This window comes from Tiliqua scincoides, chromosome 6 (assembly GCF_035046505.1).
Source record: "Tiliqua scincoides isolate rTilSci1 chromosome 6, rTilSci1.hap2, whole genome shotgun sequence".
NCBI lineage: Eukaryota > Metazoa > Chordata > Lepidosauria > Squamata > Scincidae > Tiliqua > Tiliqua scincoides.
Window position 1 is genome coordinate 86,041,227 of NC_089826.1, and position 64,779 is coordinate 86,106,005.

A 64,779-nucleotide genomic window follows, 5' to 3' on the forward strand; every position below is an offset into this window, starting at 1 on the left:
AAGATATGGTTAAAAGAATGTCTTATCAATGTGGCAGGTGAGATCTTTGTGTAAGGGAAAGGATTTAGATATTAGACGGGGTAGGATGGTACCATGACTTCTCTATGCTCTGTGGTAAACACTTCGAGTGAGGGACTTTTTGCTCCCAGGGTTAAAGTGTAATGGTTTCCTTTTCCCATAGGAATGAACAGAAACCACTCATACAGAAGTGCAAGGGTACACTTGTAGACACCTTTTGGGTGGGGGGGCTAAACTTGGTCCCTGAACTTGTTCGCTATTATGAATCAAACCTCCCGACTTCTCCTACTTGTTAATACTCAAGTGTGAAGGAATGTTTTATATACTAGCATAAAATATTATAAATCTGGGCAGTTACATTACTTTACTTGTGAGTAACTAATCTCAGGTGTTCTCAGGTTTGATCAGTTTGCAGATACAACACTATTTCAAAGCATTTTTCCCTCTCATGCTCAAGTTATTACAGCCTTAATTGGAAAGAGGTGCTTGGGCTTGTATATTGCAAGAAACTGCAGATACTCTATAAGTTACACATGAAGCAAAGGTGCTAGGATTGGAAGCAAGGGGAGGGAAGGGAAGGCAACAGGGAACAATTTCCATTAAGTCACCATCCTGGCTGAAGGTTTGCTTTATTTTCACTTCTGCAAAAGTCCAACTTTACCTCTAAATGGTTTGGCTTCAGACAGAGCCAACAGTAACAGCCTGGAAGACAGATGTGTGAATAACTAGGCTGAAGCAGTAGGTAGCTGAATTCAGTGTTCCCCTCCCCTCCTCCCCCCATTCCACTCCATCCTTGCCTACTAAAGAAGTGCCCCAATATTTCTGAGAATTAGCATTTGATCTGAAGTTTCAGAGGTTTCACCTCTTTCTTGGGATTTGTAGAACAAGGAGCTAAATTTCAGGATCAGTAGCTCAAAGCGGGCAGGCTATTTTCACAAAATTCACCCTCAGTTATCCCATTCATTCTAAACTTGCCCCTCCTCTGCCTCCAAGCATGCTCTTCCAGTCCTGGAGGAGGCAGCAGTGACTGCCAGGATGGAAGTGGTCGGACATTGGGGCACGAGCCCTGATCTCTGATCTCAGGCGGGCGCTGAATGTGCTGCAAGTGGACCATCTGCTACAACTGAGCCTTCTGACTGCTGACTGCCTTTTTGACAGTGGTGTTCTGCCTTGTGGGCAACTATGCCACAAATCCAACATACATGTTTCACTGCAATATGGATTATACTATGTTTGGAACTTGCCTTCCTTATGCTTTGGTGTTGCTGTCCTTCTTGTCTTCCTTGGAGCGGACAGAAGTGCAGACTCCAAGAAAATGCCTCATTTATCCTTGCAATCTGAAAATCTCTGATCCTCATCTGAAGAAACCTATGCATGTTAACTCAGAAATAAGTCCCATGAAGTTGAATGGTCCTTTTTTGCTAGGTAACCACGCACAGCATTACAATTTAAATTGGGGGGGGAGGGGAAGCGGCTCACAAGTTTCAGATTAGATGTGGATGGAGAAAAGACCAGTTTTGTAAATCATTGGCTCCTGGTCACTCATGATACTTAGTAAAATTCTATGCAAACTGATATGGGGTGAAGGAAGTGAGTGTAAGTCGCGATTGTAGACAAGCAACTCACATCCTCAAAATGCCCATGCACCATCGGCTATTGGGGAAAAAAATTTGCCTCCCTCCCCTTATCTAATCTTCACACAGTCAGCAAAACAGATGGTGGATTGATGGGCGCCATACCAGATCCTACTTTGGACCAAAGATCAGGTGGACACCTTGTTTAAATAAGATAAGAACAGAGTGAGAGATCATTAAAGTTAAAACAAAGTTAGCATTGCTTCCTTGCTGTTTTGGTCAGGTTAGTTTCTGTTTATATAAGAACATAAGAAGAGCCCTGCTGGATCAGGCCTAAGGCCCATCTAGTCCAGCTTCCTGTATTTCACAGTGGCCCACCAAATGCCCCAGGGAGCACACACGACAACAGAAACAACCTTCGTCCTGGTGCCCTCCCCTACATCTGGCAATCAGAGGCAGCCTACCTCTAAAACCAAGAGCTTGCACATACCTACTATGACTTGTAACCCATAATGAACTTCTCCTCCAGAAATTTGTCCAATCCCCTCTTAAAGGCATCCAGGCAAGATTCCATCACTACTTCTTGTGGCAAAGAGTTCCACAAACCAACCACATGCTGGGTAAAGAAATATTTTCTTCTGCCTGTCGTAATTCTTTTGTGTGTCCTATTTCAGAAATTGCTTAATCACTAGAAATAAGCATATATTGATTGCTACATTGTTTTCATTGCAACATTTTGGAGAAATGCCCTTTTGAAAACAATCCTCCGTCTTTTTAGACTCAGAGCTTCAGGACAATCGATAGGAAGAGAGGAGATTTTTAAACTTTCCACAGGTAGTGGGAATCTTGGCGATTCGTACATCCTCCTCCTTGTTTGTGTGTGGGATTTTGCTTGCTCTGGAGGTATTTGGAGAATTCCCTGTTTGGAAAAGGGAAATCTGAACCAAACAGCTTTGGCCACTGGGTTGTCTGCAAATGTGAAAGACATAGAGCGGCTGACTTGCTGTTTTGTTTTTTTTAAAGGACCACCCCTGGATCGAACAGATGACTTTTCAAAGCCCTGCCCTCCAGGCTGTGTTGGGCTTGAAAGGCTCTGCAAGCGGGATAATTGAAAGGCAGGCGGGCAGGGAATTAACTCTTTGCAAAATCACTCTGTGGTCTGCGCAGGGGGTGGACTCATTCCCAGCTCCTGCCTTTGCAACCGGTCTGGGGCGGCTGCTGGGAGAACTTTGGTGGTGGCAGCAGGGGAAAAAAAAAAAGAGAATTAAGAAAGACTGCCAGGGAGGGAGAGAGAGGGAGAGGAAGGGAAGGCGAGTGAGTTGCTGTTGCTGCTTGGAGAGCCTGTGTTCCCTGCGTGCTTTCCTGCCTGGGATTCTTTCGTGCCCCAAATTGATGGACACTCTGCGTGGGATCGGGCCCCTGCAGCTTCTCCTGCTTCTGGCACTGGTGCCTTTGCACCGTGGGCAAGGTAAGGAAACCGCTGCAATGCTGCAAGATTTGGGAGGAGGAGGTGAGCTGGGGATGGGCACCAGCCGGTCCTCCGCGTCAATTGCAGTCTGATTTCATGTCAGTTTCAGGCGCCTTCTGTCTCTTGCACTGATCAGCCTGGTAGGAAGATTGAAACCAGCACAATTCTCCCCCTCCCCACACACACACAGGATGCAAAGCCCTAAGTTTTGCAGGAAGCCTCAACCTGGCATGCAAGTTTTGCACCCTGCAAAACTTAGTGCTTTGCACCCCCTCTAGTTACGCCACAAGAACCAAGCATGACTTAGTAAGGCATGGATAAGGGTTGAGGGTGACTTACAGCCCAATCCCATCCACGCTTTCCTGGGAGTAAGCCCTATTGACTCTAATAGGACTTCTGAGTATACATGCATAGGATTGGGCTGTAAGTAAGCATGGATAAGGGTTTGTGCTGGCCTCTTGCTGCCAACTTATCCATCACCGTGGCAATAGGTGTGCTCCTCTTCTGTGGTTAGATCTCTCTCATGTTGTGGCAGTAACTCTAAACTAGGTGGCCATACAGGATGGGCAGATCATGTGGGGGATGACTGTGCCTGTGCTACTGACACAACAACGTTTCATGCAATCAAATCAAGTTCATGTAATTACTGAATTACATGCTAATTACATGGTACATGTAATTACTGAATTACTGAAAACCAATGGTTTTTAACCTGTGTGCCACTGCCCACTGGTGTGCTTCAAAAGGTTCGCAGGTGTGCCTAGAAGCATATCTAGGGTGTGGCAAGATGGGGCATTTGCCCTCAGCGCTACTTAAAGAGGGCGCCAGACACAGTTTTACCATGACTGCAAGCAGCAGTGGCAGTACCCCTATCCATGGTGCTCCAGGTGTTTCCTGTCCTCTGCATGGCAAGCATTTGTTGCCTGACGTTGGGCCCACCCGAGCGTCCTTATGGCTCCAAAATGGAGCCATTCCAGCAGGGGAGTGTGGTGCGCTGGCATGGGGTGATGCGATAACGCATGTTGCTGTGTCACTGCATTGCCCTGCCACGGGTGCCATCAGGTATAGGGGCGCAGCTGGCTGTGCCATGGGTATTTGGACCACAGCGGTTGAAAATTGCTCAAAAGCTCTTCTGGATTTTGTGGCTCTGTTTCTAGGACTACTATCTGTAGTAATGAATTGTCTGTCTCTCTTCCTCTGCCAGTGGAGGAAGAGGGACTGACAATCTGTTACTACAAGAAAGAAAGTTGCATAATCTGGAAGAGTCTCCTGGAAGCTGGAAGTGACATCACAAGGGGCAAATACTATAGAAAAGACCATAGAGGTAATTATACTGCAAGAAACAAACCACTGACAATAGCTGGTTTAGACACTGGTATGATGTATGGATTTAAGGGAGGGCCCACTATGCTGCAGAAGTAATAGGGAAATTAACCTTGACTGTATTGTTAGGTATAAAGTTACTGTGTTCCTTGTTTGGTGTGGCCCCTACCATATAGGAACAAGAGGAGTCCTGCTGGATCAGGCCATCCGTGTCCAGCAGTGGCCAACTAGCTGCCCCTGGGAGATCCACAAGGAGGGCATGAGAGTAACTGCCTTCTAAATACCAGTCACTGGTTCATGCTATCCCATTGACCTTTACTTAGAAGAGGCATTTGACCTCTGAACATGGAGGTTCCACATGGCCATTGTAATTCATAGCCAGTGGCTGACCTCTCTTTCTCAGTAAAGTTGTTCCTCTTACAAAGAGATCCAAAATAGTGACCATTGCCACATCCTGAGTTGTGTACAGAAGTATTTTCCCCATTTGTCCTGCATCTCCTCCCATTCAGTTGTAGTGGATAACCACAAGTTCTCATGAGAAAGAGAGAAATACAGGGAGCCCCATTTTATCTGTTCCAGAACTCCCTGCACATAAGGAAACCCATGGATTATGAAATCTGTGGGTTTTGGGGCCCTGTAGTCCTCCAGAAGCAACTGGAACAGAGCTCCAGTTGTCTCTGAAGGGTCCATGGGTTCCATTTGTGGGTTTGGGGACCTGCGGATAATGAAATCTGTGGTTCTGAATCCATGAATACAGTGGGCCCACTCTACGTTCTACCCACTTAGGCTGCAATCCTAACCACACTTTCCTGTTTCCCATTGAACAAAATAGGACTTACTTCTGAGTAGACCTGGTTAGGATTGTGCCTTTAGTCACATATGCATGATTTATGAATCTCTGCCATGTCTCCTTTTAGTCACCTTTTTTCTAATTGCAAGAGCAAATGCTTTAGTTTAGCATAAGCATTTAGTAAGACTAGATGGTTTGATTTAGGGGAGTTCCTTCATTTGTGTGGTTCCTGTACATCAAACCAGAAGTCCTGCACTTCCACGTTTGAAGAAACTATGTAAGGCGTGTGATAAGGAGGTGGATAATCCACTTTCTCTTTACTTTTTCAGGCAGAAAGTGTGTCAGTGTGGCTCACATCCATGGCAGGCTGGAGAAAAGCGGTGGCAGACTTGTAAAGGGCATCTTAAATCCGTCGTCCTTTCACCTCCCACTGCCAACTGCCACTGATATAACCTGTATTGTCTCTCCTAATGGATGGACCACCCTTATACAAATTAAATATTTCTCATAATTCAGATTTTTATGTGTTTATCTGCAAAACCTTTTACACGTGTGCCTTTACATTGACCACAGCAACCAGATATTAATATAGAAGAAAGTACCATGGGTTTCTTCTGAATTTTCTTCTCTGTAAGTATGCTAAGGCTAGGTTTGCGAGCTTTGAGCTCCAATCCTGAATATAGTTAAGTGAGCATCAACTGGGGCTTAACAGAATCAAGGGTTTAGTCCTATAACTTACTTTTGATATCCTGATAAACATGAAGAAATACAGTACTAACATTTTTTTAGCATGTTCTCAGCGCTTTGATCACCGCATAGTAACCACAGGCTATCCCAACCCTAGAGCCATGCTTTCAGGTCAGAGCTCCAGAACTTGTTTTAGAAACTGTGTAGAGATTTCACTGATAGCATTATAAGTGTCTGTATAGCACTTTCTGAGTACTATACAAACATCCACTAAAGTTGAGTGTTGGGAGAGTTAGGATAGACAAAAGAAAATCTTTCTTTACCCAGCATGTAATTAGTCTGTGGAACTCCTTGCCACAGGAAGTAGTGATGGCATCTTGCCTAGATGCCTTTAAGAGGGGATTAGACAAATTTCTGGAGGAAAACTTCGTCATGGGTTACAAGCCATGGTAGGTATGTGCAAGCTCCTGGTTTTAGAGGTAGGCTGCATCTGATTGCCAGATGCAGGGGAGAACACCAGGGTGCAGGTTGTTTCTGTTGTGTTGTGTGCTCCCTGAAACATTTGGTGGGCCACTGTGAGATACAGGAAGCTGGACTAGATGGGCCTTTGGCCTGATCCAGCAGGGCCCTTCTTATGTTCTTATGAATGTGCAAATTGCATGTATTATCTTGATGTAGTCTTTACAACAACCCTGCAAGATAAAACATTGTTATCTCTGTATTGCAGCTGAAGAGAGACTTGTCTCAGACCATCTGGTGCATTCATGGTTGGCAAGATTTCAACCAGGGAAGTCTTGATTTGCGACTCAGTCTCTTAGAGTGCAATCCTAACCAAATTTCCAGTGCCGAGGTAAGGGCAATGCAGCTCCGAGGTAAGGGAACAAAAATTCCCTTACCTTGAGGAGTCCTCCGTGACTGCCACCCAACTGCAGAATGCAGCACATGGCCCATTGGCCAGCTGTGTCAGAGCTGGAAAGTTAGGGCACAAGCCTAACCAGGTCTACTCAGAAGTAAGTCCTATTTTGTTCAATGGGGCTTACTCTCAGGAAAGTGTGGTTAGGATTGCAGCCTAAGTTAGGATTTGGGCCTCAGTCATTATGCTACACCAGAATGATAAAAAGGACATAACCTTTAGAACAGCAATTTTCAACCAGTGTGCAATGAAAGGTCTGTATGTGTGTTATGGGAGTTTGGAGCACAGCAGTTGAAAATTGCTTGAAAACTCCTACAGACAGTTTCCCTAAAAACAGAGCTGCAGAACTTGGAAGAGTCTCCTGGAAGTGACATCACAAGAGGCAAAGGCCATAGAAGTCAGTGTGCCATGAAAATGCTGAACATCGTTGATCAAAGATGATGCATTAATGCATCTCGCTCCTCAGGCTCTCTGCCTACTCCAGCCTTTTTGAAAAGGGAGCAAGGGGGCAGATGTGTGCTGCAAACTGGCATAGCCTTGCCCCCTAACCGTTCTCTGCTTCCTTCTCTGTTTGTGAGGACAGCCCTACCCTGAACTGACTGCAAAGTCATGTTTGTGTGTCAGATGAGAACTGCTACTGGGCTGCACAGTTCCTGAGCTGAATGCATCCCTTGATAGAGGAGACTTCCTGCTGCATCTCTGCATGATTCTGTGCTCCAGCCTTGCTTCCTTCCAGTCACTCTCCGCTGGGGTGGATGATTTGACCACACTGGGCGTGATCAGACTATTCAGAGGCACTTACAGTGCAGATGTGTGGTTCCTTAGGCAAGAGCTCGTGTTCCATTTCTGCTTGAATTCCTTATACAGAACTCAGGGTGGCTCCTCTGAAGATGGATAATTTTCCTCTCACATACTCCTCTTAAAGTAAGCATTTTGGGGTGTTTAGAGCAAGCCCGTGCCTCTAGCGTTAATTCAGAAAAAAGCGCGCCTTGCACTTGGTCTGGTGTCTGCATAATTCATTTGCTGGCTGATTCCTTGGCACATCTGAGACTCCAAAAAGCCAGCTAAGTAGTACTACTAAGCATCTGGAAATGCAGGCATCAAGTAATGAGTGAGTTCGTAACAAGTAAAAGATTCCAATGACCTTGTGCACATTTTTTTTGAAGTTGTGCTTTGTCCATGTGACGCATCTATTATAGTAGTATATTTTATGTGGGTTTCTTGTGTTTCAGTTGGAGCTTGTCGAGGCCTGACCATTTAAGGAGTCTGTGGCATGTTGTTTTTCACAAGCTGAGTGAAGTGTAGTTCAGAAAAAGAAAATAGACCAAACAGGAAAACCTTCAAAAACTTTGGCCTTCTGCCTTTAATGTTTTCATGGAATAAAAGGTTTGGAAGGAGAATACTTTCCTCAAGCTTCCCAATATTTGTTTTGGAGTGTGGCTCTGCCTTGTAAAATGCTGTCATCCTAAAATGATTATGATCAAGTTTTTGTGTTTTGGTTTTTGTGCCCTGATGCTTATAGAACAGGGACGTGTAGTGGGTGGCGAGGCAGGTGAGGCAGAGCCTCCCCACCGGAGTCCTTCGAAAAGCGCCACCACTGTATGAGGCCCACAAGCACTTACTACCCACACACAGAGCCTGGAGAGCACAGAGCGCATGGGTCGTGAGTGCCTGTGGGCTTTGCACAGCGGTGGTACTTTTTGAAGGACTCCCATGGGAAGGCTTTGCCTCCCCTGCCTCCCCACCCACTCTATGTACCTGTAATAGACGTCAGGCATAAGGGCCCGAACAGTACTCTAATTTCCAACACAGTGATTTTTCAACTGGTGTGCCATGGCACATTGGTGTGCTGCAGGTGTTCTTGTAGGAGTTTGGGGGAGGGTCATTTATGAGTAGGGCCATTGGGGATGTGAGCCCCTCGCCAGTAGTGTGGTGTGCCTTGTCAGTTGTCAAAAAACTAATGGTGTGCCTTCACAATTTGAGCACCATGTCATTTTATCATGCGATGAAAAAGGTTGAACATAGCTGTAAGAACACAGAGGTGTGAGGACAAATATGAGCAAGTGGAATTGTGTATACTTATGACCCAATCCTATTTGGCTGATGATGTCTGTCATATCCTGAGCCTGTCCAGCACAAAGGGAGAGCGGAAAACAAGGGCCTCGGCAATTCCATGCTGGTACGTCACTCCAGTTAATGCCATCCAAAGCCATGGAGATTCTGACACAGCCCATTAATCAAGAAAGGGCAGCCGGATAGGTGGTGACTTTGAAACAAAGCCCTGGTGAAATAAACTTGCCTGGCCTTTTTTGATTTTTCATTTTTTTAAATCTTTTTTTCTCTTCTGTGCTCCAGACTTGCACTCCATACTTTTAATTTCACCTTCAATCAGTTCCAAAACGTGTAGACTTGATCCAAGTCCGTATATGCTCTAGGCACACACTAAACTCTGAGAAGGTGGAGCTGACCATTGGAACCTGGGAATTCTATGAACTGAACTGGGTCACCTACTGCTGGAGCCTCGTAGTTCTGGTATGAAGGTGCAAGTTTCACTTTCCCATGTTTGAACTGTGCTAGTACATGTTGGGGCTTATGGAGAAGACCTGGGCTGCTTTTCCACTGCAGCTTTAATCCACTTTCAGTGTACCTCTATTCCCCCAATTTCATTTGCCGGGGGGGGGGGGGGGAGGAAGACAGTAGTTTGTTAAGGAACCTGAGAGCTGTTACAGCTACCCTTAACAAAGTACGGTCTCCAGAATGCATTGGGGGAATAGAAGTGCTTTGAAAGTGGATTAAAGCTGTAGTGGAAACGCAGCACTTGATGGTCTAAGATTAAGGTCCACACAGGACATTTTGTAATTTGTTTTGTACTGTATAGTTTGTTTTGTCCTGGCCCAGGCCCCCTGGAAGCCTGAACCCCAGGGATTCCCCCCCCCGCCCCCTTCTTTTCAGGCCTGCTGTCTTCTTCTCTGAGATGTAGTCTCCCTGGCAGTTTGTAGTTCTGGGGTTGGTGTGCTGTGCTTGGCTGCCAAATGTAGTATGTATCCCATACTCCATCATGGGAAAGTGGGTAGGTGGGTGGGTGGGAAGTGCCATTTTCTGCTGTTTTTCCTGTTTCTTATGGGCTTATTCCTTCCTTTGCCAGCTCTGTCATTGATGAACATAAGAACAGCCCCACTGGATCAGGCCATAGGCCCATCTAGTCCAGCTTCCTGTATCTCACAGCGGCCCACCAAATGCCCCAGGGAGCACACCAGATAACAAGAGACCTCATCCTGGTGCCCTCCCCTACATCTGGCATTCTGACTTAACCCATTTCTAAAATCAGGAGGTTGCGCATACACATCATGGCTTGTACCCCATAATGGATTTTTCCTCCAGAAACTCGTCCAATCCCCTTTTAAAGGCGTCTAGGCTAGACGCCAGTACCACATCCTGTGGCAAGGAGTTCCACAGACCGACCACACGCTGAGTAAAGAAATATTTTCTTTTGTCTGTCCTAACCCGCCCAACACTCAATTTTAGTGGATGTCCCCTGGTTCTGGTATTATGTGAGAGTGTAAAGAGCATCTCCCTATCCACTCTGTCCATTCCCTGCATAATTTTGTATGTCTCAATCATGTCCCCCCTCAAGCGTCTCTTTTCTAGGCTGAAGAGGCCCAAACGCCGTAGCCTTTCCTCATAAGGAAGGTGCCCCAGCCCCGTAATCATCTTAGTTGCTCTCTTTTGCACCTTTTCCATTTCCATTATGTCTTTTTTGAGATGCGGTGACCAGAACTGGACACAATACTCCAGGTGTGGCCTTACCATAGATTTGTACAACGGCATTATAATACTAGCCGTTTTGTTCTCAATACCCTTCCTAATGATCCCAAGCATAGAATTGGCCTTCTTCACTGCCGCCGCACATTGGGTCGACACTTTCATCGACCTGTCCACCACCACCCCAAGATCTCTCTCCTGATCTGTCACAGACAGCTCAGAACCCATCAGCCTATATCTAAAGTTTTGATTTTTTGCCCCAATGTGCATGACTTTACACTTACTGACATTGAAGCGCATCTGCCATTTTGCTGCCCATTCTGCCAGTCTGGAGAGATCCTTCTGGAGCTCCTCACAATCACTTCTGGTCTTCACCACTCGGAAAAGTTTGGTGTCGTCTGCAAACTTAGCCACTTCACTGCTCAGCCCTGTCTCCAGGTCATTTATGAAGAGGTTGAAAAGCACCGGTCCCAGGACAGATCCTTGGGGCACACCGCTTTTCACCTCTCTCCATTGTGAAAATTGCCCATTGACACCCGCTCTCTGCTTCCTGGCCTCCAACCAGTTCTCAATCCACGAGAGGACCTGTCCTCTAATTCCCTGACTGTGGAGTTTTTTCAGTAGCCTTTGGTGAGGGACCGTGTCAAACGCCTTCTGAAAGTCCAGATATATAATGTCCACGGGTTCTCCCGCATCCACGTGCCTGTTGACCTTTTCAAAGAATTCTATAAGGTTCGTGAGGCAAGACTTACCCTTACAGAAGCCATGCTGACTCTCCCTCAGCAAGGCCTGTTCGTCTATGTGTTTTGAGATCCTATCTTTGATGAGGCATTCCACCATCTTACCCGGTATGGATGTTAGGCTGACCAGCCTATAGTTTCCCGGGTCCCCCCTCTTTCCCTTTTTAAAAATAGGATGTAGATGCAGTGTCTACAATGATTTCCAGCGCCAGGGGCATGTCCGTTGTCTGAGGAAGGGATAGGATGTGGTGCGTGTCAACTCCTTCTCATCCCTTCCATGTTGCACCCTAGTCTCCCTGTCCTGGCCTCTCAGCTGGCAGGCAGAGTTGCGCCAGCATCCAAGTGACATTCAGGCTATGCTGATGTGGTGTTTTTCTTGCATGGCTGCAGCATCTGTGGTGCGTCCATTGGAGGAAACGGGACAAAGCAGATGTGATAGGACAGCCACATTAATTCACGTGCCAGCCCATTTATGTATGAAATAGGGGGTGGTGATTTATTGACTGTTTCTACCTGGGTGAGGGGAGTGGAATGTTTCCCTTTACCTGCTCTTGCTCTGCTTCCAGCTTATGTGCTGTGATGGCAGGTAAGAGTCTGATGCAATGAGGAGCAGGAGGAGAGATGATGGAGGAGTCAAGCCCACCCCACCCCACCCCCCCACGTCCCTGCACATGCCTGTTTTGGAGCAAAAATACCACAACACATTGCCCCTCCCAAGTGAATGGGGCAGACATGAGTGCCTCTGCCATATTTAATTTGGCCTCGGGATACAGGTGTGGCCCATCCATTAGGAGAGGTGATAAGGTTTGCATTAGTGGCAGGTTGTGGGAAGGGCCAATAGGGTGGTGGACTTGGGGCACCCTTCACCCTGAGCCTGCCATTGCCACTGTCTCCCTCTGACCTCCTGCAGATGCACCTGCACTGGTCTGCTTTCTGCCTGAAAGTGGAAAGAGGATCACTGGCCTCCTGACTTCTTTCACTGTTTCTTAAAACAAAGAAGTGCAGGGCTTCCAGTTTGATTTACAGAGACCAGATGGGCAAAGGAGACCCTGAACTTGTACGGTCCCTTTAAATCAGATCAGAAGTTCTGCACCACATGCAAGGAGTGTGGCGTGCAGCTGCCTCGTTTTGTTTTGTAATTGTGCAGGGGCGGCAAATCTGAGTGTTTTGGGTCGTGCCACTTGCTGTCCAGAAACTGCTTTGAACAATGATTATTGGCTGATGCCAGAGAACTATTTGCACACCATAAAGGCAGACTTCCAAGTCCATTCAGAAAAGTTATTTGTGCTCCGATATTGTTCCTAGACTACCTATTCACAAAAGTCAGTGATTTGGACCTAAAGCAATATACTTTTGCAAAGCTTCCTTCCTGTCACCTGGCAGAGATTCATAGCTGCCAGGTACGAACCACAGAGCTGAACCAAAAGGGCTGTCGTGTTGCATGCATGCTGGTGAACATTGGACAGCACTTTCCTTTTTTTTATGATTGCTTCTGAATTGGACAAAATGTGTTGCTGCTTAGGAAACATTGGCATCCCTGTGAATGGTATTATTTGCCCTTAGTCTCATTGGCTACATGATACTGTGTCATGCCATTATGTTCTCTACAGGATTCCTGATTAGCTAGGATCACTCTAGGAAGGAGAGAGAAGCCCAGTCGGAAAGAATATAGCGCCAAGCAGTTCAGAAGGAACAGTAGCTGCAAGCAGCATTTTTAGAAATGGTGAAAATTCTCTCGGAGTATTTTGGAGCAACTATTTTTGCTCCCCGAAAGCAGTGCTTTCCATCTAAAACCAAATGGTAGAACATTTTGGCACAGTCCTGGCTCTTTCCTTGCTAAGGGTGATCCTGTGAGTGGCAACCTGGGCACCTCACATCAAGTTTGCTCAAAGATTGAGTAAAAGGAGAACACTCAGCAGAAGAATTGAATGGTTGCAACTTCTTCACTTGGTTGTCTACGGTCTAACAGAGTACAGCTCAATGAACTGGGTTGGGGGCTGAAAACAGGAGCAAATTGGAAACTTGTGACTTTGGATAAAATCAGATTTTTGCACATCAAAAACTCTTTTTGGCAGAGAGAATTTCAGTAGCAGTAACTGAGAGGTTTAGAGCCACTTTGAATTCATGCTAACGTTGGCTCCAGTGCAAGAATGAATAAATGGTAGCTTGGCTTGGTTGTTGAAATGACTGGCTAAAGCAGCGATTTTCAGTCGGTGTGCCGCGGCTCATTGGTGTGCCACAACCTGTCCGCAAGTGTGCCGCAGGAGTTGGAGCACAGCTTGCTGAAAACTCTTCCAGTTTTTGTGGCTCTGTTTCTAGGGCAATTGTGTGTGTGTGTGTGTGTGTGTGTGTGTGTGTGAGACCCCTCTTGTATGTCAAATTGTTGAGCTCAAATAGCAATCGGTGACTCATTCAGTAGTTCTCAGATCCCTGCTGCTGGGTGAACTTTTGTCTCTGACACGTGTCTGTAATCCTGCTGCTCTTCAACTGTATTTATTTGCTAGATCTGGCCGTTTTCCACAAATAATATGAAGTCCAGATAATGAAGGTTTCTGTCTACGCAGAGTTTTGCTGCTTGTATCCCACTGGTTTGAGCAGATTTAACAGTGTGCGGTATTAAGCCTGTATAACGTCATGGGATTTGGTGCTGCTGTTCCTCTGATATGTGATCTGTGTCAGCTGTATATTTAATGTTCTGTTCTTTGTATGTTTCCGTTCCTTAATATTCATGTGCCTTCTTTCTCTTACTTGACGTATGCCTGTATCATGTGTTTTGCTTAAAAACAGCTGTTAATTACACTGTTCCAGAAGAATCACTGCGTTCGGTGTGAGGTTGTGATCTTTCTCTCTCTCTCTGAGGCAGAGAGAGGTGTGTTTTCATTCCTAGACCTGGCATGGCTATGAGGCTGGCTGAAGAACATGCTTCAAGTGATGGACTTGGGAAAGTAGCAAACTGGGGGATGTCCAGCACTTCATGCCCACTTGCCACCTTCTCCTAGCTACTCCATGCGACCACTAACTCATCGTGTTCCCATGTCCTGTCCTTGGAAAGTGAGCACAAAGGGAATTGGGGGTCCTTTCCTCCTCTTCCAGTGCTGCTGTTGCTGAGAAGCAGTGGCATAGCTAAGGAGGGCAGTGGGATACATTGCCCTGGGCACCACACCTTGGTTGGCAACCTTCAGTCTCGAAAGACTATGGTATAAGCCTACAGCACCCGGTATTCCTAGGTGGTCTCCCATCCAAGTATTAACCAGGCCTGACCCTGCTTAGCTTCCAAGATCAGACAAGATCGGGCATGTGCAGAGTGCTAATCTGCACCCCTGATGGTGGATCATGAGGACAGGCTGACCTGGAGCCAGCCCACCTGCCATGTCTCCCTGCATGTGATGCAAGGGCGTGCAGGAGAAAGTACTGCAGTGGAGAGGATACCTCACAGTATATTCTCCTGCACCCCTCTTGCAGGCACTCAGAGTGATTGCGAGCTGCTCTGAGTAGCCAACTGCTTTTTTTTCCTGTGAAAAATGCAGTAAAGGGGTCAGCTGTTCAGAGCAGCTCGCAACTGCTCCAAGTATATGGTAAAACTGGAAGTAATTGGCAGTGACAACATTACGTCACTGCAATTTCTTTTGCACTTCTGGGGTGGGGGTGATGTCTGACATCATGGCCCTGGGTGCCAGATGCCCTGGCTATGTCACTAGATTTGGACCCTTGGCTGGTGCCCAACCAGCTGACTTCTGACCCCACCTTGGCCTTTATGTTTATGTCAAACAACAGGCCCTTCCTAATTTTAGTATCCCTCTGACTAAGGTTAGAAATTACCTTGTGTTCTGCTATGAATAACCAGATGATTATGGGGGGAGGGGAGGAATGTGAATGGAGTGGTAATAAAATTTTCTCAATACCCTTTGCTAAGAGCTTGTCGAACACCCTGTCTTTCTGCAGAAACTTCAGTGGAGAGCTGCTGTGCAAGTGGGTACAACTGGGCAAGTAAAAAGAGAGACTGCAGCGCTTTGCCGTCACATTCGGATTCTAAGGAATGCAGGTATCCTTCAAAGCAGTTTGCTCATGATTGCAACAGCCAGACCAGTGGTTGTCAAAATGTTTTAGTGCCAGGACCCACTCAGGCCCCTCTGTTGGGACCCACATAGCTTTACAAGCCTTTTAAAAAAGATGATCTAGAAAGAAAGACAGAAAGAATATTACTTGTAAAGAAATAAAAATATTTCATTCATTTATTTTCAAAAAACAAAACTTGATCCATTTCTCATATTGGGGCAGCCCTAATGAATAGCCTCAAGGCTTGAGGGACTTAGTGGTGTGACCCTGCCTTCATCTGGCTTCACTATCTGTCATTGAGGGACTTGGGAGAAAAAAACACACCATAAGAACATAAGAACAGCCCCACTGGATCAGGCCATAGGCCCATCTAGTTCAGCTTCCTGTATCTCACAGCGGCCCACCAAATGCCCCAGGGAGCACACCAGATAACAAGAGACCTCATCCTGGTGCCTTCCCTTGCATCTGACACAGCCCATTTCTAAAATCAGGAGGTTGCACATACACATCATGGCTTGTAACCCGTAATGGATTTTTCCTCCAGAGATTTGTCCAATCCCCTTTTAAAGGCATCCAGGCCAGATGCCGTCACCACATCCTGCGGCAAGGAGTTCCACAGACTGACCACACAGTAAAGAAATATTTTCTTTTGTCTGTCCTAACTCTCCCAACACTCAATTTTAGTGGCTGTCCCCTGGTTCTGGTGTTATGTAAAGAGCATCTCTCTATCCACTTTCCCATGCATAATTTTGTATGTCTCAATCATGTCCGCCCTCAGGCATCTCTTTTCGCGGCTAAAGAGGCCCAAAGCCGTAGCCTTTCTGCATAAGGAAGGTGCCCCAGCCCAGCAATCATCTTAGTCACTCTCTTTTGCACCTTTTCCATTTCCACTATGTCCTTTTTGAGATGTGGTGATCAGAACTGGACACAATACTCCAGGTGTGGCATTACTATCGATTTGTACAACAGCATTATAATATTAGCTGTATTGTTCTCAATACCTTTTCTAATGATCCCAAGCATAGAATTGACCTTCTTTACTGCCACCGCACATTGGGTCAACACTTTCATCGACCTGTCCACCACCACCCCAAGATCTCTCTCCTGATCTGTCACAGACAGCTCAGAACCCATTAGCCTATATGTGAAGTTTTGATTTTTTGTCCCAATATGCATGACTTTACACTTACTTGCATTGAAACGCGTCTGCCATTTTGCTGCCCATTCTGCCAGTTTGGAGAGATCCTTCTGGAGCTCCTCACAATCACTTCTGGTCTTCACCACACAGAAATGTTTGGTGTTGTCTGCAAACTTAGCCACCTCACTGCTCAACCCTGTCTCCAGGTCATTTATGAAGAGGTTGAAGAACACTGGTCCCAGGACAGATCCTTGGGGCACACTGCTTTTCACCTCTCTCCATTGTGAAAATTGCCCATTGACACCCATTCTCTGTTTCCTGGTCCTAACCCTAACCCTAACCCTAACCAGGTCTCAGTCCAGGAGAGGACCTGCCCTCTAATTCTCTGACTGTGGAGTTTTTTCAGTAGCCTTTGGTGAGGGACCGTGTCGAACACCTTCTGAAAGTCCAGCTATATAATGTCCATGGGTTCTCCCACATCCACATGCCTGTTGACCTTTTCAAAGAATTCTAAAAGGTTTGTGAGGCAAGACTTACCCTTACAGAAGCCACGCTGATTCTCCCTCAGCAAGGCTTGTTTGTCTATGTGTTTTGAGATTCTATCTTTGATGAGGCATTCCACCATCTTACCCAGTATAGATGTTAGTCTGACTGGTCTGTAGTTTCCCAGGTCCCCCCTCTTTCCCTTTTTAAAGATAGGTGTGACATTTGCTATCCTCCAATCCTGTGGCACTGTGGCCATTTTGAGGGACAAGTTGCATATCTTAGTCAAGAGATCAGCAACTTCATTCTTCAATTCCTTAATAACTCTTGGGTGGATGCCATCAGGGCCTGGTGACTTATTGATCTTTAATTTATCAATGAGGTCTGAAACATCCTCTCTTTTAACCTCTATCTGACTTAATTTCTTGGTCAGGAGTGGCCTTTCGGGCAGCGATATCTGCCCGAGGTCTTCTGCCATGAAGACAGATGCAAATAACTCATTTAATTTCTCTGCCATCTCTAAGTCTCCTTTTATCTCCCCTTTCCCTTCCTCACCATCCAGAGTGCCAACCAAACATTTATCTCCCTCAATTTATACAAGCTTGCAAGCTGCAGCAGCTCAGCTCTCTGCAGGGCAGTTAGCAGCTATCTGAGGCAATTAGTTCTCTAATCTTTCCTTCACTTGTGTTTTCATTGGAGGCTCTGCAGGACCTACCAGATATCAGGTCACAACCCACCAAGTGGGTCCTGACCCACAGTTTGAGAAATGCTGAGCTAGACTGTTCCTGTAGTTAAGATATTAGGTATGAATTCTGTCTTGCTTCCTGCCACAGGTCTCCCATGTTTCTTAGGGCATGTTATTTTTGGGACTGTCTTCAGACCGCATATAGCTATTCCTTAGCAGAAGAATTGGGTCCCAATACTAAATCTGAGAATAGTGTTGTCTTAAGAGAACCTTTTAAGGCAAAAATATCAGTTGTCTTGTTTTTCCTCCTGCTGCTTAAATGTGTAATTGTAGATGTCCTGGCTTGATTTTTTCAAAGTATGGAAAGAATGTGTTTTGCAATCATGTCTGTTGGTGCTTTCTGAATGATTGCATTTATATTGGCTTTAAAATTGGTCTCCTTCACAGAAAACAGAGGACAGATAAAAACTTAGTGAATTTCAAAGCTGCTGGAAGAAGTAAAAAGTTAAAACAAGGATGGAGGGATGGGAAGAGAGGGAAAGGGGAAAATATGTTTCCTGCTCAATTGGGAAGTCTAGCGTGTTTTAGGAGTAGTTTTGTTGATGTGAGAGTGTAAGTGTAATTCTATCTGATTCTTCATGACTTGGTAAAGAATAACAGCACAATCCTAAGGCTGTTAATTCAGAAGCAAGTTCCTTTGAGTTTATTCAGATTTGCTCCCCATAAGTGTGCTTAGGATTGCCTGGTCTTTCTTCCAATTCAGAAGTGTTCCCAAGATATGGCTAATATCTGTATTGGTATCATAATCTCGACTGACTGATTAACCTGACTTCCTTATTTGGCCATATTGCTCTCTTGGGAACTCCCAAATGTATGTATGACAGGCAAAGGTACCCATGCAGCAAGGACATGCGGTGTGGGGAATAGCAGGTGACAAAGAACTACCCCACTGTAGTCCATGGAAAACAGTGGCATAGCTGGAGGGGGGGAGAACCCAGCCTGGTAGGGAGCCTCAGCGCAGCAGGCAAGTATTGCTTAAGACCGCAAGAGAAGCCTAAGAAGCCCTTTCGTGTGCTGCTGAGCACCACACGGAGCTTCACGTGCCTGCCGGCCAACTCTGACGGGCAGATGGGGTGGGGCGGGGCAGGGCAGCGGGTAGAGGTGGAAGTGAGGTATGTGGCGAGTGCAGCGCCTGGGGCCTTTGCCCCCCTGCCCCCACCCCAGATCTGCCACTGGAAAAGGACATGACAGGTGTGCTTTTTCTGGTTAAAACTGAACAGGAATTAGGTGAAGGAATTGCTCTCCATTTCCAAATAATGCTGTTTTAATGGGAAGCAATGCAAGGAAGATAAGCACCCTCCAAACACTATTAGAAAATTCATTCCAATGCACCCTCTGGAGAGGATAATAGAGAAGCTGAAAGAGTTCTGGAATTACAAATTCATTTAATAAACTGGAATGCAGGCTTTCACTGCTCTTTGTATGTCTGAATAATAGTTAGTATAAAGCACTCAGAATTCTGTTTCTTTGGAGACCTAAAATCTGCCAATTGATCTCTGAGTTGGATTTGTTAGTTAGGAAAATACCTTTCTAAAGAGTAACATACCAAGCCCAAGGCAGTGGGTGGTGACTAAGAGTTCAGGTCTTGTGCAGACAAAGCACTTAACTCAAGTGTGGTGTAGTAGTTGAGAGACTCTGCTGTGAATCATAACATCCTCAGACTGAATCTGGGTCTCACCAACAGTCAGTGGCATCACTACGGTTTGCATCACCCGGTGCAGGAGGCCAGCATGTCATCCCCATGATGGAACACCTCCCATGTAGTGGGCAGGGCAGTGCCCCAGATGGTGGGCGTGGTGATGTACCATTGCCCCACCCTCACTGGTTTTTTGGCTATCACAGAGATATTTCAAAGTGGATTGTTTCATTGCATTCTGCATGAAATTACTTATCAACTGATCTATAATATGATGACATTATTTGAAAATACCAAGATTTAAATTTTTTTGGCCAGTAGTGGTATCGCCCCCCCCATGCACGTCACCAGGTGCGGCCTGCACCCCCCAGCGAGTTCACTGCCAATAGTCCAATCTTATCAACCACTGCCAATACAACCACACCACCAGAGTGCATGGTACATCCTATGGAATGGAGAGCAGTTCCAGAGGTCTCCTATGAGTAGGGAAATGTCTGTTCCCTTGTCTGAGGGTAAGCCTCTGCCACTTTAGTGGGTCTACCTGAACCTCTGCCAGTGATTTAGCTGGTGCAAGTCTGAGTGGACCCGGCAAAGCAGATTGAGGCCGGGAAGGTGGATGTGATGTGATGCTGCTACTGGCAATACTGCCTCCTTCCTGGCCGTGATTCGCCCCACTCTCTGCCCCTGGTGGCTGTAGAGCAGGAGGAGCAGGAACAGCAGGAGAACAGATTCTTCCTCTCAATTTTTTTTTCCATTTTTGTACGTGTGGCAATAATTTTCTCCGCTTCCTCTGCTCTGCTTCTCTGTTCGAAGACCTTGGAGTCAAACTTCCTTGCCTTCCCAATGGGGCTTACTTCTGAATAGATGTGCATGGGATTGCACTGTGAGTCTCTCAGCTGAGAGAGTCAAGTAATGTTGGCATTGCACAAAGGTGGGCTTTGGGGCTGACTCTGCCCCTGGACTATATAAATATGGAATGGGCCAGAAAATTGAAGTTTTTTTAGAATTTGAAACTTGTATTATTATGACTACAACAATGCTGTCTTTATGTGGTTGGCGTAAGATTCCCTGCCTTCTTCCCTTTACTTGATTCCAGCATCATCCAGGAGCAATGCTGTCTCAGTCAACTGGAGGAGCTACACTGCACTGCTGGAATTGCCATTGCCAGCAAACATGAAGACTGTGACTCGCACGAGGGCAATGCTACCTGTGAAGACAGAATTGTCAAGGTGAGACTTCTGTGGTGGTTGTGTTTCAAAACTACAGGTTGGATTCAGGTCATCCACAGGAGTTGTCCTGGTTCGAGGAACCCCATTCCCAGAATCCCCACTGATGCTGAAAACCAGCAGATAATGAATCTGCAGTCCAAACTGTTTTCTGAGGCTTGGGGATTTGACCCACTATGGGTTCAGAAACCATGTCTGGAGGACCCAGAGGGAATCTCATGGTCGTGTCTGGGAGGTCCTCTGTGGGCCCTCCAGGTGCAGGTTCCGAACCTGCAGTGGGTGCAATCCACGGGCTGTGAATTTGTGGATAAAGAGGACCTACTGTAGTTGATAAAACCTCAGGCTCAGATTTTGCCTTATGAACACACAGTTGTACTTTATCTTCCTTTAGCCTGGTCCTGGGGTTTTCAGATTGTTTACTGTGAAACTAACTCATGATGGTCTTCTGGAGAGTGGATTTGATTATGTTGACCCTATTCATGTCCAACAGGTCTGCTCTTTCCCCATTGCCTATTCTCTCTGTTTGGAACTGCCTCCCAGAACACCTCCCTTCTGACTGCCTTCAACCTCTCAGTTCACATGGGTGAAGCCTGGCATGCTCGTCCAGAGTCCTGAATGTGCACCTTAAAAATGTTATATCCTCTGCAATTTACTGATCTAGTTCTGTTTGAAGTGTGTACTGCAGCCAGCAGGAGCCCTCTAGTGGTTGGTTTTAAAGCACAGTTTAAGCTTAAACGGGCACCAGAAGGCCTTTTATAGGAGATAATATATGTGAAGCTCATTCAAGTATTTGCTAAAATCACACAGTGTTAGGTGAAGCAGTTCACATGTGTTCATGTGTGTTGCACTTTAGAACACTGGTTTATGTAATGTGAAACCACCAGTTTATTATTAGCAATATTTTATTGAATCGCAATAGGAAATTAACAGACTTCATCAGAAACAAGAGATAAAAACAGTATGGACAAGCCTCGTTTCTGCTGATTTCCTGACCTATCAAATGATGGCGTTAGCTTTGAAAATGATCAAAAGATATTTTAATGTAAATATTAAGGAAGAAAAAGAGGGAGGCGTATTGATGAGGTTTGCACTTAGGGCGCAATCCTAAGCCCTTCTGTCAGTGCTTTCCAGCACTGGCATAGCGGTGCCAATGGGACATGTGCTGCATCCTGCAGTTGGGTGTCACTCACAGAGGCCTCCTCAAAGTCAGGGAATGTTTGTTCCCTTACCTCAGGGCTGCATTGCCCTTATGTCAGTCCTGGAAAGCACTGACATAAGGGGTTGGGATTGCGCACTTAGATACACTTCCAATAAAAGATTAGTGTTCAGTCACAGAGAAATTCTAGAACAGGCAGCCAAGTTGCATTCTGTTTCTTGGACTGGTCATTTCTGAAATACGTGACGAGTGTCTGAAAATATTCCAACCCCATTTTCAGTTGTTGGTGTAGAATGAGATTTTCAGAACTGTAAAATAATGTTCCTTGCTATACGCAACAGTCTGGCGGTCCAGAGTGTAGGGGCGTATACTGGCTGGAGGCCAGTATAAGATGATCAAGTGAGAGCTTTAGCTGTAATGACCAGACAATTTTAGCTAAGAATGAGTATGTACCATGATAAAACTCCGTCAATTACATCTTTCCAGAAGAATTTAATTACATGGTTAGTATCAGGAAGGACATGAATATGAGGCAATATGCCAACTATGGTTAGTAAGGACCAGGGATGTGAGGTGGGTGGGGAGGCAGACCCTCCCACCGAAGTCTTTGAAAAGTGCTACCGCCGTGTGAAGCTCTGCATATGAGTTGTGAGTGCTTGCATGCCTCACGCGGAGGACTCTGGTGGGGAGGCTCTGTCTCCCCTGCCTCCCCACCCTCCTCACGTCCCTGGTAAGGAGTCAGCCTTATGCCTGATTTGGGCGGCTGTTCTGGAAGATGGAAACTAAACTGAGCTGATGTTTTGATATGTGAAGGTGTGTTGGTAATGCCGAAATCATACATTGGCAGAAATGCTGCTACTGCTGCTTTATGGGGAAGGTGGCCCGAAAACAAGGAAACAGCTGTGAGCAGAGCCTGCTGATGGGGTACCAGTGTGGATTGGTCTTCAGGGCTTGCTGTGTTGAGGGACAAGAAAGCACCGACCCGTTATTAGTCAATGGTCCTGACAAAGAATTGGGTAAGTTCTGCTGAAAAACAACCATGTGATGCCATGTTTCTCAAACCTTTGAGCATCAGGACCCACTTTTTAAAATGACCGTCTGTTATGACCCACATAGCTTTACTAGACAAAAAAGAGATCTAGGAGGAAATGTTCTTATTAATCATAATTAATAAATTAATAATAATCAGGGTCCTGTGCTCTTGAGGCTGCTAGGGATCTTAGGGTTTGATCCTAAAGGCCCAGCGCCAGCCCATTTTGATGTTTTTCTCCTGAGTCTCTGCTTTTGTTTCTTATAGGATCACCAGTTGAGGCTGACCACGAGGACCAGTATCTGCACGACCGCTGTAGAGGTGAGCTAATGCATTATATTGCTTTCATGAGTCTGTGCTGGCTTTGGGCCAAGCAAAAAATTCAGCTAAAAAATTTTTAGCAAAAAATTCAGCTTTTCCTGGGGATCTGAATTTTAAAACTATTTAAACAGCATGTCTGTAATCTCTCTGGCTGTAAATATGCATGTAAAAGACTGTGGGCAATGCGTACTGAAATTTCAGTAGGCTGTCAGTAAGTTTATTAATATGATCAAAGACCAGCATGAACAAAATATAGCAACACCGCCTGTACAAACAAAATTTAAAAGTTTTTAACTGTTAAATGCTCATCATACTAAAGACAGGAAAGCAGGAAAGGTGAGCATCAGAATTTTTCCTCATAACTAATAATACCCTTGCAGGTTTTGCAGGTGGCTGCCAAGAAACTAGCATTCAGTAGGCTGAATGGGTGGCTAAATAAAATTTCTGCTCAACGTTGCATACATGCCAGAGAGAAATGGGTTACCATGGGTGAAACTTCAGTATCCTATCTTGGAAGCCCCGGAGGGCATCTCCAGTTCCTTTGGGCAGGCAAGCACTGCTGGGATTTCTGCAGATGCAAGAAGTTGGCTGAGGAATGTTTGGCAGTGCAGGAGAAGGGACTGGTGTGGCTTGTGCCTTGAAGAAAGCCCTGGATGACAGTGAACATGTGGTTGAAAATCTCACTTGAGCTGAAGCCCACAGATGTGACTCATGGCTGTATTTCTCCTCAGAATAACCCTCTGGGCCTAGGGTTGTATCTGGTTTGATGCAGCTTCAGGTGGCTGCTGTCAACTTGCACAATACAGCATGCAGCTCTTTTATTTTTTAGAAATACAGGTCCAGCCTATTTATACACGGATTTTTTATACATGGATTTGACTCAACACAAATGGCCCCTGCAAATGAGAAGGAATGTGCTGATCCCTGGAGAAGGGGAAAATGCACCCCTTTAAAATCAGTTTAAAAAACTGAACAGTCCTTTTAACAACAGCCTCCTTAATGAGAGAGAGAGAGAGAGAGAGAGAGAGAGAGAGAGAGAGAGAGGGCAGCTGGCTGACAATCCGTCAGTCCTTCTCTCTCCAGCGGACCCCTCCCTTCCCCCTGGGCAGGCTCCCCATGAAAGAAAGAGGCTCCCCGTAAAAGAAAGCTGATCACTTTGCATTGGGATCGAAATGCATTGCATTGGTGAAGGGAGGGGCTGAGTGAAGCTTTCTAAGCTCTTGGAGGAGGACTGGTTGATGGATTGTCTTCTTAATGATTCTTATCTTAGAGTCAAAAGGTCAGCAAGGCTGTTTTTAAATCACCAGAGCAAAGAAACTTTGTTTTTAAAATTGATTTGCTATAGTGCGTTTTTTGCCATCCACGTGAGTGCTTGGAACGGAACCCACTCAAATAATTAGTCTCAACCTGTATTCTAAAAAATTGGTTAGATGAACGAACAATGTCAGCTCAGGATACACAGTATGTGATCTTGATAGCACAGATGATTCTGCCCTAGTTTTGCACCATCAATTTCCAGCAAATTAGTTTTCACTGGCAAAAAATGATGTGAAATATCACGATGGCAAAGCGAAGAAAAGTTGCTGTCTGCAGCTAACTCTTGACAAATATCTTTGGTCCCTTAGGAGGAGGTCCTTGTACCCAGCAATGCAGGGATACAGGTTCCAGTGTTCTCTGCTCTTGCTTCATGGGCTACCAGCTTCAGCCAGATGGTTTCACTTGTGAAGGTAAAGAAAGGGATTTATTTTGCTTGGTTTTTGTTTTAATCTAGTCGCCTTTGCTAAATGCAGGGAGTCAAACTTTTTCATACCGCAGGCCAAAGAGCATTCTTAGTATCTATGGGGTGCTGGAAGTGATATCATGAAACAGAAAGTGACATCATTAAGCAGATGATGGCCAGAAATAAGCACTTAGTTGTCACAGAGGAACTCACTAGCTACAAATGACGGAATAGAAAATATACAAATCTTGATCATATTTTGAGGTATGGATTTCTTGGCTCAGTTATCAAGTTGAGAGAGCCCAATTATTGTGTGGGCCAGAGGCATCATCTCTCAGCTTAGCAGGTGCTCTGAAAAGTGGCATCTTGTGTGATAATCAGGCTCTCCCAGCATCTCACCCTCTAGGTCTTATCATTAACCCATAGCGTTCTTGCATTTTTGAGGTCTCTTTCCAGCTCCCCTGGAGGAAGAGAGCTGGTGGAATGGGGACAGGCAATTCAGTACTAGAGACACTTACCCTAGGTATAGAGCCACAGAACTCAGAAGGGTTTTTCAGCGATTTTCAACTGCTGTGCTCCAAACTTCCTCAGCTCACCCGTGGACCTTACCGTGGCACACAGGTTGAAAATTGCTGCTCTAGGGCATCCTGACCAAAGTGCGACCAAGGTGTTCCACTGTGCCTGCTCATGAACAGGAAGTGGAAGTGCAATGCTTCTTTGTTTTCTCTGGACAAATAAGAGCTGCCTTTTTCCCCAGTTCAGAACTGGGGAAGGGTCAGGGATCACAGTGCAACCATAGAATGATCCACACACACCCCTCTGCTGGCCCAGGGTGGGGAGGGAAGCTGGTGCTTGCTTGTCTTCCTCTCCAGGGGATAGCACCCTGTTCACCATAGAGATGGGGAGCAAGGACAGGTGTGGAATCCTGAATGCAAGACAGACTCCTGAAATGGCATAGCTAGAGAGGGTGCAAAGCACTAAGTTTTGCAAGCTCCTGAACGCGCATTCACCTCCATTTTGCTCCCACTGCCGGGTATGGCTCTGAAGGGGAAGGCCGCTTGCATGCCACGGTGAGGCTCCTTGCAAAGTTAGTGCTTTGCCTAGCTATGCCTCTGGATTCCTGAGTCTTCCCTGCCAAGACACCTGTGGCCACTTGGAGGTTTTTCTTCCTGATTTTGTATGGTATTACACATTTTCAATTTCAAACCATTTCACTTTAATTCCCTCTAGATATTAATGAATGCATCACCACAGCCCATAACTGCGGTTTTGGACAAATCTGCATCAATACTCTTGGATCTTTCCGCTGTCAGCGTGAGACCAGTTGCGGAACTGGTTATGAATTAACTGAGAACAATCTTTGCAAAGGTATGCCTCAGACTAGTATCCTTTTCCCAGGAAAGTTATATATTTTACAATGTGCACAAAAGAGGCCGACGCTTGTCTGGTTTACACTCTTGAATTGCACCAGATTAGACTCGGTTCCCACACAGTGCAGCAAACATGTTTGCAGTGGTAGATACTGTAAAGCAGTAAGTGGAGGAATGCTTGTAAGCCTTCCAGCAAATAAGAATGTAACAGCCCTGCTGGATCAGGCTAATGGTCCATCTAGTCCAGGTTTCTGTATCTCACAGTGGCCCACCAATTGCTTCTGGGAGACGGTCTCAGTAGTCTCCACTGGACTTTTGCAAAGTGAAGGGGTTAAGACAGTGCAATTTGCACTGCAGAAACAGCTGACTGGGGGCTGTTTCCCACAGCCCTCCCCTGCCACTTTCTACAGGTACATTAGCCAAATGTGCCTATCATTTGTTGCCATGGCTTCTGAAGCATGTTTTGGGTTTTAGATTTGTTTTACATTAATTTTTTTTTTGAATTTTTATGTTTTAAAGTTAACCGTTGTAACCTGATAGCAAGTTTTATTGAATATTGTAAGCCACCTTGAGCTTTTGGAAAGCTGCTAATGCTAAGAATATTTGTTATTTGTAGTTTATGCTCTTGCTTAGAACTCATCTGTATTTTCTACAAATTGTGATCACAGAAGTATAAAAAATATAATTTAATATCTTTGTGGTCAACATGTCATTGGGAGTTATTCGTTTGAATTAACTTCTTATAGTGCAATTCTGTGTACACTTATTCAGAAGTCCTACTGTATTCAGTAGAGCTTACTCCTAGGAAAGCACGCACAGAATTGTAACCCTAGGGATCCAGTGTATTAGGGTTGGTCGTGAGTCTGGAAAACTTGAGTCCAAATTCCATCTCAGTGGTGGACTTCCTCTGCAGTTCAAGTAAACTTCTATAGGTATAGTTCTGCTCAAGTTAACCATTTGAAATATAGTGAAGTATCTTCCAAATGTGACTGGAAGGGCTTCTGAGGCCTGGGAAAGCTGTGCATGGCCTCCCCGCACCTCAGAAGCCCCCCCCCCACGGCACGTCTGGGAGGCACTTCAGGTTTTAGGTAAAAATCAGAAGTGCCTTCTGGACTCAACTGGGAGGGATGTCCAGGAAGTCCTGTGAGGGCTAACTGCAGATTTCAATTATGCATAGAAATAAGTTTCCATGGGGGGGGTCCTGGAACAAGATCCCCATGGATATCAAGGGCCCACTGTATATTTTCCCCAAGCTGGACCCTGAGGCTGGGATGGTTGTGGGGCAGATGACCTTGTTGGATGGAAGGCATTAGCAGGAGGGGTTAAACATTATCTCAGCGAAAACACTTTGTTGAGATAACATCTTGGTCCTGCCCCAATTCTGCAGTGCAGATTTTCCTTTAAAATGCAAATGGATTTGGTCTGACCTGCTTTCATTTTGTTTGTGACTGAAAGATGACAAGACTGTTTTTGCAATACCTTCTGCTAACAAATTCTTTCTTTTGTGATGTACCAGATATTGACGAGTGTGAGACTGGTACTCATAACTGCCTCCCCGATTTTATCTGTCAGAATACCCCAGGGTCCTTCCGTTGCCGGCCCAAGCTACAGTGCAAGAGTGGCTTTATCCAGGATGCGCTGGGCAACTGCATTGGTAAGGCACGTGGCATTTGACAGCCAATTATTTGTTTTATTTTTCACATTGTTATAATGCACTTCTTCCAAGGAGCTCATGGTTCCTCCCCTGCTTTTGTCCTCGCAACTACCCTGTGAGGTAGGTGAGGCTGAGAGAGTGACTGGCCCAAGGTCACCCAGGAAGCTTTGTGACTGAGGGAGGATTTGAATCTGGATCTTCCAGGTCTAAGTTCAGTTCCTGAACCACTACGTCATCAGGGTTCCATTAGCAATGAATGTTGGAGCCTCCCAGTCACCTATGAGAGACCAGCCATGACTTGAAAACATCCTGCTTTTTATGTTTGGATTTTCAGGATAATGTTTCATCTCCTTTGTCCACTGAGGAGAGTTTCTTCTTGAATGTAATGTAACTTTTTTTATACTGTTGCAGATATAAATGAATGTCTTAGTGCTAATGCACCTTGTCCAACTGGGCAGACATGTATCAACACGGATGGCTCTTACACTTGCCAGAAAAATGTGCCAAACTGTGGGCGAGGCTATCATCTGAATGAAGAGGGGACAAGATGTGTTGGTCAGTAGCGGACATTTAATCCACCTAAGAGCTGGGATATTTCCAAGTGTGAATCTAGCCCAGCATTCTTTCTCCAGCAATATGCAGCCATAATCCTCTGGGATGCTTACAAGCAGGGTGATGGCTGTCCCCGGTTGTGTCTCCCCAGTGCCTGGCACTCAGTGTTATGTCAGCACTCCAAAAGGCATAAAACCCATATAACCACTCTCTCAACTTCAGTTGGCAGGGTACTTACAACGGTTTTATCAGATAATCTAGTTCAGCATTTCTCAAATTGTGGGTCGGGACCTACTTGGTGGGTCAGAACCTGATTTCTGGTGGGTCCCACAGAGCTTCCAGTGAAAACACGGGTGGTGGAAAGATCAGATAACTAATTGCCTCAAGCCCTGAGGCTATTCAAAAATTAGATAGCTGCTAACTGCCCTGCAAAGAGCTGAGCTCCTGCAATTTGCAAGATCACTTCTAATTGCCCTGAAAACAGCTGAGCTCCTGCAGTTTGCAAGCTTGTGTAAATAAAGGGGCCCCCTGTATCTCCATATCCCTTATCTGCAGATTCACTTATACGTGGATCAGGTCCTCATGCCCCCCCCCTTGAATGCGAGGGGAGCTCTGACCCCCACAGAGGGTGCACCCAGGCTTCATAATGCATTATAAGACATTAAAAACATTACTTCTGGTTTTATGAAAAAACTGGAAGTGACTTTTCTTACAGTTAGGCTCAGTCTAAGCCTGGCAGGGGCTGCTGACGGATGTGTGCAGCCTCTGTGGGGTCCAGAGGACCCTCCGGAGGCGAACGGAGCAGAGGTCTCCTCGCCTCTGGGGGGTGGTGGGAAGGCGTTCCCTTGTATCTGTGGTTTCAGTTAACCACGGAGGGTTCTGGAATGGAACAGCTGTGGATACCAGGGCACATCTATATAGGGAGATAAATGTTTGAATGTCTTTTTTCTGGTGTCCCCCCCCCCCAAGTTCGTCAGTGATAGGTAGTGGGGCAGGTGAAGGCTGAGTCCCCCCCCCCTCAAGCCTTGAGGTTATTAGAGCTACCTCTTTATGAGAAATGGATTGAGGTTTTTTTTAAAATAAATAATTAAAAATATTATTTCTTTCTTGATCATCTTTTTTAAAAGTCTCATCTGGTCTAAGCTAGGTGGGTCCCGATAGTGTCATTTTAAAAAAAAAAGGTCATAGTGCTAAAAAGTTTGAGGACAATTGTTTCAGTTAATGTGTGTATGTGGACTTGAATGCTCTTCTACAGCACGTAACTGTGGCTGTGTTGGGAAACTCAGCTGGGATCGGGGGAATCCCAGCCTGTGTGTACGTTCTGTGGAATGAAGCCTGATCTGTATTCTTGAACAAAACTATGCACAGCATATTTTCTTACCCTCTCATGTTATGCTTTAACCTCAAATGATCTTTTCCACTCTTCTATAAGATGTAGACGAGTGCTTGGCACCCAGTCAGCCATGCGGAGAAGGCCACACCTGTATCAATTCTCCTGGTAGCTATCGTTGCGACTGCCAAGCTGGCTACTATTTTGATGGAATTGGAAGAACTTGTGCTGGTAGGCACAGACATTATACTATGTGGAATTCTCACTGTTTCTTTATCCTACCTTTTCCCCTTTGGGGAAAGATGATACAGTGGCATTTTGCAAAACAGAATGACTCGCAGCCCAGTCCTGAGCTGCCCAGTGCATAGGGCTGTCGTGGTGCCAAAAATAGCTGCTGTGGCATCCTGAACATAACCAGTGGCTCCTCGGGGGAAGGGGATATTCATCCCCTTTCCCCCAAGTAAAGGAAGTAGCTCTGCAATGGGGCTACTTGACTCTGTGGTGGCTCTTTAGCTGGCTCGGAATCAAGAAGCCTCATGTTGGACAATGCGACCTGACACGGAGCTCCAGCACAGCTGAGCTCCACCATCCTGCCCCAGAATGCCTCCTCCTCGCATGCCCGGCTTACCTCTCCACCATCAGGTGCTTCACACGGAGCGCTGGTGGCGGATTGCCGACTTCCGATTGGTGCTGCCCCAGCATGGGCTTGCACTGAGCCAGCTCTGGTGCTGGGCCAGCGCTAACCCCTGCAAGTGTGCCTTATGGCACATTTGCGACAGTGTGCACCAGCAGTGAGCTGGCACCCACTGCATGGGATTGGGCCCTAAGACAGTCCCCTTGCATAAGCTGTTAAACAGACAAAACATTTGATTGTTGTATTTCACAGTTGAAATAAATGATTGCTTGGTAATTCAAAAAGAAGGACAAAAAATGGTAGGCAACTGATATATTTTTTTTCCTCAGAACTCTTGGAATAGGCCAGTGATTTGCAGTGTTCCCCCCACAGGTTCCACAGCAACCTGACCTCTATGGTGTTCACGTCTTGTGATGTCATTTCCACCTTCCGGGAGACTCTTCTAGGTTCTGCAGTTCTGTTTCTAGGCTAACTGTCTGTAATAATGAATAGTCTGTCCCTCCCCTCTGATGGCACAGGAAGAGGGACAGACAATTTGACACCACAGACAGTTCTAGAAACAGAGCTACAGAACCTGGATTTTCAATGCTGTGCTCCAAACTCCCATGGCATGCCTGCAGGTTGTTCCTGGCACACCAGTGTGCCATGGCACACTGGTAGAAAGCAGCTGGTTTAGACTTACAGTTGCTTTAATGATGCATTTTGAAAGAAATGATATTTTCTATATATAGATACTTTTGCTGATATTAGTAGAAAATGACAGTTGAAAATTAGGGATGACAGCAGTTAGTAACATTAAAAGAATTTGTAAATTTTTGCTAGAGTTTCAGATATGCTTTTTTTCCACAAGACTTATAAGATTATGTAGAAGTTGTGTTTGAACCTTTCAGACTGAGGCCCAACCCATACAAAATAAACTGTTTAACCCAAAATGCAGTGGTGGCAACCAAAAAGTTGCTTCATTGTTGGGTTCCACATGGCTTTGTTAATGCAGGATGTTATGAACATGTTGCACTATGCTGATCATGTCCCTCCTTTCCTTGTCGGCACCAGATGCTGACATTGGCACAAGATGGGATCCCAGGGCAGCCTGGCCCCATTACATCCCCTATATTACCACGGTGACATGGGACTGATTTGGGAGAGACACAGTTTTACAGCAGTTATCATGCAACTTTGATAAGATATAAGAACAGAGTGTAAATTATCATAGTATGTTTAAGGCAGAGCTATATTGCTGTGTGTGAATTACTTCTTGACATCAGAGGCTGAAATAGACCAGTTGTGTTTCCCTGTAAATTTGGGCAGGGACGTTTGTGGTGACTTATCTATCTCCATAGATATCAATGAATGCCGGCGATACCCTGGTCGCCTGTGTGCTCACAAGTGTGAGAACACCCCTGGATCTTATTACTGCAGCTGCACGATGGGTTTCAAACTTTCACCTGACGGGAGGTCGTGTGAAGGTAAGGCACTCTTGGTCGTAGCATCCATTCTCTTCAAACACTCTGTTCCAAATGAACAGTTTGTTCCAATCCAATAACCTTTATTGGCATACATAATACATGTGGCAACAGCCAAACTACAAGACAAGGCACGGAGGGCACACAAGGTAGAGTAAAAATAGAATTAATAAAATAAAATATGGAACATTATCTGTAGTAGGCTTAACAAGTAGACTAGGTATACTTGGAGGACACTAAGAATTTAGAAACCATCTCCATTATATCAACAGTTTGTTTGTGAACCTGCGTTGAAATAACCCAACCTCTCTGTTACCTGAGCCTTTTCTGTAACACTCTGGTGGTCTCCAGGGTAGCACTGAGAAAGAACAGGTTCCTTTCTGTGAGTCATCACTCCCCTTCTTCTCCTCTTCCACTACATGTGTCCAAGACTCTTTTTGCTACCAGTAGCACTGTGAGATGAGGTCACAGTACAAGCCAGCTGTGAGTTGGTCAAGCTACAGCCCTTTCCTTGAGCTACCTGAGGAGGAAGGTGTGGGGGGAGGGGTGGCTCCTTGAAGCAATGTCCTTGCTTTGCTTTTTCACTTGCTCGCTCATACAATCACACAGTACATTCTAACCTTCTTGGGACAGATTTGTGGCGAGTAAGGTGACAGTTATTGCTGATTGCTCTTTAGGTCGAGAAATTTGGTGAGTTTGTTTTCATCCAAACTGGGATAAAGATCAGACAGACAGACGGATTCTGTATTTAGAGCAAAAGTTCAATATAAAGTAAAACAGAACCTGACTAAAACTTTTCCTGGACTGAAAAAATATTCACTGAAAATCAATATCCAGCTGGCACCAGGAGAGAAAGATTTTCTTAGGAATTAACTGTATCGTGGATGGGGCAGCATTGCAGCTTCCATCATGGCTTGACTGGCATCCTGCATCTCGGAATGCTCTCTTAACGTAACTGCTGAGCTCTTTTATCTTATTCTGAGGAGACTAGTTCATCCCAACCCCAAGCTCTGACAGGCGGGTTAACAAAGGTGCATGTTTTGGACTTGCCTCATAGTCCTCTTTGCCCAGGAAGTCTTGCTTGGTCAGAATTTTGCCAGCCCTGCAACTCACAGCAAGACTCACAGCAACAAGCGTGGTCACCTTGATTCACAGTGCGGACTCACCAAAGACCCACAAAATCCTTGCTGTTGTTCCTTGTTGCTTGTGTGAAGTCAAATTGACTCCACGCTTAGCGACTGTCTCTTTCCTGCAAATTCTGTGTGCGTGTTGTGCGCCTGCTTTTTGTACTATTTATTGGGCTTCCTTTCTAAGCAATCTGCCTTGACCAATCCAGCAGAACAAGGAGAATCTCACATGCCAATCATGGTCTCCCGTTGGAGGGTGGGAGCATCAACCCACAGCAATGTTTCTGGGCCAAACTGTGGGCCCGGAAGTTGCAGAAGCAACCCTGAAATAAACTAGAAGTCGCTTCTGCAAACCAGAATCTGGGTGCTTCTGTGAGGCATTCCAGGGCCTGCAGAGGCCTGTGGAGTGGGTCCCGGGTCCAGCACAAGCCAGAAGTGGCCTCTACAGACTCCTGGAAAAGCTTTGCAGCGGAGCATTGAGCATGGGGTCATGACCCACTATGGAAGATGAGGTGGGTCGCAGTAGGCAAATTTTTGGGAACTACTGGTCTAGAGTGCTCGGAGGGAGAGACTTGCTTCCCCACTGCAAGTGGCTGAAGACTGTTAATGACTGTTCCTGGGCTCATTCCCTGTGAAGGCATTTTGGAGGAAAACTTTGATTCTGAATAGGAGCTGGTCTCCCTATCCTCTTCAAGCCAAGCCACTGGTGAATACAGGTTCCTACCAGTGTCTCACTATTCATGTGCTCTTGTTGATTTCAGACTTGAATGAATGTGAAAGTAATCCCTGTAGCCAGGAGTGTGCTAATGTTTATGGATCTTATCAGTGCTACTGTCGTCGGGGCTACCAGCTCAGTGACATAGACGGGATCACATGTGAAGGTGAGTGGTCATCGTGATGAAGGTCATCGTAGACTAGACTCAAAGGAAGCTGCTTATATGGAATCAGACCCTTGACCCATTTGGGTCGTTATTGTCAACACAGACTGGCAGGGACTCTCTCAGCTTTCAAGGAGGAATCTTTTTCCTCCCTTCCCTCTGCTCTACCTGGAGAGTCCAGGGATCTCCTGGAACCTTCTGGGACCTTCTGTATGCAAAGAGGTGCCCTGCCAGTTAGCCATGGCCATTCCTGGATGAACTTGTGAAGTTGCTTTATACCCAATCAGACCACTGGTCCATTTCACCTGGTCTTGTCTACTCTGACAGCAACTCAGACAGAGAGTTTTTCCCAGTCATTCTTTAAATCAGGGATTCTTAACCAGGAGTTTCTATACCCTTGGGATAAGTGAACCAAGTGATGGGACTCCATATCTGAACAATTTTTTAAAAAAATTGTTAGATTTTTTAAGTCATCAATTTCATTTATAATGATAATGATGATGATGATGATGATGATGATGATGATGATAATGATAATATAGGAAATAATATTGGAAAAAGAAAAGAAAAATAGAGTAAAAGAGGAAAAAACAATAACATTAAAGATACATTAAAATATTTTAAAAATACAAAGAATATCTCTAATAGTGTAGAATGGACGAAATTGAATGTTCTAATTACTTGCACCTTTAGATCTTAATAATCTAAATTTCCATCCATATGTACATTATATCTCCAACAGAGAAATTGTATCTCCAGTTGGTTAAATTGTTAGATTAGATTGTTAACCATCACCCTTATCAATACGGATTGAGGCATTCTGTTCCTAGCTACCCATATGTAAGATAAAACCAAGCTGTTGACATCTTTTGAATTCATACTGGTACCTAATAGGACCTGTGAAGTTGAGTTGGACAGTCTGGTGAAGGAGATCTGGGCACATATTGGGTAATCCATTGGGGCCTGTAATCGTAGAAGTTCTAGATCCTTTTAACTGCCAGAGATTGAACCTAATCCAGTGGTACTCATGACCCACTAGTGCATGTTACACTGCCCTTTCCCTTTAAGGGGTGGGAGCAGGAAGAAAGCAGCAACATGATCCCCAGGATTGCACTGCTGCTTACGCAAGGGGGCTTTTTTTCTAACAGAACTTAACTCCTGCCAGGGTCCAGGGAGCTCTGTAGGGCTCCTTGCCGCTTGTAAACACTGAAATTTGTGATTGCAACTCACTTCTGATTTCATGATCATGACCATGAAGTGGGTTGCGATTGCAACTTTCACTGTTTACAAGCTGCGGGGAGCCCTGCAGAGTGCTCCATGGGGCTCCCTGCACCTCTCCAGACTCCGGTAGGATGTAAGTTCTATTAGAAAAAAAAGTTTTCCTGCCCATGCAGCAACACAATCCTGGGTATCACATCGCTGCCTTTTTCCCTGCCCCTGCATAAACTTACCTCTGGAGGTTTACTCCCTAGAAGTTTGAGAACCCCTGACCGAATCCATTATTATAGGCTTGGGAACACTCAGGCCGGGCTCACTGAGACTACAGCCTCGGCAGACATCTCAAAATGGTACACTGGAACTTGGGGGTTCTTTCTTACATATGTTTCCAATAATGTGCTGTGATCACCTGAAAATCTGTTGGAAATAACACACTCAGGATTTGGGAGGGAATAGGAATATTTCCATGGAATTCTAAGTGCTTATTTCACCTATGGTCAGATAAAATGTAATGAGTGCTCAAGCCCTGAGACCCCTGCTCTGAATGAGCACTGTAGCCTTGCAACAACGCAGTGGTGGTCTCTGTTGCCTTGCTAACTTGGCAGTGTGCTTTTCCAGATATTGATGAATGCGCTTTGCCCACTGGAGGACATATCTGTGCCTATCGATGCATTAACATCCCAGGGAGTTTTCAGTGTACTTGCCCCTCTTCTGGTTACAAGCTGGCCCCCAACGCACGGAACTGTCAAGGTATGTTTTAGACATAACTGTGCAAATGGTGACATTCGCAAGAAGAAAGACAGAGCCAGCCCACTAATGAGGTGTGGTGAAGTGGCTGCTTTGAGACACAGATTGGCACAGTGTAGTGCCCTGAGTCCATTAGCTCAGCGGTTCTTAAACTCTTCGCAACCTATTTTGTGGGAGGGCATTCTGCAGGGTTGGTGTCACCACTGAAAAGGCCCTGGTTCTGGTGAATACCTATTGAGACTCGAGGGACAACTGAAATAAGGCCTGAGATTAAGACCAGAGTAAGGGGAGGTGGAGATGGGAAGTGATGGTTCTTCAGTGAAAAACAGGAAATATGGATATCTTAAGTGCGAAGAATGAGCTTGGGCTGTACCTCTTCTCAGACTGGGGCTGAAGTTCACACAACTGAAATGCAAGTCAGAGAAACAATGTTCTTCCTGACATGCTGGTTTTCTTTCTCTGTTACATGGTTTCTGTGTAGAATCTTTTTCTGAGAGGAGCTTTCAATCATGTAAGCCTCAGCCTCAGTCTGAGAAGGGGTAGACTTCAAACATAAACCTGGCACCTCAGTGAGGACATAAACAAACATAAACCTGGCACCTCAGTGTATTTTAATTGGTTGCTTCCCTTTCTACAGATATTGATGAGTGTGTAACAGAATTGCACACCTGCTCAAACAACGAGACCTGCTTTAATATCCAGGGTGGTTTCCGCTGCCTCTCCTTGGAATGCCCAGAAAATTATCGTAAATCTGGAGATACGTAAGTACATCTTTAAAATTCCATTCTGGCAGTCTGCTGTGAGGACCAAATCTGGCCAGCCAAGTTGCACAATGAAAATGTGCCCACCATGTAGCTGTTGCCCTACAGTGCCTTCTTTAAGAATCCTATAAGTTAGCTAAATCTTGAGGTGCTGGCAATTTTTTTTTAATTTAGGCCTTTGATATTAATTGGAAGGTTTGTGATGCTCACCTAATGGTGGCGTAGCTGGAGGGGGGCGAAGCACTCAGCCTGGCAGGGAGGTGGGCGAGCGGCCCCTCCCTTCAGAGTCATTCCTGGGGGGGGCAAAACGGAGCCGTTTGGCTCCATTTTCAGTGCCAAATATCAGAAGAGAAAGAACGCTTAATGTGTGTTGGGAGGAGGCATCCACACAAACAATTTTGCCAAATGGTTTCATGAAAAGTCCCAACTTTTCAGCTCGGCACTAAACAAGCTACTATGGTTGTAGAGAGACAAATAAGGCAAGTTGCCTAAAAGATTGCTGGAAGTCAGCATTGGCATTTCAGGTAGATGAACAAAACTGTCTCTTCTTTGGAAAACTCCAAGACTCAGGATAAATGGTGACCCCCAGCAGCCTCCCGTCTAAGGCATGGATGAGATCATTCACACTTAGCTTCAACAGTGCTACAGGACCCAGAGAATTCACTAGAATGAAATTAGTGAGAGTTTGGTAACTAGCTTGAGACACATATATATGCAAAATGGAGACACACTTCAGAACACTGTGGGGCTTCATATTGTATATTTCAACCTGTTTCTTTGTAAGGATACTGGTTAAGTGGTAATTCTGGGTACAATGGGACAGTTTCAACAGTAAGGTTGAAAGGTTGAAAAATAACAAATTACTGTACAAACAAAGCCCAGATTCAAGTGCCAGTGTTGTATAGAAATTGCAAAAAGAGATTCATTTGAGTTTCTTTCTAGCAAGCTGTTCCAAAATACTGTCTTTATAAAGTGAAACCTCCTGTTCTCTCCATTGTCCGTCCGTTTTGATCATTTTTTTTTTGTAGTAGTGTTCATTTTTCAGGTTTATGTGGCTAAATTAATTGCAGAGTGTTGAAGGGGGTTACAGAGTGCTCTTTAGAATTCTAGTGCTACAGGACACATTATTTGATTGCTATTTATTCCCTACCACTAGCTCAGTAGTTACTTTCCCTATAGCTCCCTCCTCCACCTGCTTAGATTTCTTCCACAGTGACACCTACAGATGTGTGAATGGAATAACATCATGCCAGGCAAACTGACAGGACTGTGGTTCTCAAACATTTTTGTTTGGTGGCTCCTTTGACCTCTTGGGCCTTTGGCTACAGTTCCCCATTAGGGCTACAATCCTATACATTGTATAGGGCAGCAGGTTTTTTGTTTTTTGTTTTGCAAGGATTCCACAGCACCCCTGGCAGGTTTCCGGGGAGCCACAGCTCACAGTTTGGGAACCACTGCTAAAGGAGAATGTTGTGGATTTGGACTCTCATTGGTGGGTTTTGATTGCTGATTCCCCAGTCTTAACTGTTCCCACGGTATGCTTACCTTTACCATAGACATAGGAACAGCTTTCACTTGGACCCAGAGAATATACTGAAATTTCAGTAGTAACTGCTTATAACCAACATTTCTCAGAAGTGGGACACAACTCAACTTTTTGTGGGTCACAAGCTGCCAGCTGTGGCATCACAAGGCTTTATGGGGCACTATCCAGAAGCCACAAGTCGTTCTGGGGTGCGACGTGGCTCCCAGGAAAGTGTGTCTAATCAGCGGCCTTTTAATATGATTACTCTCTTAGTTAACTAGAAGCAGGCAGGGGAGAGAGAGGTTCTTTTGCCCTTGACAGAAATGGAGTGGTAACAAGCCAGGGCAGAAGTGTGGCTTGGGGGGAGGTGAGTGGGCTGCCCCCTTTCCAGCGTGGCTGCTGGGTAGAAGTGATGTGATGGCTGTTGTGATGCTGCCCAGAAGCCCAGGAAAGTACTCCTGGCACTGGGAAGACCAAGGCATGTCCACCATGGAGCTGCTGTTGGCGCCCCTTGTGCCACTCCTGCTGGCAGTGGTGCTCCCACTGTTCTTGGCTGCCTTGGAGCCCATCAATGTGGGCATCGCTATTAGTGCTAACAGGCTACCTATGCTCCCCATGCTTCTACTGTGCCTTCACTGAGTGCTGTCCCCCAGGATCAGGACTGGCCCAAGGGAACTGGTACCAGCACAGGAAGGGGGTAACTTTGATGGCCATGTTGTACCCCAGAATGCCTTGTGGCTTCCAGGTCATCGATTCCAATTTCTCAGCCTCACACTTCACAATGCAGGATGTTCCATATTTCTGGCACTGCCACAGGTTCTCCCATTGCATCAACCACCTCTCAGTTAGCGGTGGGACTCTCTGCAAGGCCTCCTCAACTGATCACAGAGCGGAAGCAGAGCCATATGGGAGGAGGCGTGCAGTCCTGAGGACAGCCTGGGGCTGAGCTGTTGAGGGATTTGGCAGTGGCACTTTCAAGTGGCTGAAGATTCCAAATGCTCCCTAAGGGCAGCCTCCTGGTAGTTATCCAGTCTCTGTGTAAGGCATGTATGACCACAGCCAGATTCACATTCTCCAGGAATGGGCACAATTCATGCACTGGCCAAAGCTTGCCAAAGGCTATGTGGGCCCTCCTTTCATTTCTGCGAAGTAAACAAAAGGGGGCTGCAATCAAGGAAAATGGGGAAAGGAGATAATTCCTCCCCTTCCCCCCACAATTTAAGGTGGTTTATGTCCAGAGTTTGGTTAGAAGTCTGTTTCTCATATAGATCTCCAGATTAGCATGAAGATCTGTGAAATTCTGCTGTCCCAGACTACCTACTAATGGACTGGGTTAGCCCCACTGCTATGTGAATGGGAAATCTTGATGGAATCTGGATCTTTTGCATGCAAGTATGGACTCTCTCATTGGATGATGGCCCCTCCCAGAGGTTATGCTGACAGCTGTCTTGCAGGCATTATACAGGACCTTGGCTTTTCCACTTCATTCCCCTTTCAGCTCCTCTTCTCTCCTGCTTGTAGGATGGTGGCTAACCCCCCCACCCTTGTCTTGTCTTTTCGCTTCTCTTGCAGTCGTTGCGAGCGCTTGCCTTGTCATGAACACAAGGAATGCCAGAGCCTGCCCTTGAGAATAACTTCCTATCATCTCTCTTTCCCCACCAACGTTCAAGCGCCCATCAACATTTTCCGCATGGGCCCAGCCAATGGTGTCCCGGGGGATAAAGTTCAGCTCTCCATCACCAGCGGGAATGAGGAGGGGTTTTTCACTACCAAAAAAGTGAACAACCACAGTGGCGTGGTGTCCATTCAGCAGCCAATCACAGAGCCCAGAGACCTGCTCCTGACGGTTCAGATGCAGCTCTTCCGCCACGGGACTGTCAGCACTTTCATAGCCAAGCTGTTTGTCTTTGTCACTGCACAGCTTTGAACCCTTGCATGCCTGCATCCGTGGCAGTTTTTTCTCAACCTTGGCACTGGTCTCTTCTTGCTGTTTTTAAAATAAAGTTGGAGTGGCAATTCACCTGTGCATGCTGCATTTGCATTTTATTTATCACAATCCATCTTTCTGTAACTGTTTTAACATTCCACATTCCCTGCTTCTTCTCGCTGAGATGTGTTCTGCATGTGCACAGCAAGGGACCAACTTTGGGAGTGTGTCAAAGCCTTCAAGGGAGGAATACACAAGTCGCATCACCTGCTGCCCCCTTCGACCCTGAAGTAATTGTAGTGATATCACTGCAATGGTTGGAGTGAAGCCAGCTGCTTCCAAAGAAGTGGCTGATTTTACTCTGAACAACTGTGGCTCAGCTGTGAGGTAGAGAGGAGAAGAATGTGGCGAATAGATCACCATTACCACCCCTGGAAGAGTGCCACGTGGGGTCCTGTGACTCCCTCCAGCTATACAACTGGAATAGGTGACTCATGATAGGGTTGTGGTGCTTGGGTCAGTCTGAGCCCCAGGGCCTCCCATCACCTGCCAGTGTGTAGCTCCTGGCTCCAAGAATCCTCCTTAGCAGGCACTTCTGCAAGTCCAGGACACGTGGGTTGAAGATCAGGCTTGGACAGGGCAAGATCCAAAGCCCCCATCCTGGGCCTGATCCTTCATCCTAATGCCAGCAAAAGACCTAGTGTAGATCTGAGTAGACCCACAGGGAACCAGGGAGCAGTGGAGGAGGTAAGTAAAAAAAATTGTTACTTGCTTCTCACAGCCCATCTGGTCCCCAGCAAAGGTTACACCAGCAACGCTGCACCCTGCAGGGTGGCCCGAGTTCAGAGTAGAGGCGAAATTGAAACTGTGGAAGTGGTGAGAAGTCCAGATTCACAGACATGCAGTAGAGCTGGTCTGGTTGAGGTTTCGTGCTTGGACTTCCAAAAAGCTTTGAAAGGGGGTTGCCATTAGAAGCCTCTCCATTGTACGTCTCGCTGCTTTAAGTCCTCAGCTTTGGGGGGGATCAGACCCAAAAATTTCTCGCATGTCCTTTCCTGTTGTAGCTCTGCCTGTGCCTCTCCTTTCTCCTCCAAGCTTTTAAAAGGCATAAGTACAGGCATGTGCTGTATACCAGTGGAGATTTGTTCTACAGATTCTTGTAGGCACATTGGTTGTTGAACCACGAATGGCTGCTAGCTTGCAACCCAGAATGCCTTAGCAGCTTTTTAACACCCCAGGATGCCGTGCGAAACTGGAAGGCAGGAAGGACACAGTTATCCAAGTTCTTTCCTGAGAAAGTGCCAACAGAAGGCTCTCGGAAAGTGCAGGAACAGTTGAGCGAGTAAGCAGGATAGCCCAGTGAGTTTGGCAGATCATTGTCAGATATGCAGTTGGTTGTCTGCTGAAACAACTCTATGCAGTATGTAACTTCAGTGGCATAGCTAGAGGGGGTGCAAAGCAGGTTTTGCAGGGAGCCTCCCCACATCGTGCAAATAGCCCATCCCCCTCCCCTTTGAAGCCATTTTTGCTGGTTCCCTCTGTTTTGCTCCCCCCACCCGGATGGACTCTGAAGGGGAGAGGGAGGGGCCGCTTGCACACTGCAGGGAAGCTCCCTGCAAAACTTAGTGCTTTGCACCCCTTCTAGCTACACCACTGCATACCTTATTACAATGGTCAATTTTGGCGTTGATGTTGTCATTAATTGGAATAACAGGGAGAGTAACCTCTGAATCCTGCCTGCTTCACTTATGTCTTCACTTATGGCTTCACTCAAAGTGGCCACCATTTCCTGTAATGGCTGAAGAGGGAATGCTGGGCTTGCAGCATCCCCTCCACAAGCCTTTACAGGAGGAGGAGGAGACAGTGACAGGGCTGGATGCAGAGGGGGGGGGGTAAGCCTTCCCCCTCGTTCTCTGTCATGCTGCAGTGCAAGAAGAGGATGGCGCCAGTCTGGACTTGATGGTGACGGCAAGCTGGGGGAGGTGGCAGATGGTTGCAGTGAACCTCCTGACAACTTACCACCTCATCCAGTTTGCTACTGGACACAAAATTCTCAACCCTAAGAACATAAGAACAGCCCCACTGGATCAGGCCATAGGCCCATCTAGTCCAGCTTCCTGTATCTCACAGCAGCCCACCAAATGCCCCAGGGAGCACACCAGATAACAAGAGACCTCATCCTGGTGCCCTCCCCTGCATCTGACATTCTGACATAACCCATTTCTAGAATCAGGAGGTTGTGCATACACATCATGGCTTGTACCCCATAATGAATTTTTCCTCCAGAAACTTGTCCAATCCCTTTTTAAAGGCGTCTAGACTAGACGCCAGCACCACATCCTGTGGCAAGGAGTTCCACAGACCGACAACACGCTGAGTAAAGAAATATTTTCTTTTGTCTGTCCTAACCCGCCCAACACTCAATTTTAGTGGATGTCCCCTGGTTCTGGTATTATGTGAGAGTGTAAAGAGCATCTCCCTATCCACTCTGTCCATCCCCTGCATAATTTTGTATGTCTCAATCATGTCCCCCCTCAAGCATCTCTTTTCTAGGCTGAAGAGGCCCAAACGCCGTAGCCTTTCCTCATAAGGAAGGTGCCCCAGCCCCGTAATCATCTTAGTCGCTCTCTTTTGCACCTTTTCCATTTCCACTATGTCTTTTTTGAGATGCGGCGACCAGAACTGGACCCAATACTCCAGGTGTGGCCTTACCATCGATTTGTACAACGGCATTATAATACTAGCCGTTTTGTTCTCAATACCCTTCCTAATGATCCCAAGCATAGAATTGGCCTTCTTCACTGCCGCCGCACATTGGGTGGACACTTTCATCGACCTGTCCACCACCATCCCAAGATCTCTCTCCTGATCTGTCACAGACAGCTCAGAACCCATCAGCCTATATGTGAAGTTTTGATTTTTTGCCCCAATGTGCATGACTTTACACTTACTGACATTGAAGCGCATCTGCCATTTTGCTGCCCATTCTGCCAGTCTGGAGAGATCCTTCTGGAGCTCCTCACAATCACTTCTGGTCTTTACCACTCGGAAAAGTTTGGTGTTGTCTGCAAACTTAGCCACTTCACTGCTCAACCCTGTCTCCAGGTCATTTATGAAGAGGTTGAAAAGCACCGGTCCCAGGACAGATCCTTGGGGCACACCGCTTTTCACCTCTCTCCATTGTGAAAATTGCCCATTGACACCCACTCTCTGCTTCCTGGCCTCCAACCAGTTCTCAATCCACGAGAGGACCTGTCCTCTAATTCCCTGATTGTGGAGTTTTTTCAGTAGCCTTTGGTGAGGGACCGTGTCAAACGCCTTCTGAAAGTCCAGATATATAATGTCCACGGGTTCTCCCGCATCCACATGCCTGTTGACCTTTTCAAAGAATTCTATAAGGTTTGTGAGGCAAGACTTACCCTTACAGAAGCCATGCTGACTCTCCCTCAGCAAGGCTTGTTCGTCTATGTGTTTTGAGATCCTATCTTTCATGAGGCATTCCACCATCTTACCCGGTATGGATGTTAGGCTGACCGGCCTATAGTTTCCCGAGTCCCCCCTCTTTCCCTTTTTAAAAATAGGCGTGACATTTGCTATCCTCCAATCTTCTGGCACCGTGGCCGTTTTGAGGGACAAGTTGCATACCTTAGTCAAGAGATCTGCAACTTCATTCTTCAATTCCTTAATAACCCTTGGGTGGATGCCATCAGGGCCCGGTGACTTATTGATCTTTAATTTATCAATGAGGTCTGAAACATCTTCTCTTTTAACCTCTATCTGACTTAACTCCTCGGTTAGGAGGGGCCGTTGGGGCAGCGGTATCTGCCCGAGGTCTTCTGCCATGAAGACAGATGCAAAGAACTCATTTAATTTCTCTGCCATCTCTAACCCTCATCATGGACGGGCTCCCCCTGGGGGAGGGGCATACTGATTTATATGTGTATAGGACTGCATGTCACTCTCTAACACAGCAATTTCCAACCAGTGTGCCAGTGCACATTGGTGTGCTGCAAAAGGTCTGCAGGCATGCCCAGAAGTTTGGAACACAGCAGTTTAAAATAGTTGAAAAATTACTCGGGTTTCTGCGGCTCTACTTCTAGGGCAACCTTCTGTAGTAACAAGTTGTCTGTCTCTGTTTACCTGCTCTGCTGGCAGAGAAAGAGGGACAGATAATTTGTTACTACAGACAGTTGCTCTAGAAACAGCTGCAGGATCTAGAGGAGTCTTCCCAGAAGTGACATCACAAGAGGCAAAGTCCATAGAGATCAGTGTGCCAGGAGAAGAAAAATGTTGACAATCGCTGCTTTAGAGGCTGGAGCCTAAGGCATGCACTGCTAACAGAGCAAAGGACCAGTGGCACACAAGAAAGCAACAACTTTCACATTCCACAAAAATAAAACTACAGACAGAGATTACAAACTGGGGTGGAAGGCAGCGATGGCCCAGCTTCCAGGCTTCAAATGCTGCTAATCAACAGGGGACAAGCTCTGGAAGGTTCATAGCTTTCACGAGGGCCCCAAAGATGGAGAGGAAATCAGTGGAAGAATGAAAGAGGACCAGGGAATGTGGGGAAGGAGGGGTGAAGCCTGTGACAGAAGCTCAATAGAACAGTGTTTCTAAAACTCTGGGTTGGGACCCACTAGTTGGGCCATGAGCCAATTTCAGGTGGCTCTCCATTCATTTGAATATTTTATTTTTAATATAGACTTGATACTACCATGTTATGTGACTGCATTTGGGAAAATGTTACAGATCTGTGCTTTTTACAGGCTACTATGCATACGCTTTTAATAATGATAGCAAATGGGGCTTACTCCTGGGTGTGGATAGGATTGGAGCATTTGGGATGTTGGGGGAATTGTTTTAAACAGATCTGCAACTGCTTGGGAGGGTTAGGAGTGTTCTTTATTTTGAATAAATTTTTAAACTTATTGCAAACTTTTACATACTTAATTAGATTTGATTTTGCCATATGGGGGGGTGTTAAAACTTTTCTGCTCGATGATGTCACTTTTGGTCATGACTTCACGCCTGGTGGGTCCCAACAAATTGTCATTCTAAAAAGTGGGTCCTGGTGCTAAAATGTTTGAGAACCATTACAATAGAAGAATAAGTAGCGATCAACAGGAGTCTCCCATGCCACTACTCTCTGTTTACTTTCACCAAGGGTCTGTTATCAGTCTTTCATTTTGTATATATGCAAATGTGTATCACCATCATGAACCCAGTGGACAAATCACCTACTAGAGTAAGTCACCAGAACTCAGGCTTCCCACTCAAAAATGGGGATAAGGAGACTGACCTGGTTTACAAGATTATTGTAGGAATTACAAAATGATGCGTGTGAAGTGCTTTGAGCACTCAAAAGGCTACAGAAATGTTCAGGAGAAAGGGAAACACTCCTGGGTGTTGCCATTGCTTTTGCTGATCTTTGGACTGAGCCCCTGCAAGTGGAATCCTCCCAGCAATGCAGAAGTTGTTCTCCTTTTGTGCTTCGTGCAACTGCAGGAGAATTACGAACTACCCACACACATCCGGCACAATCCTAACCAGGTCTACTTAGAAGTAAGTCCTATTTTGTTCAATGGGGCTTACTCTCAGGAAAGTGTGGTTCGGATTGCAGCCTTAGTTTATTTCTTTTATTTCAATTATTATTATTTGCCCTAAAATTGCCCTGAACATAAATGGCATAGTGTGGAACGTCAATAAATAAATAATATTTTGGTCATAAAAAAAAAAAAGTTTGCTTCATAGCAACATTAAAAGGGCACCAAAAAACTCACGAGAAAAATCAATATATTATTGGCTTTTGTTGGTCCATCTGTAGCCTGGGCCAAATTCAAATCCAGTTCCATTTTTGTTTTTAAATTATCCTAGGTGTGACAAGGAAATTGTTTTTCTCAATTCTGGGACCATCTCTTTCCCCACCTTCCTCCACGCCCCCACTTACCTCTCCGCTGCTCGGTGAACAGCCTTATGGCATGTTTGTGACAGTGTGTGCCGGCGGTGAGCTGGCGCGCCAAGCCCAGGATTGGGCTCTTAGTCATTTGAACAAAATGACTTTGTTATAAAGTTGATAAGAAAAAACATTGATTCCTGTCCAGGTGACTGTCTGTGTGGAGTTGGACTTTCTCCCAATCTGCGTGCGTTTTCTCTGACCCGGAAAGCTTACATTTATTTCAGTGTTTAATATTAGAATTGTTTTGGGTCTTTATGTAGAAGTTTAGTGATGTTTTTCTGACCAGAAATATGCTTTAGGGTGCAATCCTAACTTGCGCTGGAAGCAGGCAGGCCAGAGGACCTGCGCTGCATCCAGCACAAGTTTGGGGCCCAAAAGCAGCGCAGCCTGAGCCAAGGGCAAACCTTCTGTGTCACGCTATAGTGGCCCCAATGGGTCTACTTGGATCTGCGCCACCTGATGAGGCGGTGGCACATCCGAGCAGCCCGGACTTGTGCCGTGCTACCCAGGAATGGGTAGTGCTTTACGCCCAATCTAGCTACACCACTGCATGGGGCTTGCAGTAAGATCAGGGTCTGAAACCAAAGCTTGCAACTTCAGTATTTTCTTCTTTGACCTTTGAAGAACGAACAGTCCATTTATGACCAGCGTTTCTGTTTCCTTTCCCCCTCTTAGAGTCAGACATGAGAAGACAGACACAGTACGTTGCATTAAGTCCTGCCGCCCAAATGACGTCAACTGCGTGTTAGATCCAGTTCACACCATTTCCCACACTGTCATTTCACTGCCCACGTTCAGGGAATTTACAAGGCCTGAAGGTAAATCGCTTTCCTTGCTTGTGACCATATGAACAACCGGCAACAGAAACATCCCAGAATCTCCTTCTACATGAATTGTGACTGAGAATTAAATCAGGAGCTGCTGCAGAAAAACGTGTGCATGGGGCAAAACCATTGCAGGTGGACGGCAAATCCAACTATTGCTTCGTTTTGTTTAAAAAATACACAGTTGATGAGCAGGTTCCAAGTTAGGCAACAAGATTCAGATGTTGCATGTTGTCCTCAAAACACAATACAGGCACCACCACCACCCGGTACCCGCAGATTCAGTTATCTGCTATTCTTCGCTGCCCCTCCGCGGCACTCATAACCTCCAGTTTTCTTCCTAAGCAAGCAGGCACGTTTCATGCTTCTACAAACCCCAGAACAGAACTGTGGCCGACAGGCAGGGCATTACCAGGAAGCAGGTTCCCTTGTATCCACTGTTTCCGTATCTGTGGTGAAGGGCCTGAAATGGATCCCCCCTGGATTTGGGGGATGCCTGTATTAATCTTGCTCCATTATGCGTCTCTGCCTCCTTGATCAAGCGTTTCCGACAAATCTGGTGAATGAGAAGGCCACTGTTGTTACTTTCTGATTGTTTTGCCTAGCTTTTCAGTTTTATAAGTGCTGCAGTAGGTTGCAGGGAGCAGGTTCACTGGTTTTGTTACCATGTTCAGCATGTTATTCAATGTCTTTCCCCTCAGAGATCATTTTCCTTCGTGCCATCACACCAGCATATCCAGCTAATCAGGCTGACATCATCTTTGATATAACTGAAGGAAATCTACGGGATTCGTTTGACATTCTCAAACGCTATGTAGACGGCATGACTGTGGGTGAGAAACTTTCTTTTTTCTATCTTCTCTACTGTTTCTGAACTCAAAGGATTTAACTAAGCTTGATATTGAGAGTCTGCGGCTGGCCCAGCCATGAAATCATGTGATGCTTCTGGAGGGGGAAGTGGTGGATTTAGGGTGCCCTTCACCCCAAGCCAGCTGCCACCACCCTCCAGCCCACCACATTGATCCACCCCCTCTCATTAAATGTGAATCAGATCATTCCCTTCCCACGCTCTGTCTTCACACAGGGTTTAAAACTTAAAGGGGAACTTCATTAACCCTCCCTGTGCTTTAAACTCATGCAGCGTTTAAGTGTTAAAGGGCTACTTATGAAGCACTAGATAGGCAGGGGCAGGCATTTTGGAGTTCACCCCCCTCCCTAAGTGGACTTAGGGCCCAATCCCATCCAACTTTCCAGCACCGGTGAAGCCACAATGCAGCCCCGAGTTATGGTAACAAATGTTCCCATACCTTGAGGAGGCCTTTCTGACTGCCTCCCCACCACAGGATGCAGTGCACGCCCCATTAGCACAGCTGCACCAGCACTGGAAAATTGGATAGGATTGGACCTGTAATCAGGAGTGTGGCATGCACAAGCTCCTTGCTTTGTATCAGTTTGATTGAAATGAAAGCACCACAGACTGGAAACCTAGAAGACACCACCTGCTTTTCTATCAAACAGAAATGATAGAAGTGCTCCTGGTAAGTAAAGGGACGGTGGACATGGGGGAATGGGATGCCCATTCCCCCATATGTGCTCTACCCCCCATGTTCATGCATGCAGAGGCAGCACTTGAGGTAGTGTGGGGACACACTGGCAGGAGGTTTTGGGAAATGTTCTTAAGACCACATATCTGTGTGCTTCAAACAGCCATGAACTAGATTCTGATCTGAATGGTGCCTGACCTGGGAAACATGAAGATAAGTGAGGGGCTTGGGCTGATCAAAGTGTGATTTATTTGGACATTGAAGAGTGGGATTAGTTGTTCAAGTGATGTTTAACTAGGTATTTTGCTAGAATTTGAACTTTTATATTGTATCTGTCTTGTAATTAAAATAATTGTGATGTATTTTTAAATACTGAAAAAGAGATGTGTAGTAATACATAACCTGGCCTGAAGGTGGCGCTATTGTCTTTGCAAAATGACTGTGGCTTCTAGAAACCCAGATCAAATCAGCAACCTCGGTCTAGTTCATAATAATCAGCCTAAACCTCTGCTAGCTGGGCTCAGTCACATTTTAGAGTGGCTGCTCTCTTTATCACCAGAGGAACAGGCTTGCAAGACTTCAGAAATTAAACAGAGATATTTATGAAAAGAATATTTAAAAAAATTGGAAGATGATTTTTTTTTTTACAATGGAGTCTATATAAAAATGGACTGAGTCATCATCATCATTAATATACTATTAAAGTATCCATCATTATGACAAATGGGAGTATTTGTGTGCAGAGGTACAAATCACATATTTCAGAGACTCCTGGAGAAATCAGCAGTACCTGTTTATGTGACTTGTGCTCTCTTTAAAAGCTTCCTTTAAAACCACCACAACAGATTTTGGCCATGCACCAGAAAATCAACAGTTTTGTGCTAGATAGAGTTTCCTGGGAAGGACATTCTACAACAGGGGTGCCACTATCTCATTGCCCCAGCAAAGCATTTTTCTAGTGACTGACTGCTGAAGTTTATTTTGCATCTTTTACGAGCTGTTTGGGGACAGGGAATTATTTATTTTGCTATAACCCACTTTGAGAACACTCTTGTTAAAAATATTAAGAATAATGTTAGTATTCTTAATACAGTAATAATAATAAATTCAGATTGTGATGGGATATTTAGCAGGAACTCCCATGTTGAGAAAAGTGCGCAAATAAGTATATATGGTGGAAATGACTGCTATGTATAGGAATAATACTTATTAGCTTATTGTGTGCCCAAAATGGTATCAGGAAGTAGTCTATAGTTCAGGGATTTTCAAAGGTTTTTTTCTCTCTCCTCACAACACATTGACCTCTGTGGTCTTTTTGATGGTCTGTGCCTCTTGTGATGTCACTTCTGGCTTCCTGGAGACTCTTCTCGGTTCTGCAGTTCTCTTTCTAGGGCAACTGTCTATAGTAATGAAATGTCTGTCCCTCTTTCTTTGCTGGCTCTGCTGGATGTAAGGCTTTGTTGGCAGAGGAAGAGGGACAGACAATTTGTTACTACAGACAGTTGCCCTAGAAACAGAGCTGCAGATCCCGGAAGAGTTTTTCAGCTATTTTCATCCGCTGTGCTTCAAACCCATACAGCACTCCTGTGAACCTTCCATTGTTGTAAAGCCCTTACTCACAACATCCCTGGATAGGATTGGGCTGTAAGTACTATTACAAGATAGGGGGTAATTGCAAGGAATGAGTTAAATCACCGAGTGGTTCTTGATTCAGGGTTGTTAGAAAACTGGTATGGGATACAAAACGCAAGCAGAAACCAGACATGGACTGCCTGAAGGGTTTACATATTTCAAAGGGGGGCAAGGGGGAGGGAAATGTAATTATATCTTTCAGCAACATCAGTGAGTCAAGAGAATCTCTTCAGTTCCTGATGACAATAGCAGGATCTCTGATGAAGAGAGAGTTGAGAAGATACACAGCCTGTGTGAGGGGAGGCAATTCTCTGAATTTGTTGACAATCATGATGTCAACACTACACACTTGAAGAGGATAGTTCTGTAGTACCCCTTTGTCAGCCCAAGATCATGACCTGATCCCCACACTCATTTTTACACATTCTCCTTCTCTTCTTACTCTGTAGTAGCCTAATCTTCCCTAGCTTATATGTTCAGTACGCTGATCATAATGATTTAGGCCAGCAGTGACCCAGAAGCAGCCTTTGGAGACTCCGAAGGAAGCACTGGGGCATTGTGTCACAACTCCCCACAGAGGGCAAGGTGGGTTGTGGTTCTAAAAAGTTTGGGAACCTATAGTCTTCCTATGAGAACCTACGGACCATATGATCTATAGTCTTCTCTATGGTCTCTGCCTCTTGTGATGACACTTCCAGCTTCTGTTGCTCTTTCTAGGACAACTCTTTTCTAGCACAACTGTTTGTAGTCACAAATTGTTTGTCAGAACATAAGAAGAGCCCTGCTGGATGAGGCCAAACGCCCCTCTAGTCCAGCTTCCTGCATCTCCCATTACCCCACCTGATGCCTCTGGGAGCACACAAGAAAACAAGACACCTGCATCCTAGTGCCACTTCCTTATACCTGGCATTCTGAGTAGTCTATTTCTAAAATCAGAAGGTTGCACGTGCCCATCGTGGTTTGTAACCTATGATGAACTTTTCCTCCATAAATCTGTCCAATTCCCTTTTAAAGACTCCTAGGTCAGATGCCATCACCACATCCTGTGGCAAGAAGTTCCACAGATTAATTGCACTCTGGTTCTGTTATTACTCTCCTGACACTCCATTTTAGGGGATGTCCCCTGGTTCTGGTGTTTGTTTGAACTGCTATAATAGCAACATAAGAACAGCCCCACTGGATCAGGCCACAGGCCCATCTAGTCCAGCTTCCTGTATCTCACAGCAGCCCACCAAATGGCCCAGGGAGTACACCAGATAATATAGACCAGGGGTGCTCACACTTTTTTGGCTCGAGAGCTACTTTGAAACCCAGCAAGGCCTGGAGATCTACCAGGGGGGAAGGAAGCGTCTGACAGACACCCCCTTTAATGTATGGAGCCCCTGCTGGAGTCTAGTCAGTTTCGTCAGTTTTGTTGCTGCATGCCTGAAGAGCAGCTAAAGTGTCAGTTTCAGTGTCAGTTTAGTGTCAGCTAAATATGTCAGTTTCGTCTAGTCACTAGACGAAACTGACATATTAACAGTTTGGAGAGACAGGGCTCCGCAATCTACTCATTTTGCCTCGCGATCTACCGGTAGATCGCGATCCACCTATTGAGCACCCCTGATATAGACTATACAAGAAACAAACAGAAAAACCTTCCACCCATCCCATCTATTAATAAAAATAAAACTCGAGCAGAAAGAAAAACGTGAAAAGTACTAAATCTGAAATAAGTAAGAGAAAGATAAAGAAAAAAGCGAGCCACAGACGAATTGGCGCACCATAAAAGCTAATGCAGTCTCTGGGCACTGCTTGAGCTGCTGAGCACTTTCTTTTTGAAACTCGACCCCAGCTAAGATATAACAAGGATACATATCATCAAATCATTCCTTAAACTGTATTATTTGTTCCAAATCAAAAGCACTGTCAGATTCAAACAAAGCCCAAACCTATGCATGTTGACTCAGAAGTAAGTCCGACTGAGTTCAATGGCACTTACTTTCAGGTGAGTGTATGTAGGATTGCAGCCTAAGGACATAATCCTAACCCATATTCCAGCACTGACCTAGCCACAATGCTGGCCCAAGATAAGGTAACAAACATGCCCTTACCTTGAGGAGGCACCCCTTGACTGCCTCCCACTGCTGGATGTGTTGCATGCTACATTAGCACAGCTATGTCAGTGCTGGAAAGTTGGTTAGGATTGCGCCCTAAGCGAAAGAGGGAATTCTGCGTTGAGCCATGTTGGGTGACCCTTCATTGTCCTACATTTCACACATTCAAAAACAGATATTACAGAGGAAGCTATCAGTCAACTGCAGGCTGGAGTCAATGAAAGTTTTTTCAACACTGAAGGTAGATCAAAAGAGGGGGCTGGGGGTACATTTGCGATGCCACTATTGCTTCGGGTGAACAGGTTTGGCCAGTTTTTGTATTGCTTCAAAACCTTAAAAAATCTGTTTGACCAAATGCAAGCGGAACAAGGGAATATGTGTGTTCTCCATGGGAAGCAGCCTCTCTCTTAAGCCATTGCCTCCAGTCTTATTCCCAGCTTGTTCCTGCTGCACACAGGAGTTTAACTGAAGAGCGCAGGTGCATCACACATGCATTTCTAAACAGCTGCCCGATCAGGAAGGTGTTGTGGGTTTGACCAGTCTGTTTACGTTGAATGGGTCTGTCACATTGGTTTGCCTGAAGTGTCACCTACTGGACGTCAGGAGTTAAAGACAAGAAGTGTCTGTCCCTCTTCCTCTGCCAGCTCTGACAATTTGTTACTGGACCATTGCCCTAGAAACAGAGCTGCAAAACCCAGAAGAGATTTTCAGCTATTTTCAACCAATGTGCTCCAAACTCCTACGGCACACCTGTGGACCTTTCACGGCACACCAGTGTGCCATGGTACACTGGTTGAAAATCACTGCAACAGATGGACAGTCGCACACCATCCCCTTTGTTCAGTGGTGGCAAATTCTGCACTCTTACAGTTGTATGTTAGCCGGTGCCAAGAGCTACCATTACTCCTTCTCCTTCCATTTAATTGCTTGAATTTAAAAAGTATATGAGAACAAAACAGAAAAAGGCCAGGGAGAGAAGTAAGTGGTGTCTTTGAGCTCTCCCCACCAGTCTTCTTCCTCCTCTTTCACTCACTAAGGGTACAATCCTAACTTTTGTTAGGAGGGCTGTAACGCATGTTTGTGCCTCCTTGGGAGTTGGCTGGGCCAGTGCAGTGACACGCGTCGGCCTGCAGAGGCTGGATACAGCCTCCACACCAACTTGGGGAGGGAGGGTTGCGTCAGCTGAACTTGGCCAACACAGGGGTCTGGGGAGGGTGGGGAGGAGATGGGAGGGAGGTGTTCCAGGGCGGGGGGTGGGCGGGCAGGCAGGAGGCAGGGCTAGGACCCGGCTGCTATGCTGGATCCCAACCCCATTCCCCGAGCACTGCAGAGCAACTTGAAGCTGCTCCGTTCTCCTCAGACTTATGCCACCTCCTGAGGTGGCGCAAGTCCAAGGAGACCCATTAGGGCAGTGGTTCTCAAACTTTTCCGGCTCGTGCCTTCCCTGATCCATTGGCCAGGGCTCCCCATTACAACACCTCACCTCAGTTACCCCCAAAATGGGGTTGAAGGTTTTATAATTATACACTAGAAACAAGGCTGCCAGCACTCTGAGGCTGCAATCCTAACCACACTTACCTGAGAGTAAGCCCCATTGAACAAAACAGGACTTGCTTCTGAGTAGACCTGGTTAGGATTGTGCCCTGAGTTTGTTAGCAGCACACCTGGAGGGTTTTGGAAAGGGGGGGAAGAAGTGATGAATTTGCTGGGGGAGGTGAAGACTTTGTTTTGTGTGCATCTGCTAATTGCAAACTGATGCAAACTGAGACTCAGAGACTGTTTGGCTGGAATCCTAACCCCACTTTCCTGGGAGTAAATCCCATTGAACACAATAGGACTTACTTCTGAGTAGACCAAGCTAGGATTGTGCCTTTTGTCTTACCATAGCAGCCAACAGAGTATCCCCCCCCCCTCAAAAGAAGGCAGGAGGAAAAAGGGATGGCTGAAAAGGAATGGGGATTTTTATTTTTAATCAATTTTTGGAGACAAAACCATCAAGAGTGGCTTTTTTTCTTTTTTGAAGGGGGGGGAGAGAAAGATGAAGATCCTGGGTTAAGCTGACACAGACCCCATGCCTATGTAGGTCTACTCAGAAGTAAGCCCCATTTGAGTCAATGGGGCTTACTCCCAGGGAAGTGTGGAAAGGATTGCAGCCACATACAGCAAGATTACAACTCACCCCAAAGCAGATGGGGGCTGCTCTCACACACACACCCAGCATGCAGATGCCACCCCTGTTCCCCCCAGGCAAGACAGAGGGATGCAGGCTGGGGTATTTGCCCCCCCCACTAGGAGCAGAGGAAAGCACTGCACTGCCTGTACTTACTCTTCCCTCCCAGTTTGAAGCCTGCCAGGAGCGCACCTGTGCTGATGAGATGCAGCACCTCCGCACTCTTCTCTCCTCCAGCCTTGACCAATCCCAGGATGCCCAGGGCGAGGGCACACTGGGAAATGTAGTCCTTGGGGCGAGGTTGCACTTGGAGAGAGCTCCATGATGAGATGCAGCACCTCTGCCTGCCCAGCCAGCCTTCTCTCCCACCTCCCCCCTCCATGTTTCACACTGCCCCACCCACCTTGTTCTCAGCCTTGGAGAAGCAGCAAGTCAGGAGGCAGCACCTGCAGCTGAGCAGAACAGAGCAACTGCACCACCTCTCTCCCCGGGATGCCTGGCGACACCCCTGGAGGCTAGCCATGCCTCACTAGGGAGGCGGGATGCACAGATTGAATACCTCAACATTAGGGCCATGGTGGCTGAGCTGGGGGTAAGGGGGGCATTTACCCTTCCCTCTGGCTGAGCCGCTTCTGACTCCTGTCTTGCACTGGATATAGTGCAGGCCTCCTGGCTTTCCTGTTCCACCGCAACATAGGATTGCACTGCATTTTTGAACAGAGGACGTGGGGAGTACATAACTATTTTGGTCACTTGTTCATCCTCCTAGATTTTGGCTTTATCATCTATCTCCTTGCTCCTTGGACCTTCTGTGTTTGCTTTGTTGGTGAAGCACAATGTACACCTTATGGCATGTATAAACCGACCAACTTGATACATCATTATTGTCCATTTTAGTGTTATTATTTAGATAGTATGCAGTGCTTTATAGAATAGCATAATTACAAAGAAAAGCAGATCTGTGCCCCCAAAGGATCTACAGTCTAAAAGGTGTCATTTGGAGAGACAGGAGAGGAAGAGAGGGAAGAGGAGCAAGGAAAGGCAAAGACAGGTAGCAGCAAATTAGGTCAGACCTACTTCAGCTTTATTTCAATTGGAGTAGAGGTGTAAAACATAAGAACATAAGAACACTCCACTGGATCAGGCTATGGCCCATCTAGTTCAGCTTCCTGTATCTCACAGCGGCCCACCAAATGCCCCAGGGAGCACACCAGATAACAAGAGACCTGCAAGGCCTCCTGGGAATTGTAGTTAAGAACATAAGAACAGCCCCACTGGATCAGGCCATAGGCCCATCTAGTCCAGCTTCCTGTGTCTCACAGCGGCCCACCAAATGTCCCAGGGAGCACACCAGATAACAAGAGACCTGCATCCTGGTGCCCTCCCTTGCATTGGCATTCTGACGCAGCCCATTTCTAAAATCAGGAGGTTGCGCATACACATCATGGCTTGTACCCCGTAATGGATTTTTCCTCCAGAAACTTGTCCAATCCCCTTTTAAAGGCGTCCAGGCCAGATGCCGTCACCACATCCTGTGGTAAAGAACTGAGATGGGTTTCAACCAAGAGGAAGTTTTGAGCCAGGGTTTGCAGGAATGGCACATGATGGTGTCCTCGGAGTCAGAATGAACACATGTGCGAATGGCTCTTTGCTGGTTTGTTTCCTCATTTATGGGAGAGTTACTAACCTCACATGGGCTCTGTTTGTGGCACTGATGTTGATTTTGTTTTCTTCCCTGCCTGACAGGTGTGGTTCGTCAAGTGAAACCAATTGTCGGCCCTTTCTACGCCACCCTGAAACTGGAGATGAACTATGTCGTGGGAGGGGTCGTCTCACACCGCAACATTGTCAACGTGCACATCTTTGTTTCGGAGTACTGGTTCTGAGTGAGCTGTGCCATCTTGAAACAAGCAGAAGACCTCCCTTAGTGAGAGCCATCACAAACTCTTGGGAAGTGATACGCCTTTCAGGATGTGTGGCAGTGGTGTAGCTACAAGAGGGTTTCCTGGTCAGTACAGCAAGTGCCCCAATGCGCTGTGTAAGCAGCCCCCTCCACTTGCATTGCTGCCCAGAACAGCTCTGATAGTGAGCGGGAGGGGCTGCTTACACAGTGTGTTGCGGCACCTGCAGTACTTACCACTCCCCCCCCTGTAGCTACACCACTGGTGTGTGGCAGTGGGAAGGTAAGACCAAACAGCTCTCTTTTCAAGATCATATCAGGTTTATTGTTTAATTAAAGGACAAATAGTTAGCTATCTAAACTAGAAGTAGGGTGGAGCAATATTCTTATGCCCAATCTAGCTGGATTGTGTGTGGGTGTGTGTGTGTATATATAAATATATATAAATATAAAAGTAGTCTGTATGGGTGCCGAGTGAATGCCGAGTGAGTTTTAAACGTTGCTAAACATTTTGGAAAAGCCTTTGGGGCCAGCTGCTGCATGGAAAGTGTTGCAAGTTCTGAGCCTTGCTAGGCCACACATTGGCTGTGCCTTCCTTCTTAGAACATCTGTCCTGTCTATGAGATTCGCCTTCCCACTATAAAAACCTGGAAATCAAATCCCTCCTATACATTCAAGGTCAAATTCAAATAAATATTTAAAAAATGTAAATAACCCCCCTCCACACACGCACACACACACACACACAAAATTTCTGCATGTTACTAGATGTATGGAAAGGTGCGAATTGCTGTGTGATGTTTCATGCTCTCCTTTTGTGAGTGAGGGCACAATGCTACCCAACTTTCCAGTGCTGGTGCAAAGGGGAACAGACATCCCCTTACCTTGAGGAGGTCTCTGTGACTGCCCCCCTTCCAGCTGCATCAGTACCGGGAAGTTGGATAGGATCGGGCCCAAAGTTTGTTTAGTTTTTCATTTGAGGGTTTTATTAAAAAAAGGGCATTGGGGTAGGAAGATCCCAGTTAATGTGAATGGGGCACAAGGGAACACTGTATGTCCAAGACATGGAGGGTCTATCCCAGTGTAGGAAACACACTCACTTAACAATAAATTAATTATCTGTCCCTGAGGCCAAATAAGGCTACCCACCACCCACAAGTGATAAATATGGGCGAACCCCACCAGCCTGCCTGCTCACTTACATGCCCCAATCCTCAACCTCTGTCTTCGCTCCCCAATGTATACCTTTTCTCCCTTTCTTCCCCCAATGTGTACCTATTTTCTCTCTCCCTCCACCCCCCCAGCAGCTCCTCCACTCCACTGGTGTTGCTGGAGCATTGTCCCCCCTGGGGTGGATGTCACCAACTGCTGCATGACAAGCCCCCCCCCCTCAGGGTGCTGAGTAGCAGTTGCTGCCGGCAGTGTCAGCTCTGGGCCTGACAGCACCTGGTGTGTAGGTGCAAGACACAACACCCAGAAGTAGTTTGGTGGTGATGAGATAACGTCATTGCTTCCAAGGGGGCATGATTTGCAGCCAATCAGACACAAGGGTGGGTAGGAGGGAGGGCCTTTCTGCTTCTAAATGTGTCATGGAGCTCTTCTCGGTGGAGACTCTGGTGATGTGCACATCGCCCCCTGCCCCACCCTGGGGCATGGCACCTGGGGCAGTCTGCCCCACTCCCCCCTAGCAACACCACTGCTCCACTCTTCTCCTTTTGGAAAAGGAAGTAGAGCAGAAGAGGGTGCTGAGCAGATACTCTGGCTAAAACTTGCTAGCTAAGAGGAAGGTGGGGGAAAATAACCACTGCCATGGCAGAAACAGGAATATAAAATAAAGAGGAGGAGAAGAAGGCAAGCCAGAAAGGGGAAAAGGAATGGAAGGCATGCCTGGGGCAGGGGAGAATATGCTCAAATAAGGTAGAATTTGGGTCCTTCCCCAGGTGCCCCACAATTGTGGGCTACTTCTGATTAACTGCATGGTGTTGATAGCTGTTACAATCCAAAAGTGTTAACAATTTGGTGGCCTAATCCCAAAGAACCACCTAACTAGTTCTGCCTGCCCAGTGGAATGCTGGAGTTTCTCCAGACTCCAGTCTCCAGTGTGAGTTCCCATTCCTTCCATACCAAATGGGAATCGGCTGTTCAAAGGAAAAAAAAGTGTCACACTTCACTGGACTCACCCAAGCCCCTGAGCAGAGTAGCTCAAGTTGCTCTTTGGGTCTTGTTTAATTTCATCCACCTCCAAGAGATATGGGGCAGAAGGAAAACAGGTTCATGAATGAGATACCCTGAATACGCGAGACCCCATGTGAATTAACATTTGAGGTCATTACGGATCCCAGGTACCTATGTAGTTGGCTCATATCATAAACAGTAATCCTGAATTTCCTATTTTTTAACATTAAAATTCTCAAATGCACATTATTTTTAAAAATGATGACATAACATCAGATCAGCAAAATGCTTTTTACAAGTTTAGGAAGGTTTAAGGAAAATAAACATTTTCTAAAAAGTTAGTAATGTTGAAAGCCCTGACCAGGCTGAAGTCATAGGCATGAATCGGGGAGGGGGGAGATATGAACTAATTCAGTAAGGTTCAGGTGAGAATCACAAGGTGCTTCCATATCAGCAGCATGAGAGAAGGCTTCACGGACACCTGGATCAGGGACGTGTAGTGGGTGGGGAGGCAGGTGAGGCAGACCCTCCCCACTGAGTCCTTCGAAAAGCGCTGCCACCATGTGAGGCACCCTGCAGAGCGCGTGGGTTGTGGCTGCTTGGGCATCACAAGGTGGCAGCGCTTTTCAAAGGACTCTAATGGGGAGGGGCTGTGCCTCACCTGCCTCCCCACCTACTGCACGTCCCTGACCTGCATTTCTCCTGGTAAATTGGAGTGATTGTGTGTTCGGCTCAATCTAACATGTGAACTAGTAATGTAAAGAAGCACCCTTCAGTAAATGACTGTTGTATGTATTTACTATTTCTCATACTAATGGATCATTTTTACTACAAGAATGAAAATAAACTATTTCAGTTTTCATTTTCTTTCTCAATAGTTTTCTATCCAGTTTCTGTAATTTGTGCAGCACTCATCAAATGCAATATGCATTCAAAGGAATGAGCCCTTCATGTAGAAGGTGTGAGGGAAAAGAAATGAAGTGGGAAAGGAATCCTAGAACAGGAGGAACTCCCCCACCCCAGTATCTCTTATCCAAAATGCTTGGGACCAATGACGTAGCTAGAGGGGGTGCAAAGCACTAAGTTTTGCAGGGATTCTCACCAAGGTATGCAAGCAGCCCCTGTCCCTCCTCTTCAGAGCCATTCTGGGTAGTGGAAGCAAAACAGCAAAAGGGAGGCAAAGACTGGGAAGGCGGGAGGGAGGGAATATACATTCCAGGTGGAGGAAGTCCTCAAAATGGTGATGGTCAAGGGGGGTTTGCAGAGGGGGAGGCAAAATAAGCACTGCACACGTGAGCTTTTCCCTACAGAAGGCGTGGAGAGGGAATAAAAGGGCTCCGGGAGGGAGTAGTGACAAATGGCACTGGGGCACATCTTTGCTTTTGAAACTCATGTTCTGTTTCTGTCTTTTGCAGAGAAATAATTTATGGCTCTTTAATCGGCCATTTAAGATGTCCAGCTTGCTCTATGTTATAGTGGGCCTTGCCTTGGAATTACTATTGATTTGATCAGCTGAATACCAGAGGATATCAAGATGTTTCACCACTTTGAGAAGCATCTTTTACAGGGCTTCCACTCCCTCGACTCATATGTCTAGGGAGTTGTAAAATATGCACACATGAAATAACATAAGAGCCCTGTTGGATCAGGCCAAAGGCCTATCTAGTCCAGCTTCCTGTAACTCAAGGTGGTCCACCAGATGCCTCAGGGAGCACACAAGACATCTTGTGTCTTGTATCCTATTGCCATCCCTTGTGTCCCGTCCAAATATTCCAACTCCCTTCTAATGCCCACTTTTTGGCTAATTAACACCCTCCTTTTCCAAGAAAAACAGCTGCAGTGTGCAAAGGAAAAGAACAGAACTCCTTATCAGTTTGTGCAATTAACAAGAATTTATTGCTACAAACACTGACACTCCCTGCAAGTCCTCTTGTCCAGAGGCTTTCCCTCCCCAAAACTCCACTTAACTTAGCGGGTAGAGGTCTGAAAATGGCATTCTTGAAATGTTCCCATCTGTTGGATGCGTTTGCGTCGGCCGGGCCTGGAAGAGATTCCTCAAGCGCTCGTGCAAATTCTTCCACTTTTCTCTGATCCCGGGTCTTGCTGGTATCAATGCGAGGTCTTACTTCCTTTTTCGTGTGATACAGTCGCTTTGTTTGCAGTTTCACTCTGCTGCACGGCAGGGAGTGGTCAGTGTCGCAGGCAGGACCCTGATAGCTGCATGTGATCTTGATGCTGGGAAGGCTGGAGCGTCTGGTGAGGATCAGGTCGAGCTGGTGCAGGTGCTTTGATCTTGGGTGTCTCCAAGAGACTCTATGTTGGGGCTTCGTGTTAAAGAACGTGTTGCTGACGCAGAGACCGTGATGACAGCAAAACTCTAGCAGGTGTTGGCCATTTTCTTTCATCTTCCCAATGCTGAACTGATCTAAGCAAGTGGACCACGAACTGTGATCAGCACCAACTCTAGCACTGAAATCGCCGAGGATGAACAATGGCTCTTTTACGGGGATCTTCTTGATAGTGGTGGCCAGGTCATCATAGAATTTATCTTTGGCTTCTGCTGGAGACGACAGAGTCGGCGCATAAGCACTGATGAGAGTGACAGGTCCTGCTGATGACTGAAGCTGCAGGGACAAAATTCTTTCACTTCCCACAGTAGGTGGGATGATGGATTCCAGCAGGGTATTTCTGACCGCAAAGCCAACACCATGTTCCCTGGTTACGTTTGGTGGTTTTCCCTGCCAGAAAAAATGAGAAATTTCTCTCCTTGACATATCCGGAATCTTCTCCCCAAGATCGGATGTCCACCCAGGCTCCTCAGCATCATCAGATCTTTCCACAAGGACATGAAGGGCACTGTTGTCTTTGATGGCTCCACATCAGACCCCTTTGACATCCAAAGCGGAGTGAAGCAGGGCTCTGTTCTTGCGCCAACCTTGTTTGGGATTTTCTTCATTGTCCTGCTGAAGCAGGCCTTTGGAACTGCAACAGAAGGCATCTATCTCGGACCAGATCAGACGGAAAGCTCTTCAACCGCTCCAAACTGAGAGCAAAGTCCAAAGTCCAGCTGAAATGTCTGCGTGACTTCCTCTTTGCCAACGATGCAGCGGTCACTACCCACTCTGCCAAAGATCTCCAGCAGCTCATGGATCATTTTAGCAAGGCCTGCCAAGATTTTGGACTGACAATCAGTCTTAAGAAAATACAGGTCATGGTTCAGGATATGGACTCACCTCCCTGCATTACAATCTCTGTGCATGAACTGGAGGTTGTCCATGACTTTGTGTACCTTGGCTCAATTATCTCCGACACTCTTTCTCTCGATACCGAGCTAAACAAGCGCATCGATAAAGCAGCTACCACGTTTTCCAGACTCACAAAGAGAGTCTGGTCCAACAAGAAGCTGACGGAACATACCAAGATCCAGGTCTACAGAGCTTGCATCCTGAGTACACTTCTGTACTGCAGAGAGATGTACTCTTTGCTCACAACAGGAGAGGAAACTGAACGCTTTCCACATGCGCAGCCTCGGACGCATTCTCAGCATCACCTGGCAGGACAAAGTTACAAACAACACAGTCCTGGAACATGCTGGAATCCCTAGCATGTATGCACTGCTGAAACAGAGACGCCTGTGTTGGCTCGGTCATGTCGTGAGAATGGATGATGGTTGGATCCCAAAGGATCTCCTCTATGGAGAACTCGTGCAAGGAAAGCACCCTACAGGTAGACCACAGCTGTGATACAAGGACATCTGCAAGAGGGATCTGAAGGCCTTAGGAGTGGACCTCAACAGGTGGGAAACCTTGGCCTCTGAGCAGCCCGCTTGGAGGCAGGCAGTGCAGCATGGCCTTTCCCAGTTTGAAGAGACACTTGGCCAACAGACTGAGGCAAAGAGGAAAGGCCCATAGCCAGGGAGACAGACCAGGGACAGACTGCACTTGCTCCCGGTGTGGAAGGGATTGTCACTTCCAAATCGGCCTTTTCAGCCACACTAGACGCTGTTCCAGAAGCACCATTCAGAGCACGATACCAGAGTCTTTCGAGACTGAAGGTTGCCAACTAGAGGTCTGAAGCCTCCAGTCCAAGTTCAATCCAGTCTCCAAAACACAGTCCAGTCTTCCCAGTCCAATCTTCTGCAGCAGAGTCCCTCCTCTGTGTCCTCTCCAGCAGAGTGTCTCCTCCAGCAGGGTCCTGGCAGTCCTCTCTTCTGTGTCCTCCAGCAGGTTCCTGGCAGTCCCCTTCTCCTGTGTGTCTGTCCTGTAGGTCTGGGGTCAGGTAGCGTCTCCCTCTGGGTCAGGGTAGCTCTGTCTCCTTCTGAAGCTGCCTTTTATCCTTGGATGTCTCATAATCCAAAATGCAGCTCACCTGTGAGATACCTTGTTAGCCCCTTGTTAAGTCCAAATTAGGCTCAGGTGAGCCATCTCTTCAGTCCATGTCCATTCAAAGTCCCATCAAGGTCAAATGAAGCTCAGGTGTCCATCCAGGTCTCCATTGGCCTTGATTGATTACAGCTGTGGAGCCAGCCCTGCCTTTCCCAGAGCTGTCAAACAGCTGTCAAAACATGGAATCACTGTCAACACCACATCATCCACCTGATGATCTTCTGATCTTCCATTACACCTTGTATATGACATTCTGAGATAGCCCACTTCTAAAACCTAAAGATTGCACATACCAATTGTGGCTTCTAATCTGTGATGGACTTTTCTTCTAGTATATGGTGTGCAAGTCAGAGGAAGTTGAGCATACTTAATTTTTATGTGAGCTGTGATTCTTTAGTGTATGTTTAAATGTTTGGCATACTCAGAGGGACCTCAGCTTTCTTTGGGTTACACCAACTATGTCTGTAGCAAATGTGCTCATACATTCAGCTGAGATTTGGTCTTGGAATTTCAGCTGAATCTAAACTACAGGATTTCAGAATATTCAGTAATCTGCATAGTCTGTAATCCTTTTACAGAGCAGAACAATTCATTAGTTCTTAGTTATATCTTCAGATAGATCATAGTTTAAGAAACTTCGCTATAAAGTAAGCACTGCCAATTTATCCTTTCAACACCAACAAACTGTCATCACTATTTTATACCTTTGGGACCTTGAGGGATTCAAAACATTGGTCAATGATTAGTCATACTGTATCATCATCCTTAACTGTGGATTTTTCTTTAAAAAAAATGTTTAATTGTTGTGATTTTAACAATGTCTTTGATATAACAACAAAAGCTAGAGCTGCCAAAGAATTCCTCCAGACTCTGACTTGGAAAAGAAATTTAGGGATTTGAAAAAGTTGAGATCAAAGGATCACCAAGCTTTGTAAATCTGCAGAAATTTAACTATGCTCAGAAAATTTCACAAGCATTCTCTAAACCATGGTTCTCCAAACCCTGGCCCAGGGGCCAGATGTGGCCCACGGCCAGCCTCTGATCCCCTGAGAGCCTCTGGCCCAGTTGACCAAACACAACCAGAGTTGTGCTTGTGGGGTGGGGGAATAGGGGTTCATTTAAGTGTGTGCTTTATTTCTTGGACTGTGTTTGTGCTTGGAGAAGTCCTGGACATTTGAGCCCATTCATTTATTCATTCATCTAAGTTCCATCTCTAATGCATTTATTTAAATTTTATATTTAATTTCTTTTCCGGCCCCCAACACTGTGCTGGATATTTGATGTGGCCCTTCGGACGAAGAGTTTAGAGACCCCTGCTCTAAACAAAGCACAGGACAGAGTAAAGGAAAAAAAGAATCAGTGTATTAACTCTTTGATGTGTTAAAAAATCTCAGTAAAAAGTGTTTAAAAAATTTTAATCACTAAAATTACCAATGGTATTTATATTTGGCCTAATTCGTAGGCACAATTAGGTTTTGAAGATTTTCAGGAGATCCTTAAACAAGCCAGGAAAATTATTCCAAACCTTAGGAGTGAGAGACGAGTGCAACTTCCAGAACTCATTTATCGGATAGTGCAATCCTACATAAACTTCCCCATGCTGATGTAGCAGTGCTCATACGGGCTGTGCAGCATCCTGTGGGAGAGTTTGGCAGGTGGAAAATCCAGTGGCGTAGCTGGCTCCGTTTTGCCCCCCCCTGGAAGGGAATGGCTCCGAAGAAAGGGGCCGCTCACCCACCTCCCTCCCAGGCTCAGTGCTCCGCCCCCTCCAGCTATGCCACTGGGAAAATCTACTCGGGGTAAAGGGACACTAGTTCCTTTGCCCTGGGCTAAGTCCCAGCCTGCACAACTTGGACCCACACCATGGGTCAACTAGCTTCCATGCTGGAGCTAGTCCAAGTTGATCTATGTTGGTGGATCAGACCCATGAAGGAGGATATGTGATGGTACATGCTGGCATAGCTGATCCTATTCTTTCCTGGGCCCAATCACACATCTGTCACACCACTGGTTCCTCCTCCAACGTTCCAGGTGGCTACTCGTGTTACTGTACCAGCATTCTGCAAAGGAGGACAGAAGTGGTTGGTGCCACAAAAAGTATAGAGTTCACTTTTAGCTATGG

The 64,779-nt window shown here is 46.1% G+C and overlaps 1 protein-coding gene across 1 annotated transcript; it reads left to right on the forward strand.

Moving 5' to 3' along the window:
* The first annotated feature begins 11,854 nt into the window (after nucleotides 1-11,854).
* Nucleotides 11,855-56,083, forward strand: FBLN1 (fibulin 1). The gene is made up of 17 exons (XM_066632948.1): nucleotides 11,855-11,861; nucleotides 15,191-15,317; nucleotides 20,430-20,562; nucleotides 22,563-22,731; nucleotides 23,013-23,066; nucleotides 24,692-24,793; nucleotides 26,017-26,154; nucleotides 27,673-27,810; nucleotides 28,222-28,365; nucleotides 29,795-29,923; nucleotides 31,667-31,792; nucleotides 33,678-33,797; nucleotides 35,631-35,762; nucleotides 36,397-36,520; nucleotides 46,607-46,749; nucleotides 47,457-47,588; nucleotides 55,944-56,083. Exons 1-17 carry the CDS (start codon nucleotides 11,855-11,857, stop codon nucleotides 56,081-56,083), a joined length of 2,058 nt encoding a protein of 685 aa, XP_066489045.1.
* The last annotated feature ends 8,696 nt before the right edge of the window (nucleotides 56,084-64,779 follow it).

What these genes read in the sequence shown, in the direction of transcription:
- FBLN1 (XM_066632948.1), top strand. An exon ending in CAACGCACGGAACTGTCAAG is followed by an intron (nt 35,763 to 36,396) that starts GTATGTTTTAGA and finishes CCCTTTCTACAG; the next exon opens with ATATTGATGAGTGTGTAACA. An exon ending in GGAATTTACAAGGCCTGAAG is followed by an intron (nt 46,750 to 47,456) that starts GTAAATCGCTTT and finishes CTTTCCCCTCAG; the next exon opens with AGATCATTTTCCTTCGTGCC.